Here is a 60,948-nt window from a genome sequence, read left to right as displayed (position 1 = left end):
GAGCGGAGCTCATTATAGGACACGGCGGCTTTCCTAGATCGTACAGCCGCCTCCGGAATTCGATACTTCGGGGATCGAATGGAAAGTTGAAAGCCGAAGCTCGAAAACTCTCTGTGAACTACAGAAGTTTCTTCGCCCGGCCAAGTCACGTGGCCTCCCTCAGCCAATCCCGCCCACCTTTGTCCACCCTTATTCGCTCCATAGAACGTGGCGGCGGACGGTGACGTCACGGGCACCCCCCTCCCCACAGTGGAACGGGGAACCTCCCCGAGCGCGCCCCTCCTCCTCTTCCTCCCCCTTCCTCCGCAGGGTCTTTGCTGGGTCCGTCTGCTGGGTCCGAGGGCGCCCATGCTGTTTCGTTTCGGGGTGATTCTTCCTGCCCGTCTGGCTGAAGGCGGGACGGTGCTTTGCGTGTCGGGGTCGCGGCCGGAGCTGGGTCAATGGGATCCCAAGCGGGCGCTAGTGATGAAGCCCAGCCGGCCGCTGGCTCCCTTGCCTGCTCAAGAACCAGTCTTGTGGCTTGGCGAGGTGGCGCTGGCCGGCGAGGAAGAAGCCGCGAGCACCTTTTGGTACAAATTCCTTAGGCGGCTCGAGACAGGAGACGCCGTCTGGGAAGGTAACCACCACGAAACCCCGCGCGCTCCCCAGGGACGCGCAAGCCCGAGCGCGCGCCACCCCACCCCGCTCCGCGTCCGCGTCCCCGCGTTACCTTCTCTTGGCTCTTTCCCACTAAGAAAAGTGACCACCTCACGTACTGCCTTTTTTTATTTTTATTTTTTATTTAATTAGTCAGTCAGTCAGTCAATTAGTCAGTCCAATACACAATAATACACAATGAAGGTAACAAATAATACTTTCAAGTAAAATATGCTATTGGAAGAAAAGAGGGGAGAGTATAGCAATTAAAAAAAAACATATCAATTGGGGAATAGAAGAAAAGATATAGGTATAGAACAGAAGATATATGAGATATATCTTTATATGAGATATTATTTTTTTTGCAACAGGATAGGAGCCCCAAGTAAGTGAGAAAGGGCCGTTCTCCTCCATTCCCAGCTCCTTCAGGGCAATCTGACAAGATAGGGTTTATGACAGGTGGCACAGTGGCTAAGACAGGGAGCTTGCCGGCAAATTCGAATCCCTGGTATAACTCTCCTGCATGAGCAGGGGGCTGGACTAGCTGAGCTGGTATGTCCCCTTCCAACTCTTGTTATTGTTCACCATGGCTGACTCATCACAGCTAACTCTCTACAGCCAACTGGCCATGGCCATCTCGCCACAGGACAATTGGCTGTGGGACAAGAGTTATACTACGCACCATTGTGCCTACCATCCCTGTCCTACTGTCCTATTGCCCTTTTTTATCATTACTTTTTACTTACGTTGATACAAGCTACTATCCTATACATGTTTGACAAATAAATAAATATCGAAGAAACGGAGCAACGGGGTCATGAAAGAAAGGATGCAAAAAGGAGGGACCGAATGAAATGTGAATGGCAAACATGAAAATATTTTTAATTAATTTTAAATAATTAAATGGAATTGTTAGATAGCGAGTTGTCCCGTGATGAATTGGCTGTGGTGATTTGGCCCCAGCAAGTACGATGTGGTAAATTGTCCCATTCCTGACAAGAAATAGGCAAAGGCAAACTCCTAGTAATTTGGAAGTTTGGAAGTGGGTGAAAGAGAAAGGTTTCTGTACCCAGTAAGGCTGTGCAAAAGATAAACAGTCTACTTCTGTCTCGGGCACTGTGCTAGAAAAAATTGAGATGATGGTGCTTCCTGGAGAAAAAACAACAACAGCTGCTTTTCTTTTTGAAGAAGGTGGTGGTGTGATCCAGAGAAGTTATCATAGGAAGAGTCACTGCTACCCTGTATAGGCAGGTGGCCCCAGATTTATTTATTTATTCATCACATTTATATAACATACGTGTCATATGATGCTCTCAGAAGACGCCCAGAGATATGAAGCAATAATCTGAGTAGTCCCTGCTGTCTTGTACTGGCACATGACCCCAAATGCCTCCAGAAGTGTATGTTCCACAGTGAATGTATGAGAAGCTGTTGCTGTTTCCAAACCGAGAGCAAGGTTGTTTTGTCTTCCATGATTATTTGTTCTGTACCCTGACTTTCTTCCAGGAACCCATGGTGGTGGTATAGATATCCATATATGGTATACTTCCAAAACAGCCCACTGGATAGGTTGGTTGAGAGGGAGTTATTAACCCATCTTTATCCAATTACTTTTCATGGCTGAAGGTAGACAGTCTCTGGGACAAATATCTTCACCACGTGCTTGATTACTTTTCTTTCCTTTCAGGAAAGTTGTACTTACAGTATACCCCATATCCCTCTGGGCAATACAGTGGTTCGAGGTTCGATTACTGCAACGCTCTCTACATGGGGCTACCTTTGAAAAGTGTTCGGAAACGTCAGATCGTGCAGAACGCAACTGCGAGAGCCATTGTGGGGCTTCCAAGATTTGCCCATGTTTCTACAACACTCCGTGGCTTGCATTGGCTGCCGATCAGTTTCCGGTCACAATTCAAAGTGTTGGTTATGACCTTTAAAGCCCTACATGGCATTGGACCAGAGTACCTCCGGAACTGCCTGCTACTGCACGAATCCCAGTGACTGATAAGGTCCCACAGAGTTGGCCTTCTCTGACTAAACAATGTCGTTTGGCGGGCCCCAGGGAAAGAGCCTTCTCTGTGGCGGCCCCGGCCCTCTGGAATCAACTCCCCCCGGAGATTAGAAATGCCCCCACCCTTCCTGTCTTTCATAAACTACTCAAGACTCACTTATACCGCCAGGCGTGGGTGAGTTGAGACACCTTTCCCCCAGGCTTTTTTATATTTTGGTTTATGTTTGGTATGAATGTGTTGTTTGTTTGTTTTTAAATATGATAGGGTTTTATATGCTTTTTTAAATATTAGATTTGCTCTACTATAATATTTTTATTATTCTTGTGAGTCGCCCCGAGTCTTCGGAGAGGGGCGGCATACAAATCTAATAAATTATTATTTATTATTATTAGTGAGAAGAACTAATAATTGCAGTGTGCTTGTTAGCAGTTGGTAGCATGCTACAATGAATAAGACCCAGCATGGATTTGTTGTAAACGCACCACTCCACATTATGTTATTTCCTTCTTCGTTGGAATTACTAGCATAGTAAATCTGGGGAATTCTGTAAACAGATTGTAATTGGACTCAGCAAAGCCTTGGATGGAGTGCTGATTATATTCCCTTTCACAAAATGCAAAATTATAAACTAGATGATAGACTTGTGGTTGGGTGAATAACCACACCAAAGAATGCTCATTAATGGCTCCAGTTTGAATGGAGATTCTACCTAATGGAGGGCCAGACAACTCTGCCATTCAGCACTTTTTATCAGTAGCTGGGTGGGGATGTTGAAGCAATATAGATAGTCCCTGATTTACATAATAGAGTGTCCACCGTGATAAGTCGTGAATCGTGTGGGTGTTTTACTATCTTTTTTTGTGACAGTCATTGTTAAGTAAAACCATGGTTCGCTATGGATGTAGTTTTGCAGAAAACAAAGTAAATGCTTGGTTTTAGCAAAACCATTCTAAAACAGAGTCACATGACTGCAGGATGCTGCAAACAGCCATAAATGCAATCCAGTTGCCAAGCACTGGAAATTTAATCACATGAAAATTGGGGGTGGGTTAGTTTCAGAACTTCAAATCCAGACCATAGCTAACCCAAGGTAGCTCCATTATAATCCATTTGATCACTTTCAAAGCAACTGGTAATAAGTCAAGGGCTACCTATTTTTTAAAAGTCTGTAGATATCCCAGAGCTGAGTGGGTTTGCTAATTCTATAGATAAAAGAGAAGATTTTAAAATATATAGACAAGCTTGAGAAATGAGCTGAAATGAATGGGATGGAATTTAGCAGGGGAGATTATAAAGTTCTGAACTTGGACAGGAAAAATATGAAGTCCAAGTAAATGTAGTCCTCGAGTTATGACCACAATCACGCTCAAAATATCGGTCACTAATTAAGATAGTTCCTAAGTGAGTTTTGCCTCATTTTATGACTTTTCTTGCCACAGTTGTTATGTGAATCACGGCCTGATTGTATAAGCTACCAAACAACAGAATGTGAAATATTCTTTTGCTATAGTCTCAATACTGTGGTGCCTCCAGCAGCAATCAGATGTTGAGTTTGATTTGTGATAGTGAACTTATGGCACACGTGCCAGAGGTGGCATGCAGAGCCCTCTCTGCTGACACACAGGTGTCATGCCAGGTCATATCTCGGTGGTGTTTCTTTCGTGAGCTTCAGAAGGAAACAGAAGCTCATGAAAGAAAAAGATCTTACCTCTTCCCACGTTGCTGGTGCTGGGATACCCAACCTCCAGCTGGTCTTCAGGTCTCTGTTGAGCATACATGGGCATGTCTGTGCACTCACACATTTGTGCATGCACATTCACATGCACGCCTTTCTGTTTGGGCATGTGCACGCGCACACAGTTTGAGCACTTGGTGTTTAAAAGATTTGCCATCACTCAGTTAGATCAACCCAGAGTTTTGATAGCATAATGTTCAATGAACCCTTGCCAGTTCACATTTACTTGATCAGTGTTCTAATCTTTTCTCACTGGCTGATATGATAGGTTGGACTAGTTCTCCACCCCATTGCCGCTGAGAAAGCAAATAAGTGATAAGATGAATTCACTGCCTTTTCCATTTGCAGCATCTAGAAAGTACGAGTGAATCGGCAGGGATGGCTACACGTGTAACACTAAACAGCCCGTCTACTAAATTAACTTTGCCTGATTTTAGGCTAGGGATGGGGAGATAAGAAAAAATAAACCTTCTCTAACTTAAGGCAACCTGTAGCTCTTGATCTAAATTTAAAAATCCTGTTCAATCAATCATTTGAGACATCTGGTAAGATCACTATGTTCCAGTCTGCTGTGTGGGGAGGTTGACTCAGAGAAAAAGACTTATACGATGCATCTTTTGGGGCAGATGTACTGGGTCACTGCTAACAAGCATCATATCTTTCCATGGTTCACACTTAGTTTTCAAATCTTCTCCCCATTAATATTGGAAAGAAAGATGCAGTTAAAAAACAGGATGGAGTCAACCTCCTCAGTGATCTTACCAGATGTCTCAAATGATTGATTGAACAGGATTTTTAAATTTAGATCAAGAGCTGCAGGTTGTAAAGATGCTTTATCTGCATCATTTGGCTCTTTCCTTTGCTTGGTATATTCACCTTTTGTTTTTCCTGGTGAGTAAGTTGATAAACTGCAGAAGACAATATCTTGCTTCACCTCTTAAGCCTTAAAAAAGGCCTAAAACTGGGCACTGTTTCCAAGTAAGAAATATTGCTTCCCTTATCACAACCCCTTGCAAGGTGAAAAGAGTTGAATGAAACAGCAAATCAATGGAACAGTTTCCTTGTTTCACTTTAATATTCTGCATGATCTTTGTAGCTTTTCTAATAGCATACAGGGTGGGAAATTAACAAGTGTGTTTCACCTACTCAAAATCAATTTCCTTAATGAAAAAAAATTGCTTGTTTCAGCCTTCACCATTACCCCCAAACACACACACACAAAAAAAATAGAGACAATTACCCTAGTTGGCTGAAGGGGACACATTTCCTTTGTTTTCCCTGGATTTGCTAATTGGTCTGTTTGTTTTTTTCCAACCTGTGGGAGGAAGGGAATGTTGCCTCTCATTCATGCCTGCAAAAATGGATTATAACAGTTTCTGTTAGTCTGGATGCTTCACTTGGAAGGAGATCCCACAAAAAGTGAGCTTCCTGAATACAGATATATTTAAAGCTATGTATATAGAAATACATATTTTGTGGTTTCTGTCACTGCAACTTTCTTGAATGTCCCGCTCCCTATTTTCCATTTCTCTATTTTTTTCCCTTTCCCATATAAGCAAATAGTCAGCAAATAAAACGAATGTCTTCTAAATCCACTAAGTGTCACTGTTGTACAAGAATTGAAAACCTCAGTTTTTCTACAGCATATTGGGACTAGCACTCGATCATTTTTGTAGATCATTGAAATAGGGACTGGTGAAAGATAAAGATGCTTTTTCTTTTTCATTTGCCTCTTTCAATTATGTATAAGAAATAAATGGAAAGGAGTATAAGAAATAAATGGAAAGGCTCCGAGTCTACGGAGAGGGGCGGCATACAAATCTAATAAATAAAATCTCACCACCGGCTCAAGGTTGACTCAGCCTTCCATCCTTCCGAGGTGGGTAAAATGAGGACCCGGATTGTGGGGGCAATAGCCTAGCTCTGTTAAAAAGTGCTATTGCTAACATGTTGTAAGCCGCCCTGAGTCTAAGGAGAAGGGCGGCATAAAAATCAATCAATCAAACAAACAAATAAATAAATAAAAATATACAGTGGTACCTCTACTTACGAACTTAATTCGTTCTGTAACCAGGTTCGTAAGTAGAAAAGTTTGTAAGAAGAAGCAATTTTTCCCATGGGAATCAATGTAAAAGCGAATAATGCGTGCAATCCCAAAACTCACCCCTTTTGTCTTATTACCACTGACATTCGGCTCCTTGTTCGGGGACGGGTGGAGGAGGGGAGGGTAAAATCAGCACAGGCTGCACGGAGAGAGCCTTGTGGGTGGATTGACACATGCAGGAAGCTGGCTGGTGGCTTGTCAGCCAGTGGGGCTTCCACCCTCTTTGAAAGTTTTCAGCGATGGCGGCAAAGGAGAATCCCAGCGCTTCGGCTTCAGACAAGGCTCCCTGGCTCTCACCTCATGCCTGGCACCCACTTCCTCCAGGGGAGTCCCTTCAAGTCCCTTCAGGGCTCCCTTGTGGCTGTAAAGAGGAGGAACGAAGGGGGGGGAATTGAAACCCCCCTCTAAAAACCGGATCCCACACGAAGTTGCGTGCAAAATTTCAGGCTAAGTTTCCCCTCGCCTTTGAAAGTGAATTCTTCTAACATGCCAAAAATGCACCCATGTTCCCTTTTCTACGTGTGCTCGTGCTTTTTTTTTACAGCGGCTGGAAAGTGGTGGGTATTTGAGGAGGGGGCTCGGGATGCTAAGCAGGAAGGCAGACCCTCCTCCTCCCGGTTGGGAACAATGGGTGTCAGTATCCATCCATGACAGCTCCTAAAAGTTCCCGAAACTTCCCTCTGAAATGAAATATGGTCATAAGTCATGGAAATTGTTAAGTGGGTCACCATGTGACCCTGTCTGATGTTATAACCCTTTTTTGTAGTGGTTATTAAGCGAACATGACAGTCACTAAACAAATCCTGAATGTGCTTTTTCTGCCAGAAACTGGTAGGAATTGCCAAAAATGCAGAAAATTGTGATCACATTACAGGATGTTGCGAATAGCTATACAGTGATCCCCCGCTCGTTGCGAGGGTTCCGTTCCAGGACCCCCCACAACGAGCGGGTTTTCGCGAAGTAGCGCTGCGGAAGTAAAAACACCATCTGCGCATGTGCAGATGGTGTTTTTAACTTCCGCAGCGCTAGCGAGGAGCCGAAGATTGGGGGCGGCGCGGCTGTTTTAAAACGTCGCCGCCGACATGAGGGGCTCGCTAGCACCCCCCAAACTCCCAACCCGGGTTCGGGGGGGTGCTAGCGAGCCCCCCATGTCGGCGGGGACGTTTTAAAACACCCGCGCGGCTTTCCAATGAGTCCCGAAGACAAACGTGGAAGTTTGACGTTTGTCTTCGGGACTCATTGGAAAGCTCCGATCGTTTTAAAACAGTTGCGCCGTTCTCCGCTGACTCCTGGTGAACTTCCCGGGCGAAGGGCGGGCGAGCGGGTGCTGGGCTTCGCCCTCCCGCCAGCAAGAGGGGGAAGACCCAGGGAAGCCGCCCAGCAGCTGGCGAACTTCCCCGCTTTAGGAGTCAGCGGAGAACGGCGCGCCTGCTTTAAAATGATCGGAGCTTTCCAATGAGTCCTGAAGACAAACGCGGAAGTTTGACGTTTGTCTTCGGGACTCATTGGAAAGCTCCGATCGTTTTAAAACAGTTGCGCCGTTCTCCGCTGACTCCTGGCGAACTTCCCTGCTTTAGGAGTCAGCGGAGAACGGCGCGCCTGCTTTAAAACGATCGGAGCTTTCCAATGAGTCCCGAAGACAAACGCGGAAGTTTGACGTTTGTCTTCGGGACTCATTGGAAAGCTCCGATCGTTTTAAAACAGTTGCGCCGTTCTCCGCTGACTCCTGGTGAACTTCCCGGGCAAAGGGCGGGCGAGCGGGTGCTGGGGGGGGCTTCGCCCTCCCGCCAGCAAGAGGGGGAAGACCCAGGGAAGCCGCCCAGCAGCTGATCTGCCGGGCGCCATCTACACATGCGTGCCCATAGAAAAAAGGGCACGCATGCGCAGATGGTGTTTTGACTTCCGGGTTCAAAAATCGCAAATTACCTTGTTCGCAATGGTCGGGGACGCAATAACCGGGGGATCACTGTAAATGCAAGTTGATTGTCAAGCACTCCAAAAACTAGGTCGAAAGTATCTTCAGAGTAACTGATATTAAGCAACTGATCATTAAGCAAGAACTATCTGTGTGTGAAAAGGAACTTAGTCTGATGTTTCTGTCTCCTTCCCCATATCCAGATCACTCATCAATGATTCCAAAGTAAGCTCAATGTCTAGCATGCATCTATTTTTGTGTGTCAGACTAAATATATTACTAGCGGTCAAACCAAATTGGTGATAGATAAGGGACAATGGAATTCGAGGTGGACTGGACTTAGATCTCTTGTGGGTGCAAATGCACTCAAGGCAAATAACACATTTGATCCCGCTTGGGTTAAGCCTGATCATCTACAGATAGTGATGACGGTTATGAACTCCGGGTCCCTTCCTAGAACCTGTCCCTAAGTGCGAAGACTGAAGACCCTTTACAAATTATGGATTTTCTTTTTACAGTGACAAATAAGAAAACCAGAGTAAGTAATTAAACATTACTTTTTCTTACTTCACAGGAAGGAAGGAATATTCAATTACAAATGTCAGCAGTAGTTCAGACAAACCACTCCAGCCATATAAATAGCTTTAAGCATTATTCATTAGCTTTATTATACTATTCTAAAAGTAAAGATATTTCTGTGTCATTAGATCATGGACCTGTGTAGATTGTATAATATACATTTGAAAAGTCCTTGAACATGCATACTAATTTAGGATAAATCTTATTCAGAATCTGTTAATAGTGCTTCATAGAAGTGACAGATATTAGGAATTCATCTCTAAGCAGGTTATCTAAATAGATTACAGAATATGGCTTCTCTCTGGCTCAATTTCTAAAGAGCAATCATGTGAGAAGGAAACGTAATACTGTTGTCCATGTTCTAACTTTAGTCTCTACAAAGTAACGGGGAATTCCAGTACCAGCCAAGAAATCAGATCCAGGAACTCAGGAAAAACTGCTGTGAGGCCGCATGGGGGTTACATTGCAAATAGACTCCCAACTCTGGAGAATGAGGCAATTCAACTGATGTAATCTGGGATCTTTTGAAGTTTGTGCATCTGGAACAAGTGGATTCCTCTATAGTCTGAACATTACCATTTGTTTGTTTAATTCATGTCTGTCCTGGTTCCTACCAGGGGTGAAATTCTCCTGGTTTGGGCATGCCTGCTGGTGGTTGGAGAGCTGGTAGTGATGGCAGAATGAGGCTTTGCCCACACTCCCAGACACCGCCATTTGGGTTCTTTTACCCTCTGCGCATGCGCAGAATACTTTGTGCATGCACAAAGGGTAAAATAACTTAAATGGCAAACCTCGTGCTGCTGTCGCTACCAGCTCTCCAACCACTGGCAGGCACACCCTAACATTTAACACTGGTTCCTATCTAAGTTGCTAGGTAGGGCATGAACAGTTGGGTAAGGGGAAGGTATAGTGATACCCACTTTAAAGGTATTTGATAACTTCAACCTAGTCTCCAACCTCTTCTTTAGGAGCAATGCTGTTGAGTAAGTGGTACTCCCTCATCTACTGTGATGGAATGTACAGTGTTCCCTCGATTTTCGCGGGGGATGCGTTCTAAGACTGCCCGCGAAAGTCAAATTTCCGCAAAGTAGAGATGCGGAAGTAAATACACTATTTTTGGCTATGAACAGTATCACAAGCCTTCCCTTAACACTTTAAACCCCTAAATTGCAATTTCCCATTCCCTTAGCAACCATTTAGATTATTACTCACCATGTTTATTTATTAACGTTTATTAAAAAAAATATTTATTAAAGGCAGATGAAAGTTTGGCAATGACATATGACGTCATCGGGCGGGAAAAACCGTGGTATAGGGAAAAAACCCGCGAAGTATTTTTTAATTAATATTTTTGAAAACCCGTGGTATAGGCTATTCGCGAAGTTCGAACCCGCGAAAATCGAGGGAACACTGTAGTCTGGATCCCCAAGAGGCAGAAAATGCATTCCAGAGAAACAAGAGATAACTTGATTTGTGTGCGAGAGAGGGTCAAGATGTCTCTTCCTTAATAATTCTCAAAATATACAGCTGGCAATTTGCTTTTGGCTTTTGTATATAGGTGAGGAGCAATAAAGAAATCTGTTTTGAAGAATCACAATGCGTCTTTCTTGGTTTGGGAGGCAGATATCTATAGAGGGTTCTAGACAATATGGATTATATATTTGAGGTGTGTTGGCCGAGGTGACTGGGTGGGGGTCAGTTGGTCATATCGAGATGGCTGTGGAATATTGTACTTAGACCTTTGTTATTCTGGCTGCCTGCTGTCTATTTATTATTTATTTATTTATTTTATTAATTAGATTTGTATGCCGCCCCTCTCCGTAGACTCAGTGCGGGTAACAACAGTAAAAAGACAATATGAACAAATCTAATATTAAAAGTAATGTAAAAAACCCCAAAAAACCCCAATAAAAAACCAATAATACATACAGACATACCGTGCATAAATTTTATAAGCCTAGGGGGAAGGGAATATCTCAGTTCCCCATGCCTGACGACAGGTGGGTTTTAAGGAGCTTACAAAAGGCAAGGAGGTCCTATTTGGAATAAGATCCTTCACAACTCTTCTCTATACATTCCTCCTTTTTCTCTTCAGAGCTGGCTTCCCTGTCCATTTTCCACTAGTATCATTGAACCATGGACAATGAATATTTTCAGCTAGATATAAAATCTAAACAACATGCACAAACTTATGTTTAGTCATTATACTAAATGGTGTCACTAAAGATACCTTGTTGACACTGATTATGCCCACTTGCTATAGATGCTATCTTTGCCAGCTGAAAAACTTCTGAGATTTAGGGGGGAAAAAACCAGAAGAGTTTTAATATAACCCAAAAGGATCTACTAGGTGGGGAGAGGCACATGTGCATCTTATGTGAGCCTAAGCACTTGCTTTTGCAAAGGCACCATTGGATTATAAAACTGATTAGTAGTAGAGGAAGGCTGCTTCTCATCATCCATGCTTAATTTTTGTAATTCTTCATCACCACAAGACATGGTAATAGAGTTAAGTTAAATTAAATGCTATTAACTTAAATGAAAAAGAGAATTAGACAAGTTATATGGTGAATAGTTTTTCTCAATGGAATTACCTATGATAGATACAGATTTTAAAATTTGCTATGGGATGATGATTTCCTGGGAGAACAATAGTAGAAGGCTGTGCCATATTATTTTCTGAGTTTCTGGGAGACATATCCATAAAGGATTGGCATAATTCATCAAGATAATCCCTGTATCTTTAAACAACATTTTGGAACAAAATTTCATGAAGGAAGATAACTCTGCAAACAAGACAGATCTTATCATCACTACTATCGCTTTTAACAGTATTTAACAGGGTTTCTCTCTCTCCCCCCCCCTCTCTCTCTCTTTCCCTGACCCTTTTTAGAATTTTCCTGGATTTTCAGAAACCTTCATTTCTGTAACTTAGAATTGCACATATAAAACATGTGTAATGTGATAAAGAATACATTTTTCAAGATAGCAAATAGGAACTACGTTTGAGCTGGTTAACCAGTATAAATCAATGAAGCTTAATGTGCTATGCTTTAATCATTATAAAAACACTCTATCTCCATTGAAACAATTGAAAAGAAGGGATCAATCATACCAACAAAGAAAATGCTACATATGAGTTGTATAAGTCAAGTAGATTCACTGTCAAGTGGTCTAAACTATCTGTATTTATATTCATAGTTCTTTACTAGCAATCACTATTCTACCATGCTTCACTTGAAATAAACACCTAAGTAATTTGAAAGTGAATTATCAGTCAAAGTTAGACAAGTATCTTTCTATAAAAGACTCAAATATAAGTATAGAAACCAAATATTTTGAATAGCTTAAAAATAATACAAGAAACGAAAATGGGTCCTTACTTAGCATTATATGTCCTTTCATTATTATAATATTAGATAGGAAAAGGGGGGACACTACAAAAACTCTTGGCCTGCATCAAGTGTTGGCTATGCTTTAGTGGAAAATGTTTCTCTGCAATTAAATTGGGCCTCTGATCATCGTAGGTTTCCCTTACTAACCATAATACTTCATATCATCTCTTATTTTCTTCTGGAGAGTTCCCTGTTCCATAGGAGCTTTTCAGAAGAGGAGGAAGTTTAAGTAGGTAAGATAAACATAGAACATAAAATCACAAGGGTCAAAGAGACCTCAAAGTTCTAGTCTAACCCTCTGCTCCTGGCAACAGACTGTATACTACCCTGGTCAAATGGTTGTCAAGGCTATTTTTAATTAAAACCTTCAAGATTGAAGCACCCACAACTCCAGGAAGCAAGCCATTCCACTAATTAGCGATACAATAGCACTTAGACATATATACCACAGCAGTTTACAAGTTTATAGAGTCAGCATATTGTCTCCAACAATCTGAATCCTCATTTTACATTTTACTGCAGAAGGATGGAATCAACCTTGACCCCTATCAGGATCGAATTCCAGACTGAAGCCAGAGATTGCCTGTAATACTGTGTTCTAACCAATGCCTCATCAGGGCTCCTTAATTGTTTTCACTTTCAGAAAATTTCTTCTTACTTCTAGATTGGATTTCTGTTTAACAAGCTTCCATAAAAGCAAAGTTTCTTTCAAATTGAACTTAAATCCCGGTGTCTTTAAGGCCATATAGCAAAATAAAATTATTTTCAGATTTACCAATCTAGCATACAGTCCTGGAATTTCCAAGTGGTCTACCACCTAAGTATTAAATAGGTATGACCCTGCTTGGCTTCTCAAGATAATGAAATGTTTGGCTAGGGTGATTTGTGTTAGCAACAATTGTGAAAAAGAGAAATTGTGAAAAGAGAAACCAGTATTGGATTAGATGGGTTGGCAAAGTTATAGCTTCCTCAGTAAAGCTTATCATAGGTTTAGCATGGAAATAAGCTAAATACAATCAGTTCTCATCATTCACAGATTCCATATTTGCAAATTTACCTGCTTACTAAAATTTTATTTCTGATCGCAAAATCAATACCCTACATGTCTGTGAATGATCATGAAGCTTTCATGATAATTCACAGACATGTAGAGTGGCAAAAAATTGTGTTGCCCATTGCACACGTCCCCAACTAAGGGTTCAGTATTTGTTCAGTATTTGTGAATTCAATGTATACAACTTCATAGAATGTAACTACCATAAACAATGCTAACTTACTGTATTTTACTAAGTTTTTTTGACTTATTTTACACCTGACTTTATGGAGGCAAATATTATCGCTGAAGAACTCTGCTGTAAAGGAATTGAAATGTGGGTTATTCTGGGACCCCTGTGATATCCCATTTGGGAGAACATGATCTTCTCTAAAATGTCTCCTTGGAAGTTTACATTAATTCTTTTACCTTTGGAAATTCATAGAAATTCTGGTTGAGTTGTCTGGACTTTGACCCAACCAGTGTTAATAAGATTTCCTAAGGGATACATACAGAAATATGTTAATAGGGGTAAAATTTACATTAATGGGACAGAATTAAAAAGAGAAAGCCCTGAAGTAAAGTGGCAGAAAGAATGTCAACTGACAGAAATTGAAAGCAAAATCCATTAAGGTAGAAGAAAAATGAAGGAGATGTGGAATAAGAAAAGCTTAAGGAAGAAAACCAGCACAATTGGACACATGTAGACTGTATAATGTGATAGAACAAATGGAAGCAAGGAAAAAGTGACAATAAATTACATTTAAGGAAAAGGTTTATCATAATACAGTGGAACCTCGACATACGAGCAGCTCTACTTACGAGCTACTCGAGATAAGAGCTGGGAGGGGAGCGACATTTTTGTTCGCCTCCCGAGCTCACATTCGGGATACGAGCGCCAAGGAGCTGTCTCCTGAAGCCGAACACTAACTTCCGCTTTCGGCTTCAGGAGACAGCTCCTTGGCGCTCGTATCCCGCGTGTTTTAAAAGGTTGCAGCCGGCCTGGGGGGCTCGGGGGGGTGCTGGCAAGCCCCCCAGGCCGGCTGCAACCTTTTAAAACACGCGCGCTGCTTCGCAGCTCTCTGCTGAATCCGGAACGCTAACTTCCGCGTTCGGATTCAGCAGACAGCTGCAAAGCGGTGCGCGTGTTTTAAAACGTGGCAGCCAGCCTGGGGGGCTCGGGGGCTTCCCCCCGAGCCCCCCAGGCCGGCTCTGAGGTTTTAAAACACGCGCGCTGCTTCGCAGCTCTCTGCTGAATCCGAACGCAGAAGTTAGCGTTCCGGATTCAGCAGACAGCTGCGAAGCGGCGCGCGTGTTTTAAAATGTGGCAGCCAGCCTGGGGGGCTCGGGGGCTTCCCCCCGAGCCCCCCAGGCCGGCTCTGAGGTTTTAAAACACGCACGCTGCTTCGCAGCTCTCTGCTGAATCCGAACGCGGAAGTTAGCGATCCGGATTCAGCAGACAGCTGCAAAGCGGCGCGCGTGTTTTAAAATGTGGCAGCCAGCCTGGGGGGCTCGGGGGCTTCCCCCCGAGCCCCCCAGGCCGGCTCTGAGGTTTTAAAACACGCGCGCTGCTTCGCAGCTCTCTGCTGAATCCGAACGCGGAAGTTAGCGATCCGGATTCAGCAGACAGCTGCAAAGCGGCGCGCGTGTTTTAAAACGTGGCAGCCAGCCTGGGGGGCTCGGGGGCTTCCCCCCGAGCCCCCCAGGCCGGCTCTGAGGTTTTAAAACACACGCGCTGCTTCGCAGCTCTCTGCTGAATCCGAACGCGGAAGTTAGCGTTCCGGATTCAGCAGACAGCTGCAAAGCGGCGCACGTGTTTTAAAACGTGGCAGCCAGCCTGGGGGGCTCGGGGGCTCCCCCCCGAGCCGCCCAGGCCGGCTCTGAGGTTTTAAAACACGCGCGCTGCTTCGCAGCTGTCTCTGAACGCTAACTTCCGCGTTCGGCGGCAGCGGGTTTTTTTGTTGTTGCACGGATTAATTGACTTTACATTGTTTCCTATGGGAAACAATGTTTCGTCATACGAGCGTTCCGACTTACGAGCCTCCTTCCGGAACCAATTAGTCTCGTAAGTCGGGGTTCTACTGTATAAGGAATTTTGTAAGGAATGTATGGAACGTATTGAAAATATAAAGAAGTATATAAAGAAGATCTAAGTATTGCCCACAAGATCATATGCTGCAATGTCCTGCCTGTCGGCGACTACTTCAGCTTCAACCACAACAACACAAGAGCACACAACAGATTTAAACTTAATATTAACCGCTCCAAACTTGACTGTAAAAAATATGACTTCAGTAACCGAGTTGTCGAAGCGTGGAACTCATTACCGGACTCCATAGTGTCATCCCCAAACCCCCAACACTTTACCCTTAGATTATCTATGGTTGACCTATCCAGATTCCTAGGAGGTCAGTAAGGGGCGAGTACAAGTGCACTAGAGTGCCTTCCGTCCCCTGTCCTATTGCTCTCCTATATCTCCTATTCCTTTCTTCTATTCCTATATCTCTTCTTCTATTCTTTCATTGATATGTTCTATTCCTATATCTTCTTTTCTATTATTTCTTAGATATATTTTACTATGAGTATCTCCTCTATAACCTTCATCATGTATTTTACTATGTGTATATTGATATATACCCACTAAAACCCTCATTGTGTATTGGGCTTTTATAGCCTTTCTTTATATATAATAACTCATGTCTATCCTCTTCAATATGTATTGTGCATTGGACAAAATAAATAAATAAATAATAAATAAATAAATAATTAGAAAAAAGAGGGAACAATAACTTAGCAGTTAATCTAAGCTTGTCAGCTGACAAACTGACAGCTTAGATTCGAGTCCGAGTTCTGCATGAAAAAGCAAGTTCCTGTTTTTGCCCCAGGTCCTGCCCATCTAGTAGTTCAAAAGTATGCAAATGCGAGTAGATAAATAGGTACCACTTCAGCAGGAAGAAGACAATGTTCCACGTTTCACCACACGCTCTGCACTGAAGTGTGGTCTCACGATGGCCACATGACCACGGAAATGTCTTCAGGCAATGCTGCCTCCCTCAGCTAAGAAACGGAGATAAGCATTACTGTCTAGAGTCGGACATGACATGACTGGATACCTTTACCTAAAAAGGAAACCTTCACCTTTTATATACAGTTCTGTCATATCCTTGACTTACATTCTTTTGATGCCCAGCCCACGCACCCACCACCAGCATGTGAGAACTTAAATTCTTTTTCTATGACAGATTTTTGGCTAAGTTGGTTGAGCTTTTTGATCATATCTTTTTCTCTTGATATATTCATGTCTGCTTTTCTCTCCTATACAAGCTACACATTGTTCAGAGAATCTTGTTTTAATCTGCTTTATAATAAAGCCAGTGGCTCTTTTTTGATAGAGCGGCTTGATCATCTTTCTTACACTTCAGCTATGACTATATGAGCAGTCCTTAGGCACTAAAAAGAGTGCTGTTTGCAAAGATTGATCTGCAAGGCAGACTTTTGTGACTTCTTTGTTCTTTAACATGTTGCTGTACAAACAAAATGGCATAGAAGAATTTCTGAACATTAGTGGAATAACAATGAAGACTTTAAAAACGAATCTCAAATGTAATGTAACTTTTGAGGGAAACCATTATTTTGCTTTCTAATATTCACCATTTACTTTTATGTTGATCTTTTTAGACATACAGTAGAAATAACTCTGTGTATAAGACATCCAGGCTGATATTGGATGCTTTGTTTCCGAAATGTAATACAGATTTTTATTTAAAGACATGGTGCGCACTAAGTAGATTTTAGTTTGTAGATTAATTTAATAGAAAGCTAGTTCAATAGTTGAAATAGCTGCAACTTAAGATACTTATTTTTTACCATAAATATTTACAGAAAGTAAATATTTTATGGTAAGCCACTTGTTAAGGAAATGTGTGACACAAGCTGCATATTTATCTACACAACAGACAAAAGGAAAAAAACCAATGAGAGTTTATAGTTTTGTTGAGGGATGGGCATACAATGGCAAGAAAGGACAACATGTCTATTCAATTTATATTCATTTAATAAACATTTCAGAAAGATGCAACAATAATTTTTAAGCTCGAAATTTGAATTACTTGGCTATAATTTTATGCTACCTGGACATTTTTTCAAGATGGATGGATGGATGGATGGATAAATATTATAAATTTAGAGTATAGCTTAGACAATGATGCCAGAATTGCCATAAGAATCCCTGGATTAGAATAGAATAGAATAGAATTTTTTATTGGCCAAGTGTGATTGGACACACAAGGAATTTGTCTTGGTGCATATGCTCTCAACGTACATAAAATAAAATATACATTTGTCAAGAATCATGTGGTACAACACTTAATGATTGTCATAGGGGTCAAATAAGCAATGAAGAAGCAATATTAATAAAAATCTTAGGATATAAGCAACAAGTTACAGTCATACAGTCAACATGGGAGGAAATGGGTGATAGGAATGATGAGAAAAACTAGAATAGAAGTGCAGATTTAGTAGAAAGTCTGACAGTGTTGAGGGAATTATTTGTTTAGTAGAGTGATGGCGTTCGGGAAAAAACTGTTCTTGTGTCTAGTTGTCTTGGTGTACAGTGCTCTGTAGCGACGTTTTGAGGGTAGGAGTTGAAACAATTTGTGTCCAGGATGTGAGGGGTCAGTAAATATTTTACCCGGCTTAATGGAAACAATTGGTTTTCCATGTTCTTAATAATGGTACTTACATCTTTCGCTGCTTTTCTCTGCTTTTCTGAACAACTTCGTACAATACAGAATACCTCAATTACAAGAAGATGTTCAAAATCACTCTACTTCTATGTTTTCAAGTTGCAGTAAGGGGATCATACATTTTACATCAAGCAGGCTTTGGTCAAAATAGTTTCCCAAATCTCTAGGAAACTGAAATGGCTTTAATGGCTTCCGCGACAGAATTTAGAAGTAAGTTTCTTCTTGATCTGTAAATGTAAAGCAAAATCTCTATTTGAGCGCAGGGGAAATTAGACAACTTCTGATCCCAATACAATCTTTCACAGCCAAGCCCAGGCATGATACTTGAAAAGAAGAAGAGCTTTATACTACCAAGCTACAAGAGTCTGTAGAAAATGGAGCGCTCACCAAATTCAGTTGCATGATTACTGACTTTTTGAGGCTGCTTAAAGATCTTAAGAGAGGACATGGAAATGACTTACTGCCCCGGATATACAGTATATCATTTTCCCTTTAAAATAGACCCTAACAGCAAAAATGAACCAAAAAAAATTACCATCACTACATCACTGGAAGACCTCTTGTACGCTTCCAGCTGGCAAGAGAATAAACTCAATCCAGGGAAGAAATAATAATAATAATAATAATAATAATAATAATAATAATTATTATTATTATTATTATTATTATTATTATTATTGTTAATTAGATTTGTATGCTGCCCCTCTCCAGAGACTCGGAGCGGCTCACAACATCTTGCTCATCTCTGACATGAAACAAAGGGATCAATCACTAAATTTTGGAATTTGAAAGAATCTCAAGCAGGGGTAGGTTACACTTACCTTGGGCACCGGTTTGCATTATGATATTTTGCGCACATCCTCTTGGGTTAATTCACTTCCACACATGCTCAGAAGGTCGATTCAGCCCGAAACACAACTAAGGAGCTGCTCAGCTGTGCTTTGGATGAAGAAATCAAGGTCAATATTAACCCAGGGGCAGGCGGGAGAGCTTTTTTCCAAGCAGATGAGGAGGAGAAGCCATCCAAACAGAGAGAAAAATAATGCTGAAAATAATAATAATAAAAAGATGGCACGTACGGACCGGCACAAACAGAATCAGATCTGTGACACCATCTTCATGTCACCAATGGGTTGTTAACGGTTTGGGTCCAAATCGGGAAGAACCCACCCCTGACCTCAAGGTAGGTCTTAGCTATATGATTGATTTAAATCCCTAAGCATTCTAATACAGGTGGTCTTCTTTAGTGACCAGTCTTCGGAGAGGGGCGGCATACAAATCTAATTAATAATAATAATAATAATAATAATAATAATAATAATAATAATTTAAAGTGATTACGGTACTGAACGAGTAGTACTTATGACCAGTCCTTAATGTTTCTGCCATTCTAATATCCCTGCAGTTATGCAATTGTGACCTTGTACTTGGCAATCAGACTTGCACTTAGCAACGGTTGCAGTGTCCCATGGTCACACAATAGCCATTTGCTAGCTTCCCACAATCAAAGTCAATGTGGAATCTGGCATGGAAGGTTGCAAATTGTTCCTGTCACTCACATCCTACCCACTTGGCAACAGCCATCCCTGGCCCTGCCCTGCTCAGGCCACATCTTACATTGTACTTTAACTGCCTGCTAGCTGCTTGCAAGACCTGGGGTTTGTTTAACAACCACAATTTTCATTTATTGAGGGCAACAAGGATTGCCAGGATTGCCATTACTAAGCAGTAGAGTCACATGATGTACTTTACTATTGCATTGCATAGTGACAGAAATTCCAGCCCCAATTACCATTGATAAACAAGGACCAGCTATAAATATAATTCCAAAGTCGAGCAACTGAGAGTTCTTAGAATGGGGTAACACACATCTCTCTTTTGACTGGAAAGTCTTTTTATAGATCATTGGTTGGGATGGAGTTTCAAAGGCTAGGAACAACCAGGAAGAGACCATTAGTTTCTCCTTTTCTGCTTTTGCTTCATCTAGTTGGAAACTATAAGAACTGAATCACGAATTTTTCCTCCCTCACCAGGGTTGGAGATTTCTCTTGAAATATGGAATGTGACAGAAGGTGCTATTGGGAAGAAGGCAGAGTATCATACACTTTATCCACATCGATAATTGTGGATAAAGTTAGAGTAAATATAAACTTGATGGTTTATTTTAATAAATAAAATAGCAATAGCACTTAGACTTATATACCACTTCACAATGATTGACAGCCCTCTCTAAGCGGTTTTACAGAGTCAGCATATTTTCCCCAACAATCTGAGTCCTCATTTTATTGACCTCAGAAGGATGGAAGGCTGAGTCAACTTTGAGCCAGTAAGGATTGAACTGCCGAACTCCTGGCAGCCAGTGATCAGCAGAAATAGCCTGCAGTACTGCATTCTGACCCCTGTGTCACCAGGGCCCTTAATGCTTGCATTTGTTGAAAACTGAAATGCTAAGGCTGTTACTAGAAATATGATCAACTGCTTTGAGCTTGCTTTAACTATTGCTTTATTGTATTATGATTTCATTTATTACTTTAGCTGTGGAAGAAGGACTGGCAGAACCTGGGGGTGGATTTAAAAGAGGAATCAGCTTAGAATCCCTATGTAGCCACACCCTAAGTGCAACTACCCTGAAATTCCCTTATATAGAGCGCTGGTGAGACCACATTTGGAATACTGTGTTCAGTTCTGGAGACCTCACCTACAAAAAGATATTGACAAAATTGAACGGGTCCAAAGACGGGCTACAAGAATGGTGGAAGGTCTTAAGCATAAAACATATCAGGAAAGACTTAATGAACTCAATCTATATAGTCTGGAGGACAGAAGGAAAAGGGGGGACATGATCGAAACATTTAAATATGTTAAAGGGTTAAATAAGGTTCAGGAGGGAAGTGTTTTTATTGGGAAAGTGAACACAACAACAAGGGGACACAATCTGAAGTTAGTTGGGGGAAAGATCAAAAGCAACGTGAGAAAATATTATTTCACTGAAAGAATAGTAGATCCTTGGAACAAACTTCCAGCAGACGTGGTTGGTAAATCCACAGTAACTGAATTTAAACATGCCTGGGATAAACATATATCCATCCTAAGATAAAATACAGGAAATAGTGTAAGGGCAGACTAGATGGACCATGAGGTCTTTTTCTGCCGTCAGACTTCTATGTTTCTATGTTTCTATGTAATTCCATTGATTCTTATCTAACTGCAAGCAGAAGCTAACCATTAGTTGAGAATATTCTTCTGCATAGGGATGAGAAGCAATAAACTGGATGTGGACCTGATCCTTTGCGTATGACATGTTTAAGAGAGAGCAGATGGTTGACTTGATTGATTTGAGGCTGTTGTTTTTGTTTTTGTTTTTTAAAAACCTTGTGAATGGAAGTACGGAAAATGTGGAAATTAAAGAATAGCCAGAGGTTCTGAAACTTCTATTATACACATTTTTAAGAGTAAATGTTCAATATGTTTAAAGGGGCAGAATGAATAATCAATTATTAGTCCCATTAAATTTTATTTTCATGTCTTCTGAAACAAGATGTAGGAATGGGTGTGTTGAATAATTGCGTCTATAGCTTGTGTCTAAGCTTGTGTTAATAAACTTGCTGTTGTTAGACACAAGCTATAGACCAATTATTCAACACACCCATTGTTTAGTTATTGAGTAGTATACTTTTTGTTTCTTAGAATTGCTATGGTGTAGGTAAATGAATGAATAATTAAATCAGAGAAACAACTCTAATTTACTTTAATTTTGGTAGCAATTGTAATTCTCTTGCTTGAGAATAGGTAACTTCATTCCTTCATTAATGTTTAGATTTTACATTTATCATTCCCTTAGTTGTAGTTCCTCTTATTACAGTGTACTCTAACTGAAGCTAATTCCTATAAAAAGCCAGATGCTTAAATTTTGTGCAAAAGGTAGGGATGGGTATATACAGATCACATAATGGCAATACAGTGATCCCTCGATTTTCGCGATCTCGATCTTCGCGAAACGCTATATCACGATTTTTCCCACCCGATGAAGTCACTCTCTTCCTTTCTCATCTTTCTTTCTCTCTCTCTTTCTCTATCTTGCTTCTTCCTCTCTCACACTCTCTTCCTCCCTCCCTCTCTCATCTCTTTCTTTCCTTCTCTCTCTTTCTCTATCTCTCCCTCTCTTGCTCTCGAGCGTCAGGCGGCGGGCGGGCGGGGTGGCGGGCGGACAACAGCGAGGAGCCGAAGATCAGGGTTTCCCCTTTGCGTGGGCGGCGGGGAAGACCCAGGGAAGGTTTCTTCGGCCGCCCAGCAGCTGATCTGCTCAGCAGCGCCGCAGCAGCGAGGAGCCGAAGATCGGGGTTTCCCCTTTGCGTGGGCGGCGGGGAAACCCCGATCTTCGGCTCCTCGCTGCTGCGGCGCTGCCGAGCAGATCAGCTGCTGGGCGGCCGAAGAAACCTTCCCTGGGTCTTCCCCGCCGCCCACGCAAACTCCACCATCTGCGCATGCGCGGCCATGGAAAAAGGGCGCACATTCGCAGATGGTGTTTTTACTTCCGCACCACTATATCGCGAAAAATCGAGTATCGCGAGGGGTCTTGGAACGTAACCCTCGCGATACTCGAGGGATCACTGTACTGAAAGATCTGTACAGACCATCAGTGGTTTAACAGGTGCAATTCTAGATGTTGCCATTAACCTTTAAAATCTTAAAATAGCTTAAGCAAGGCCTCACAGTCTGAGGGACTGCATCTTCTGTTGATAACCTATCTGACCATTGTGATCTCCAAGACAAGCTCTTCTGAAGATGCTTGCAATATCAAAAACTTAAGCTAAAACTGAATGGCCTAGAGATTTATACTTGGCCCCATTGCTCATTATTAATTGTAAAAATGTATCTTTTTGTCTAGCTTTTTATTATTAAGTTTAATGTTAACTTAGCTAATGTTTTCACTTAATATTACTTTACTTGAGATTACTTAAGTAGAAAGGCAAGGCATATATTGAATAAATATTTTTTAATATTGAAATGTATGTATTTATGTTTATTTATTTATTTTTATATGGTTTATGCCCCATCATTCCTCCAACTGCTCAAGGCAAAGTACATATTACTTTGGGGCCAGATTAGTTGCAGAACTGCCTTCTGCCGTACGAATCTCAGCAACCGGTTAGGTCCCACACAGTTGGCCTTCTCCAGGTCCCATCAACCAGACAATGTCTCTTTTCAGGGCCAAGGGGAAGAGTCTTTTCTGTAGGGGCACCGGGCCTCTGAAATCAGATTCACACTGCCTCCACCCTCCTTGACTTCCGTAAGAGTCTTAAGACTCACTTATGTCGCCAGGGTTGGAGCAATTAGATCTTGACCCCCTGGCCAATGAATGTTATGTATCGCTGAGATCTGAATGTGTACGATTGATTTTTAAAATATTGGGGACTTTAGGTTAGTTATCTAGTTAAAATTAATTGGATTTGCCATTGTATTTTATTGGTTTTTTAATTATATTTTGTAAGCCGCCCCCAGTCTTCGGAGAGGGGAGGCATAAACAAACATTTATTTATTTATTCATTCATTCATTCATTCGATTTTTATGCCGCCCTTCTCAGACTCAGGGCGGCTTACAACATGTTAGCAATAGCACTTTTTAACAGAGCTAGGCTATTGCCCCAACAATCCAGGCCCTCATTTTACCCACCTCGGAAGGATGGAAGGCTGTGTCAACCTTGAGCCGGTGATGAGATTTGAACCGCTGACCTTCAGATGTACAGTCAGCTTCAGTGGCCTGCAGTACAGCACTCTACCTGCTGCATCACCCCGGCTCAACATTACCCTCTCTTCAAAATGTTCTCCACAACAAGACAGCATGTAGTATTATAATATGAATAACAGATTAACCCTACGTCTCCTAATCAGGATCTGTGGTAGAGATAGGAGTTGAACCTACGTCCAGTCCCCATCGGCGGTGGGTTCCTACTGATGCGGTCCAGTGCCAATGATGCAATTTTGATGTGACTGCTCCAGTGCTGTTTGTGTCGGTCTGTGCACGCCACCATATTTGTTTTGTAATTTTGGGCAAATCTTTGGCTCTCTGAGCATGTGTAGAAGTAAAATCGTCCCCCTGAGCATGCACAGAAGTGAAATCGCGTAAGGGGACATGCGAGTGTAGCAACTGCGTGCACGCAAAATGTCACAATATGCACTGGTATAAAAAGATAAAGAACCCATCATCTATGTTCAATTGAATATCTAAATCATTATATCTGAGAAAGGAAAAATTGAAATACTGTATGTATAAGAAATGGTAGCCTGTCCACCAGCCTCTGAAGGACCCTAAAATAACAGATCAACCACAGTGTTTATTACTATGATGATGCTCTCTAGAAATTTTGTTCAACAATAACAGAACCCTCCAAAGTATAGATTAGATTACAGTTCCAAAAGATTTATGGAAAAGCATGTTGAAATATTTTTATTAAAAGGAGAGCCTAATGAGCTCAGGCTAAATTCCTAAGTGAACATTGGGCGAGAGATGTATTCTGCAGCGAAAGAGATTATTACTGTATCATAAATGTTTCATCTGAATTTATATTCTGTTAATGGTCCTAGATATCCTTTGGGAATCATAAAAAATGTAAAGGTTACATTGGATTTCATTATAATTCCAGTCTCTTTAATCTTTATCTGTCTTTGGGTTTGTAGGACTAACTGTTCTGTACAGAATTGCGATACGCCTGTTTTAAGATCTACAAATCTACCTTTCTGGTACAATTAGTCATTTCTGCTAGATTGCACCTTATTTTTGCTGAACCTCAGCTAGTCTGCCTGGAAGTTATACAAGTTATGATTTGTTAAACTTCTGAATTTGACAACAATAGCTTCAAAAATAAACTGCTCCAAATCATAGCACGCACCATTTTTCATACAGCAGATGGCACTGTGAATGCTCATAAGAAAGAAAGCAAGGAGAAAATTATGCCTGTTTACTGTGTTAAAAATTCTGGGACTGAGTTAGTACCTCATAGTTGCCAGAATTCAAGTTACTTTAATTCAGAGCACAATTTACCAGTTACATACTCTAAATAGTTCTTCTGACAATGGATTTAGAAATTTAAAAATAACAATATTTAAAAATGAGATAAAACATTTTAAGATTCTAAAATGTGTATAATGAATAAGTTATTCAGAATGCAATTTTTAGCTTATAAACAAAAAAAATTATAGTTAAAAGAGATTTTGTTGTATTTTCTAAAAAAAATCCTAGATATTTATATACAAAACCTGGTTATCATTAAGTCTTAAACAATCTTAACCTGGTCTGTTGTGTGCAAACTTTAAAAAAAATGGCCTGCCATATACTTTTAAAAAACCCACACAGGATGCAAGGAGGGGGTTTCTGCAATATCGTTTGTTCAACTTTAATCTAACTAATGATTTCTGCTGAACTGTGGTGAGTGTGTTTTCTTCTTGTTTTAGGTAATGGACCCCACCATGATCGAACCAACGTTTTTAATCCACGCAATTTAGTTGATGGAGTTTACTGCCTCCCAATAGGACACTGGATTGAAGTTTCTGGGCATACAGATGAAATGAAACATACAACTGATTTCTATTTTAATATTGCTGGACATCAAGCTATTCACTGCTCCAGGTAACAAAGAAACAAAAATGTGCCACAGGGTGCATTAAATTTTAACAGGTGTGCCTTAGGAGGGGATTTACCGTACATAAAAATGTGCTGAACACGTGTAATTTCTAGCATTTTCTGCAAGAGAGCTGTTCATATTATCGATATAAAACAGTCTGCAGTTTATATTCCAACTTTTCTTCCATATTGAAGGATTTTAAAAAGAAAACTTCAGATCTCTTTCTGATTGTTGTTTGGTTCACTGGTGTCATCCCTCTCTGGAGGGATATAAGACTCATTTAGCCAGCCCAGCCCTGGTGATCCACAAAACTAAGGAGTTTCCAGAGTAAGCATGAGGTCTTCCTCAAGTATTGGTGGAAAGTTCAACCAAGACCTTAGTCGCTGCCTGAAATGGGCAGATCACTGGGGTCTTGGATTGCTACTTGATGCGTGCTAAGCCTAGGAGGCGTCTTGGTTTACTGATGAGTTCTAAGAGGTAGAGTGCCAGAAGAAATGCTTGGAGTATTTGGGTAAAAGCTCAGAGTGAGTTTGACTGAGCATAGGTAATTTGAATTCTGACTGGGCAGGTCCAGGTGAGATGCCTGGGATTAGATTTTGTGGTGCAATCCAGGATGAGGTTGAACCAGTGACTCCTGAGGAAATGGACACAATTATCAGATCAATCACCTATTTATTGGATCAACCACCCTTCTGGACTGTGAAAGTAGCCAAGGATTGGCTTGGGTTGATACTATGGTTTCAGTTGCTTTGGGCAGTATTGGTGCTTTAAAGAAGGTTATGCTGTACCCCCCCCCCTCAAAAAGTCATCCCTGGTTGCAACACCTGCCGTTGGCCTGCCGTTAATGGTCTTCTGTGACAGGGGTTGAGGATAGAGGACACCTTTGGGGAAGCATTGGTAATTTTGTTCCTTCCTCTGGGACTGGTTTCAGTCATTATTTGTTTTGGAGGAAGAGGTTGTATTCTAGGCCCTTCCATTTTGGGGTGCTGCAGGGCTGATCTGTGTCCCTCCTTTTATTCAATATCTACATGAAACTGCTGCATGAGGGCATCCACTGGTTTGGCATTTGGTATCTACAGTATGTTGATGATACACAGTTATATTTTTCAACCCCAGACCAGCCAGGAGAAGCTGCTGAGATACTATCCCAGGGCTTGAAAACTACAGTATACATCCTGTGCAGTGGTGAAATCCATATTTCTTACTACTGGTTCTGTGGACATGGCTTGGTGGGTGTGGCTTGGTGGGGATGGCAGGGGAAGGATATTGCAAAATCCCCATTCCCTTCCCACTCCTAGAGGAAGAATATTGCAAAATCTCCATTCCCACCCTACTCTGGGGTCAGCCACACATGACATTTGCTGGTTCTCCAAACTACTCAAAATTTCTGCTATTAGTTCTCCAGAACCTGCTGGATTTCACCCCTGCTCCTGTGGCATCCGCTAGACAGTTTTATCCAGCAAAAGTGTCTCCAAGATTACCCATAGATCTTTGGTTAGCTCTGGCCCAGCTCCTGCCCCAAGGAATGTGCAGGTGGATGTGAGGGAAACATCCACATGCCGTAGGCCTGTTTTGCTCCCGATGGAATCTGCCGACGAAGCCTCCTCTGACCAAGGAAGCGTGAGTGACAGGGAAGAGGGGAGTTTGGCAGACAGCCCAGGAGGAGATCAATCATCTATATCATCCCTGGATTCTGAACAAGAATTAGTGACACATCCACGCATGCATAGAGTGATGCATAGGAGACAACAACTGAAGGATTATTACAAGAGAAAATGAGGCCATCTGTGGTTGGGTGGGGTTGCTGTAATTAGTGCTACAGATAAAAGTGCAGCCTGGTGTTTTAGCCTCATGGCAGTTTATCTGATTCATTGTTTTGTCAAGATCATGGTTTTTGTGCTGTGCAAGGTTGTGTGTGGACTCTCTGGACTTTAGAATTGGACTCAATTTCCCAGTTATTGGGTGAGCAATTGGATTGCATTTAACCTGTGCCTTGTGTGTACCAGAAAATCCCTTTGACATTTAAAAAGGAAGTTGTTTCTGTTTTTCTGATTATAAAAACATTTGGGTTTTCCTTTTATCGTGTGGTGTGTGTCTTCCTGGACTAATTACCCTGTAATTACAGGCGGTTGAAACACGCCGGCAGAACATATATATATGAAAAACTCCCTTAAGTTGAATCTTAATGATACAGATGGTTTTGGGCAACAAAATGAATGTTGTCACAACTGCTTCATTCAAAGGTGTGTTTTTTCAGCTTCCCACTCTTATAGCTCCTGATGGTCTCCATCCAAGAACTAACCAAGACTACTTAGTTCTTTTGGAACCAGCCTAGGCCATCTGCTTTGACATAGTTTTAACAGTACCTGTCATTTTGTTGAATGGTTGTCTGATTAAAAACCTCAGCAATTACCTTTAATATTGAGCACTGTCTTCTTTATTAGCACTATCAAGCAATTCTTCTTTCCGTATTTCAAAACTAAAATGTTTATTGCTTTAGGGAACAATGTCCTCAGCAACATTCTACAAATATCTGTAAGTAGATGCTGATCTCCACATTCAGCTTCTTGACTAACAGCAGTAATAGCATTGAATTCTAAAGTGAATTAAGAGAGAGACAAAGATATGAGATAAGAAATTCACTGTCAAGCAGAAAGAGCCAAACAAAAACGGAAAACAGGAAAAAAAGAAAAGAAAAAAAGCAGTGGGTCAGGAAGCCAGGCAGTAATAGATATCAGATTAAAAGAAGCTACAGTGACCCTTGAAAATAACAAAGTTTCATTCTCAGAAAGTGATCTGTCATGCAGCAGAGTCCGCTTGCTGCCTCGTAACCCTGATGTGACTGAAGCTGGGTAACATGGAACAAATTACCATATTTTTCAGAGTATAAGACATACCATTTTACCCGAAAAAGAGAGTCAAAAACTGGGTGTGTGTTATACTCCAAATGTTGCATGGGGGGGGGGGGGGAGAGTTGGTGCAATGGCGGCAACAGCGACAATGGGTGGCAACAGACAGCTCAGTGGTGCTATTCCATGAGATTGTTCCAACTTTTAATGTGCTGGGTGACCACTAGAGGGCCGCTTATGCACGGGAAGAGCAAAGTTTGTGATTGGTTGTTCATTTTGACAGCCGGGTATAAAAACTGGCTGTCAGGCAACTTACCTCAGTTCGCAGCCTAGTTATGAGTTATTGTACTTTGTGTTGAGTTACTATTAAAATGTTATTCTCACCGGCAAAACGCAGGCAAGACATAGGGCTGGACAAAACATTATTTGAAGAGAATAACAATGAAAGAGCCTGCAAGTTAAGAGCTCGGAAGATCGTTAGCACTTAGATAGGGCTGGAAAAAAAGCTTCGAAAAAAGCTACATACAGAGTATAAGACACACCCAAATTTTCAGCCTCTTTTAGGGAGGGAAAAGGTGTGTCTTATACACCAAAAAATACGCTAGTTTCTTCACTGTTGTTTTGAAATGTGTTATTTTATGCTTAAAACCCAGAGAGTCATAAATTATATCCTTTGGAGGCTGGTTGTTTCACTTTCCAACGGCTTAGGAACTGTCATTTGCTCCTTCAACAAAAGTTGGGGAATAAGAAGTAATTCCAATCAGAGAGCTGCACCAGCATGCTCAGAATATATCTTCCCTCTGTGTCTTTATGGCATTAACAATATGCTTCAAACTTTTTTCCAACCCTGACAACAAACTGAGAAATTATGAACTCATTCCGAGTGTTATTAAAAATTCTATTACCTAGTGATATGCAAGTAAATAAAAACAAGAAGTAACATACAAGTTAATAGAAAAGCCCTATAAAAAACAGGATTCATATCAGTAAAATGCTTGGCTGTGCACCAAGGGCAGTGTATTTCTGTATACATTGTTTTGACTTTTGTTCTCTTTGAGAAGGTGCAGACTTGAGAAGGTTCAGACTTTTGCCTCAAGGTTGAACCATTTTTAATTCAGAGATGTCAAGATGAAGAAGGCAAACCAAATGCATCATGACAACCCAAGATCCACCTTGTCCAAATAAATTTTAACAACCCAAGACCTGGCTTAAGAGATATAATGCTCAAAGACATATATACCTTTCATTTGAAAGTATCAAAGTAAAAGAGGAAAGTATTTTGGATAGTCCATTAAGGCTAAAAAAAACCTATATCCACCAAAGATACTGTACATGCTTTATTTAATATCCAAGTCCTAGCCAAAAGCTTCAGCTGGTGCATATTCATCGACATTCTATGAGAGTCATTAAAATTTCTGCTTGCCATTAATATCTACACTGAATTATTCAAAAGACAGAGGAGGGGACTAACATGCTTCGTTATCGTTGCTTTTTGTTCAGTTTGAATTAAGTTCAAATGTAACATCCAGTTAAATGTTTAAAGAAAAATGTGAAGGCTAAGGGTCTGGAGTGTGTTTTTTATTTCAAAATTATAACATGGCACTAGGAAAGGGTAAAGGAACAACTTTTAATTGGCGGTTCGTAAACTGTGTGATAGGAGCAAACGCCCATGCGATGCTCTATAGTAAAAAATAATCATAGTTATTACAATTGTTGCATTGGGAACAAAGTTTTGAGGCCCAGTTCTTAATCTTATACAATGAAATTAATTATCATCTGCAATAATCATTGGGATAAAATGTGGTGAGTTAGAGAACAAAAATAATTGTGGTCTAACTTATCACATTGTGTAAATATACTTTTTTTTTAAAAAAAAGTCAGACTACTGGCCCTAATTAAAATAGGTTCAATAACTTTCTAATAATCTATTATTGTTTCTAACACAGGCAAGTGGGATGTCCCTTTTGAAGTTGGTTTTCAATTAGCTACTGGTTTCACTCGTTCAAAACTCAAATGGTTCATAAATATTAGGTCTGAAGACTAGAGAGAGGTTTGCGTGTGCTTCACTTTGATAAAGGCTTTGATGCTGATCAAGGCAGCCAGCCTCCATGCTTTTGAGACGTGGAGCATCTTACTTTTTCCATGCTGAGGAACTACTTCCAGCAATTAGTGTCAAAAGTCAACTCACAAAGCAAAGCAGTGGCGTTTCACCCCGATATATCATACAATTAAATACCACATGCAAATAGATGAGCTGAAATATGCAGCTGTCTTAAGATGCTTATAGATAATTTGCAGATTGACCCAGATATAAGAATACAAATTTCTGCAGCTTCAATATTTATGTGTGTATATGCATGTGTCTATAAACATGCATAAAAAGTCTAAATACAGTGGTACCTCTACTTAAGAACGCCTCTACTTAAGAATTTTTCTATATAAGAAATGGGTGTTCAAGATTTTTTTTGCCTCTTCTTAAGAACCATTTTCTACTTAAGAACCCGAGCCTGGAAAAATTTTCCAGGAAATTTGAGAGTGGCATGAAGCCCCGGCCAGTTTCCTGCCATTTCCCCTTTAATCCTGGCTATCTTGGGCTTTTCTGGGCTTCCAGAGGAGCTTTCGGTGGCACTTAAGGAGGCTTTGGCAGTCCAGAGCGAACGGAGCATTTTCCCTTCTCTGGGCGCTTAGAGAGGGAATAAACCACTTTGTGGTGGTGACTCCCTCGCACTGCCTCCCATGCACCCAGTTCGAGGTTGCCTCCTGGAGCGACTGGGCGCGGAAAGGAAAAAGGGGACGCTTTGCCTCAGCCGGATCAACTTGGCTTCAGCCAAACCGAGGAGTCACCACAGTGAAGGAAAGGCACTGGCTACAAAGTAAGTCAGCGAGAGGAGAGGGGAGTCCTTCAGCATGGGAAGGAAGAACAGCAGCGGCCACCTTTCGGTCAAAGGAGCAGGAGGTTCCCCCTTCTTGCTTGCCTGGGTTTCTCTCTCTGGTGCAGCGTATGGGAGATAGCCTCATGCCAGATGTATGGGAGGCGCGTGCTCCTCCTCGCCGCCTCAGAGTCTCTCTTTTTTTTAAGCCTTAAATGTTTGGATTTTTTTGATTCCCCTCACCTCACCTTCCTTCGGCAGCGAATGTCCTCCTCCTCTTCTTCCTCCGCCTCCTCCCACCCAAATTCCGAGCTTTTATTTCTTTCCTAATGGGTTTGCATGCATTATTTGCTTTTACATTGATTCCTATGGGGAAAAATTGCTTCTACTTACAAACATGTCTACTTAAGAACCTGGTCACGGAATGAATTAAGTTCTTAAGTAGAGGTACCACTGTATATAGTTTCTCTCTCTCTCTCTCTCTCAGAGGTGCAGAAAATAACATTGACAAGAAACATGAGTGAGTGAAAATTAAGTCAAAATCATTTTGCCTACTAACTTACATACATTTACTTCCCAAGGAGATTGAAAAATTTTAAATAATTGTTTTAGTGTTTTAATATTCAGAGATATAAGTTATATAGGTGGAAGATGTCAGAGCTGGGCTGCTGCCGGAACGGCTAATTACACACAGCTCCACGGCTCTGGAGTGCGAGTGCAGGACTGAGCACAATTTTGCTTGCTGCACCTGTGCAGATAGCAGAATCTCACACAAGGATGAGCGCGCAGGCGCGTTTCAATGAGGTTTTTTGCTTCTGATGGAGAAGCAAAGAACCTTTCCTTAACAAAGGAAAGAATAGAGTAGAGTAGAACAGAACAGAATAGAATAGAATAGAATTCTTTAGTGGGCAAGTGTGATTGCATACACAAGGGATTTGTCTTTGGTGCATATGCTCTCAGTGCACATAAAAGAAAAAGATACATTTGTCAAGAATCACGAGGAACAACACTTAATGATTGTCATAGGGGTCAAATAAAAGAAAAAGAAGAGTTTGAATATTATTTAATATGGAATAAATTATATGGATGGTTAGAGAAGAGAAAGAAGAAGTAAAAGAGTGTATAGATCAAGGTAAGAAATGAGTCTGTTGATATCAATGATTATAATGAATGTTTAATGTAAAATAACATAGAAAATTTAAGACTTAAAACTTAAGAGATTAGTGTGTGGAAGGTGTGCGTGTGAGTGAAGTGAATGTGCGCGCTCACATTTGCAAACTGGTAGTAAAAGTACGTGAATGCCACCTCTGGAAGGGTTCCTTCTCTGACATGGGGCCTACCCTATGCAACAGCCTCTTCCTAGAGATTGCCCTGACTCTAGTGACCTTTCAGAAGGCAATGAAGATCTGGCTTTTCCTTCAGGCATTGCAGCTTAGATATTAGTTAAAGAAGCTCTTTGTTTATCATCCAGGGTTTGGATAACTTCTGTAGATGGATGAATAACAGAAACTATCTTCCTTTCCCTCTTATCACTTGTATGGGCATTATATGTCACTAGCTCATCAAATACTACCACAGGACAGATCTATGCAGTAAATCTAAGCTTATTGGGATCCACGTTGTACAAGATCAGACTTTAGGCACGCAATCCAACTAGTTTTCTACCACTGTTTTACCCGTGGTTGTGTTAGGATTACAATTATCTGATTTCTCAGCCACCTGGAAATTGTGGTAGATGTAGCCCTAATATTTCTAGACAATCGGGAAAGGTAGTAATAATGAGCCTGACAATCATGAAGTGTTTTGTGAAATTGAATCAGAACACTTAATGGGCAAGTACAGTGAACTATAAATCTTGTAAGTATAGTGCAGTTTAAGTAGATAATAAAAATAGAAGCCAGTGCTGGATTTAAGAAGAGAATGCACAGGTACCAATAGAAGTAAAACCAGCTACTATAAGTTAATGGCTGGTAAAATAACTTCATTTTGGCAAATATTTGCTTTAATCGTAAGGAACAACCATAGAAACCTGCATTATAAACAAAGAAATTAAAGTCATTTCTTCATTATAGATAAACAAATGTACTGAAATCTGCTTACAGAGGCTTGCTTTTACACCGCTTCTTGACATGGTTGAATTGCTTGTGAAACTAGAAGATTGGTAATTTTCTAATGCTTCACAAGGTTGGTAATTTTCTAATGCTTCACCATGCAAAATGGTGTCAGAACAGCAGTGACATTTTACAACCGCAGTCTTTGTAATGTCTCCTTAGGTAAAAACGGGATTCATACGATTAATTGAAAAAAGTTTGTTCTAGTTTCATCTGCATTCGAAGTGATTTGTCAAATTTAATTAAGAATGTGCAGAGTTGGGAGGGAAATAATCCATCCTATGCATTGATATTGTTAAAATAATTTAATGTCTTCTGACAGAATAGTAATTGTAAAAGTGCTTTTATAAAACCCTATGTTTTCTTAATATCTATTTACTGCATTGTAAACTGAATGTTTTCAGAACCAACCTCAATCCCTTTGGTGTTGTTACAGTGTGTAAAAAGTAAAGAAGATGATATTGATGGAGATATGTACAATTCACTGCTAGGGTGTTGAGAAATATATATTTTTTCATTTCCACAACCAATGGGTAATGTTTGTAAGGAACTCAGATAGACACCTCTCTCATAGGATAAAGGAAGTAATAGCAGTTATATACTGCTTCACAGTGCTTTATAGACCTCTCTAAGCGGTTTATGGAGTCATTGTATGGCCTCCAACAATTGGGGTCCTAATTTTACCGAATTCGGAAGGATAGAAGGCTAAGTCAACTGGTCAGGGTTGAACTTCTAGTTATGGGCAGAGCTAGCCTACAATACTGCATTCTAACCATTGTGCCACCATGACTCTAATGAATGATGTCTTCATTGGAAAGTGTGTATTGTAATTTGTCCCTCATCTGAGGATATTTAATTGAAGATTTTTACATGCTACACTTCTTAGCACCCAAGACTGAATGGCTATAGATTATTGTTTTGTCCTTTTTTTCCTCTTCAGGGCTGGCTTCCCTGTCCATTTTCCATTAGTATCATTGAACCATGGATAATGAATATTTTCAGCTAGATATAAAGTCTAAACAACATCATTCACAATCTTATGTTTAGCCAATTTGGTCTTGGATATGCTTGTTTTTCATGAGTCTGTAATGCCATCCAACTTACTCATTTAATGCTTTTCTTATTTTCTTCAAATATATAAAGTAAGACTTTAGGTGAGAGTTTTAAGTTCTAGTAATTTTATGGAATCCTTGAACTTGATCACAGGAGAACCTCTTAAATACCATGTTCAAAGAGCAGTATAAGGTTTTTTAAAAAGAAGTGTGATTCATTTATACCGTCGTTTCCCTTCCATTTCTGCAATATATACTAACTTTTAATGTGAGTTTTAGAAGTAAGGATTGCATAACTTGTCATGTAAAATAGGATACAGAACTATCCTTCTGAAGATAATTGTTAGGATCATTCCACAGGCACAGTATCAAAGAAAAAATTTGGTCTTAGGAATTGTTGTCAAAGTTAGACATGCCTTATGATCAAAATCAAACTCACAGCATCATTGTCAAGCTTTGAAGCATATGCATGCTGGTTTCATGGTGTACTCAATAATTTTATTCTTCACATGTCACATCTTGAATAACATTGTGTAATGAAATGACTTTGTTATGTAAGAGTCTTGGAGCACAGGGATGAAAAGCCAAAAACTTCAAGGAAAATAAAAAATATAGTTATCCTCACTTTCCCCCCCACAGTCTTTGACTACTGCTGCATGCAACATTATCTACCAGGATAAAAGAAGAAACCCAGACAATACAAATTTGATATTGTTTTTTGCAACCCAACAGAAGAGTTGAAAATAAATTAAATCTACAATAATGAATGTGAATAATACAACAAAATATATCCATGGCAAACCCAAAGAGTAATAGTTTTAGAGAGATACATCTTTGGGGGAAGGAAGAGAAGAGAAATGCAAATGTGTTAAGCATAAATGGTAAACATTCCTGTCCAAGCAGATTGAAGCAATTGTTTACTAAACAAATAATTGGGTAATAAATATTGATTAAACTCTAATCTTTGCAATGTTCTTCATTAAAATTGAATTATTCATTTTTCAACCATCATGATTATCTGTACTTTTAAAGAATAAGTTTTAATACATGAAGTAGTTTATTTTTCCCCCCAGTATTCTGCAATAACAAAGTTAGTGGTTAAACTATAAAATCTGAATTAATTTTCTTTACTAGTTTAGTTTATATGCTTTAGCAAGTGTGTAGTGAATCATCCTGAAAATTCCTTTAAGAATTTCTTGATGAGTGACAAAAAGCATTGCCAGCCAAAGATAAGATGTATTTATTTATAGCCCTGCAAAATTATCAAAAAGAGTTGCAATTCATATGCCCTGTTTCCAAAAAAGTAAGCCCTACCCCCAAAATAAGCCCTACTTAAGAACCTGCACAGCTGCCCAGCCGCCAATTCCATCTAGTTGCTTACAGTGCTGCAGCCACGAGGCGTGGTGCGATGGTGGTGGAGCCGCCTCATGTGTCCCGCACTGGTTTACCTCAGGGTGCCCGAAGGCAGGCCATCCACACCGCAACACCTGCTGCGCAACAGCAGCACTGACAGCCATGTGCATCGGGAGCCCATGTGTCTGTAGGCCCACTTCTGCTTGCTTGCAGCCGCAATGGAGCAGGAAGCCAAGTGCTGACATAAATTTAAAAATGCTTCTGTTTTGTCAGAAAGATTTCCAGTGAGATTTAAGTTCAGTGCCCAAATCATCATCCCAATGTTTTTTTTCAAGTTTAGCAAAAGTACTGATTATGCTTAATTAAATACATAATATAACAATTAAAATAAGTTTTTACTTGTGTTCTAAAAATATATTAATGGTCTTCTTGATGGATTATGGTGGAATGATTGTACTTCATTAATTTCATATCAGTTTAATACTTGGGTCTATTCCTTTATTTTTTCCCAAAAAAATATTCAGAAGTCACAGGATAGTGATGTACAGCACAAGCCAATCTCTAATTCTATAAATTTGTCCATCTTTTTACAAATTAAATAAACTCTCACATTGATCGTCTTTCTAACCCGTCTCAAAGTCTTTGAAAGTTGACAGTCCTTGTTATGTTTCAGGCCAAATAAAACCATTTAAATACATTCTTGGTAATTTACTTATTGATGTTAATCAATTTCTCTGTCTAATCAAACAGTCACTATCTTAGACACAGATGAAAGAGAGACTCACTTTATTCAGGAAGCTAAATTTCTGGAAAGAAATATAAGAAACACGCAAGGCTCATATATCATATAAATGGCCCTCTAGTTAAAATTGCATCATCCAGTGTATAGTATACAGTATTAGTTGCCATTATGGGAAAACAAAACCATTACAGAGAGGCACATTTCTGGAAAACCTAAACCAACATCATTAAAACACAATTAAATGTGACAAGCCTTGTATCTATGAAAGAATTATAGAATTTGCTATCATAATATATACTGCAGTCCTCACAAGAATGAGGTAATTTGACAAATATGTTACTCTCTGAGGATTTCTTAAGTCGATATTAAGAATATTGTCTTTTGAGTAAATAGCTAGAATATGAATTATAATGCAATACAAATGATTAATAACATGTTTCAAAATACCAAAACTAATTCACTGGCAGTCTAATTTAGAAGTCCAAATAACTGAACTAAGTATCAATAACAAGATTATTCAGCTAAATGTTTTTTGTAGCCATTACATGAGTTCTCTGTGCAAGATTTGACAGCAGATTTTTAATGTAGAATATTATATTTTGTGTCCAATAAATAATAGTTGTTTTAATGTATGAAAAATTATCTGGCCAGGTATGAAGTGGATTCCTTAGGGTGCTAAAAAGTGTTATCAGGAAATACATTTTTCTTTGTCCTTCCTGAAAGCTGGCTTGAAGTTGGCTTGAAGGGGTTCGTTCTTGGCCAGGGATGGCGAACCTTTTTTCCCTCAGGTGCCAAAAGTGTGTGCGTGCATGCTATTGTGTGTGTGTGTGTGTGTGTGTGTGTGTGTGCCCACACCCATAATTCAGTGCCCCCACACACCCTGCTCTGGGTGCATGTGCATGTGACCCCTTCATGCTGCCCATCCCTGCACATCACATGACCACCACCCCGCTCCCCTGTTTCTCAACTTCTGGTGGGCCCAGTAGGCTTGTTTTTCACCCTCCTCAGATTCTAGAGGGTTTCTTGGAGCCTGGGGAGGATGAAAACGGCCTCCCCCATCCCCATGAAGGCCCTCCAGAAGCTGAAAATGCCTTCCCAAAGCCTCTGGTGGGAGTCAAAAATCAGCTTACCAGTACGCACATGCATGCTGGAACTAAACTAGGGCAACAGCTTGCATGCCGGCAGATGTAGCTCCACAAATGCCATAGGTTCGCCATCACAGTTGTACAAATAATTCTTTCCTTCATTTCTTTCTTGAATTTCAAGTTCCTGGGGATATTTGATAACTTTTTATTTGAACTTGAATTATAGAAAATGACTACCCCTCAATTAATCGTGTTACTGACTTTCAACATTCATTAGTTCAATATTTTTCTCTTTGAACAGGATCTTGCCAAATCTGTGGTTAGGAAGTTGCCCTCGTCAAGTGGAACATGTGACTGTTAAACTTAAACATGAGTTGGGCATTACAGCTATAATGAACTTCCAGACTGAGTGGGATGTGGTTCAGAATTCCTGGGGATGCAACCGCTATCCAGAACCAATGAGCCCAGAAGTTCTCATGAAATTGTACAAAGAAGAAGGCCTTGCTTATGTCTGGATGCCAACACCAGACATGAGTACTGAAGGTAATATTCACATTCCATCTCTAGGAAAGCGTCCATTCAATGATATAGTTGAATAATATAGCTCTAAAAATTTACTGTTAGCTTACAGTTTTTTTATTTATATGTGTATAAATGTGATAGACCATGTGGTGGTCGCCATGGTAGACCATGGCAACCTAGTGGAAAAGATGCTCCCCTCTTACTTGGAAGGTTGAGAGTTCAATCCTAGGTAGCAACAGAGTTTCTCTTTTAGAGTGCAGAGAGAAAATATCTGCTGCAAACTCCACATAGGTGTCAGGAAGGGCATCTGGTCAGTAAATGCTCAGCTCCATCCGGGCATCCTGACTCTACCCTGAAATAAGGGATTACAAGATCATAAAATATAAATATAAATAAATGTGGCAGCAGGATGGATCTCAAAAGTAAAATGATTTGTTTGAACTCACTAGGAAGTTGGGCAGCATAAAAATCAATCAATCAATCAATCAATCAAACAAATAAATAAATAAATATTCTTTACTCCAGGATATTGTCCATAAAATTATCATATAAATCACAATCAATTAAGAACGTTTAATTAAGGTCACTTTTGTGCATCTGAATTATGTATTCAAAATTGCATTCTGCAATAAATCTATTGTGCTCTAAAGCACTATAAAATTCTGGGTATTTGTAAGGCAACTAATTAATAGGGTCATAACTACTCTTTATTAAGTTTGTAAAAGGCTACATGATTAATCAATTTTATTCTATTTTCCTAAAATAGCTTTTAAACTAGATCAATATTATTCCAATAACACTTCTCATGTTTGTAATAATCCAAATGGAAGAATTGAGAAAAATGTTTATTTATTTACTTATCTATTACTTATAAGAATAGTTGTGCCTCACCTTGTTGAATTAAAACTAAGAATTGTCTGCGGAGAAGGGTGGCATAGAAATCCAACCAAATAAAAAGAACAAAACAAAATGTAACTGACAGAATAGTTAGCCAATAATTTTCCAATAATCGATAGTAATAAACATATTAAAAAACAGCAAAATAAATCCACAAAAAGAGCCCCAAAAGACAATTAGGTGCCAATTTGCTGTCTGAAAAAGTATGACCTTTATCAAGTAGGAAACTTTCCCTGAGGAATTTTAACATGTAATGCTTCTGTTACAGAGGTGGAATTCAGCAGGTTCTGACCAGTTCTGAAGAACTGGTAGCAGGAATTTTGAGTAGAACCGGTAAATACCATTTCTGACTGGCCCCACCCACATCTATTCTTGACCTCCCAAGTCCCAGCTGATTGAGAGGAAATGGGGATTTTGGAGTAACCTTAATAATAATTTAACAACAACAACAACAACAACAACAACAACAATAATAATTTATTAGATTTGTATGCCGCCCCTCTCTGGAGATTCAGAGCGGCTCAAAACAATCACAACACCTTCCCCTGGAGTGTGGAGGGAATGGAGATTTTACAGTATCCTTCCCCTTGACTGGGGAGGGAATGGAGATTTTACATTATCCTTCCCTTACCATGGCCACCAAACCATGTCCAAAGAACCGGTAGCAAAAAATTTTGAATCCCATCACTGTAAATCTGTTGGTCATGTCAATCCTATTAAATCTATTGCTCAAATCTCAATTGGGAAAGAAGAATTAGAGCACTCCTGAAATGAAAATATTAAGACATAGAAAGGCCAGGTTTTGAGTGGAGAGCAAGGGGGAAAATATTCCCTTTATGTTTGTTGAATGCTCATAATTTTAAATTAATTAGGCGAGTATGACTAGGCTAGAAATGACCTTTAGACTGAGTATTTTTTTCACCAAAACTTTATCTTCTGAAAGACATTCCTTCTGCTTGTGTTCAATTGGCTTTATTAAAGCCATGTTTTTACAGCCATGTCTGATCGTGTCTTAAATGAACTATGAAGAACGCAGTTTCTGCTGAAATAGTTTCATTGGAAATAATGACACTCATTTGAAACTCTATATAAACAGAATTTGAGTTTTTATATTTTCCATCAATAGTTTAATAGGAGCAAATAGCATTTTTATACTATTCAAATTTCTCTTTGGGCCAGGCTAGAGGTTGGACAAAGTTAGAATTAATATTGTTCCGCGTGCATTTAAAAATATTTGAAAAGCAGACTTTAGAAGGTGCACTAAGCAGAACAACATGGGTGAGAGGCTAAACCTTTTCCTTGGTCAGCTTTTTATTTGGCTTGGAATTGTTCCTATTGCTTGGGAGTGAGGTTTTAAGTTGAAAAGGCATTAGCTATACGTTTTCTGCTTTTTCTTCATGTGTGCAGCTTTTTCATTTTTTTAAAAATGGATAATTTATTTCAAATAGCTGGTTTTCTTTGGAAGAGATGGTGGTCTAGAAATATGAAAAATAAATGGATGGATGGATGGATGGATGGATGGATGGATGGATGGATGGACAGACAGACAGATAATAGATAGATAGATAGATAGATAGATAGATAGATAGATAGATAGATAGATAGATAGATAGATAGCCTGTTGGAGTTTACAGCACATCTGACCAGCACACAAGAAAATAAATTTCAGCACTTTATTGTATATAAAGAAACTTCTTTATATACAATACCATATAGCAGAATCCAGAAGTACGGAATCCAGAAGCAATATTCACAGAAGCAAAATAATACAGAAGCTAATATAATACGGAGACTACCGTAATATAATATAGAGACTATACCCATAATGATGAACCTATGGCATGCGTGTCTGCTGGCACGCAAGCCATTGCCCTAGCTCAGCTCCAGCCCGCATGTATGCACCAACTAACTGATTTTTGGCTTGCATGGAGTCTCTGGGAGGGCATTTTCGGCCTATGGAGGGCCTCTGGGAAGATATGGGAGGGCATTTTTGCACTCCCTGGGCTTCAAGAAAGCCTCTGGAGGATGAAAAATGGGCCTATCAGGCCCATTAGAACTTGGGAAACAAGCTGGTTCCAGCCTCTGGAGGGCCTCCAGGGTTGCGGGGAGGCTCTTTTCGTGGTCTCCAGGCTCCAAGAAAGGGGGGCATAAATTATGGGTATGGGCACGCACATGCATGTGTTTTTGGCACTCAAGGGGAAAAAGGTTCACCATCGCTGGATTATAGAAGGTTCAGTGTATATAGTATATGTATAGTTCAGTGAACCTAAGCCATGCCCAGATTCCTAGCTGTCTGAATCAGCGAACAGTCCCCATTGGTTGATCCATTCCAGTCTATGAATATTCATACTCTGATATAGCCCATGGGAAAAGATGAAACAAAAATTATGCAATGTAAACTGTCTATTCACATAATACATTATTTTCTAGTTCCTTCAACTTCCTTCAACTTTGCCAGGAGTAATCATTTTTTTCTAATCCATCATCTGCTTGTATCACATGGCACAAACATATATGGCTTGCTTGCTCATTATCAGATTCAAGGAAGCAGTCATTTTATTTCTTTATTGATTGGTAATTCTTCTTGCAATCTTGGCATTCTAAGTAACTATTTTCAGATCCATAATTCTGGCATCATCAGCATAGTCAAAAACTTGCTTTATTGAGTAAAGATAAAAACTCATTCATTTAGCTCTGATAAAGTCTCCATCTTATATTAGCAATCTCTTGCTGTTTTTTCTGAAATTTGCCTATTTATATATCATCTCTGTTTCCATATATAACTCTCTGTTAAGATTTTAAAGTAAAACTTCCATTCTTGAAGAATTAATTCAAGAATTAATACATACTTCCTTCTATATCTTACTTGTTCTATATAGATGTGCACACTAGTCTCCAGGATACATCATGTTCTCTATAGGTATTGACCTATAGTAAACAATTTACCTAATCTTTAAAGTATGTTTCATATTTCTTTCCTTGTTAATTTTTCTGTATATAATGTTTTTTCCAGTTGCTTCTTGTTTGATATTGAAAATCTGCATTCAATCAGTTTTAAATTCTTTTTCTTGATCAAAGGCTTTGTCTTCTGTCTTTCCTTGGTTATAGTGAAAGGTAATTCTGAAAGTCACTTGAATTTCTTTTTTAAATTTTTGGGGAATAGTCTTATCTGCTTCGTGTTTCATGTGATGTCTCTTCTTTCCATAGCCATATCCATTGCCTTCAAATCCAGTATAAAAGGCAGAAATAAATCCAGTACATCAAAATAAATATTGCATTCAAACTGTATATCCCCCAGATGCCAGCATATCAACCGGTATATCCTTTATTTCTTTGTAAAGCTTATTCTGTATTTTGGACACCAAAATTCATTCTGCACTTAGAAGTGTTGTAGCTATATTTGGATTGTTTTTATTTATCTTCAGTTTCCATTAAGTAATTTGATTGTGACAATGTCCAACTGGTGATGTCCCTTCATAAAGTTTGTATTGCAGGTTTTGGCAAAAATGAATAAAGAATTCCTTCTGTAAAATTCTATTAACCTTTCCCCCCCCCCCCCCCCCCATATTCTGATGGATTTTCCAATTCAAATTTGACTCTTAATTCCAGGTATCTCTTTTTCTCCTGCTTTGTCAACCAATCACCCCATTAGTGGATTACATTCTGTCCGTCATCTTATTTATCACTTCCTATATTTTTCCATATAATTTGTGTCCTCTGCCATTATATCCATATTAGGAACATGGAACTTATTTAAAACTGATGTTCATTGAATAGTCATTAATTCTAATAGATACGGTTCTCCTAATTGGTTTATAGGCAAGCATATAATTAGCATTGTACTTTTGGATAATTATTGCCACTCCAACTGTTTTGCATATTTTCTTGCTCTGAATATCACAAAAACATCTGATTTAAAATTACCTACTCTGGTCCTCTTAAACTTCACTTATTCCTAAAATACTGAATGTAGTATGCTAATATCCCTGCTTTAATGTTTCTAGGATTCCTCGATTTGTGCATTTAAAATTCTATATTTAATTTTTTTTCGCTTTGGAAAATCACTTTTTTTTCAACACTGATCAATGACCAGATTTCCATGTAGCTTTTTTCTGCGCATTTTATCACCTCCAAATCTAGTTCATCATTTTTCCTCCATAGCTACAAGGAAGTTTTCTAATCTAGAGAGGAATCTCAGCATCTGACATCCAATTTGTCTAAATGTTTATACAAACACAATGCAACAAGATAAAAGTATCTTGCTATCACCTTCTTTTTATTATTTTGGAGTTCTTATCCTAAACTGATTGGTTTCCATTATACCTGTACAGCCCCACTTTCCATCTCCTTCAGTATGGATTTCTCTTTGTTCAACTACTTCCCTGTTGATGTTACTCTATTAAGTGTTAAGTTCGAGTTAGACTCTTGAGGATGTAGGCATTGATTCATACCTACACTGCAAAGGGGTTGAGGGGTAAATGTAAGTTGAAGAATCCTGGGCCTAGAAAGCTTAGAACTAAGATGCCTTAAACAAGATCTAAGTATTGCCCACAAGATCATATACTGCAACGTCCTGCCTGTCGGCGACCACTTCAGCTTCAACCACAACAACACAAGAGCACGCAACAGATTTAAACTTAATATTAACCGCTCCAAACTTGACTGTAAAAAATATGACATCAGTAACCGAGTTGTTGAAGCGTGGAACTCATTACCGGACTCCATAGTGTCATTCCCAAACCCCAAACACTTTACCCTTAGATTATCCACTGTTGACCTATCCAGATTCCTAAGAGGTCAGTAAGCCACCCCGAGTTTTCGGAGAGGGGCAGCATATAAATCCAATAAATGAAATGAAATGAAATGAAGGGGCGAGTACAAGTGCACTAGAGTGCCTTCCGTCCCCTGTCCTATTGCTCTCCTATATCTCCTATACCTTTCTTCTATTCCTATATCTCTTCTTCTATTCTTTCATTGATATGTTTTATTCCTATATCTTCTCTTCTATTCTTTCTTAGATATATTTTACTATGAGTATATCTTCTATAACCTTCATTACGTATTTTATTATGTGTATACCCACTAAAACCCTCATTGTGTATTGGACAAAATCAATCAATAAAAATAAAAATGGTTGTAGATGGGCTGACATACACACCTCCCAAATTTGGACTATGCATTGTGTAGAGATGCATGTCCTGCATGTTGATTGGTTGGTCTGACTTTTGCTGTATTATTTTAGTGTCCCCTAGCTAGAACATTAACATTCACAGAAGTATAAATGCAATAGCTGGGTAATCAGGGGTGGGCTACTGCCCGGACACGGGGGGTGGGGAATGCAGTGGGGTAGCAAAAATGGAGCTCCACCCCAGAGCACCTAATTTGCACTGAAAGATATTGAAAGAAAAGCCCTTCATGGCACCGGACCAGGGTATCTACGAGACCGCCTTCTGCCGCACGAATCCCAGCGACCGGTTAGGTCCCACAGAGTGGGCCTTCTCCGGGTCCCGTCAACAAAACAATGTCGTTTGGCGGGGCCCAGGGGAAGAGCCTTCTCTGTGGCGGCCCCGGCCCTCTGGAACCAACTCCCCCTGGAGATTAGAATTCCCCCCACCCTCCTCGCCTTTCGTAAGCTCCTTAAAACCCACCTCTGCCATCAGGCATGGGGGAACTGAGATATTCTTTCCCCCTAGGCCTTTACAATTTATGCATGGTTTGTTTGTATATATGTTTGGTTTTACAATAAGGGTTTTTTAGTTGTTTTAGTATTGGATTTACATGCTGTTTTTTATTATTGTTGTTTGCCGCCCCGAGTCTACGGAGAGGGGCGGCATACAAATCCAATAAATGAATGAATGAATGAATGAATGAATGAATGAATGAATGAATGAATGAATGAATGAATGAATGAATGCAGGGTGTCCTTCATAAGCCACACCCACAGTGTGGTAGTAAAAATTTTGGTAGCCCTTCACTGTAGGCAACCATCTTGGAATGACAGACCCGTACATTCCCTGACATGCTGTGACACAAAAGTCTAATTCCTACCTTATCCTATCAGGAGGATGGACTTCTACCAGCATTATACTCCCAAGGTCATTGTTGAACTTTCCTTAGAGACATAATACTCTGGGACAAAAGTAGAATACATCTTTATTTATAGCATTGAACACTGAATAGTCCTATTCCATGTTCCTTGAGGAGTAGGGAATCAGTGAGGTCGGGACCCTTCACCTCACTCTGCTTGTTTCATTCTTCCTTATGGGTTAATGTATTCATGTTATTCACTGAGGAAAGAAGAAAGGTCAACTTTATTCCTTCTTGCATCTCACCATAATCAATAATTACAGAGTATTTACCTTTTGTAAGAGTCTTAAGTAGTTAAAATTTGAGCAGAGTTCCATTTTTGATGGGGGAGGGGAAGCTGCTTGTATTGTAGTTAAATTTAAACATGCCCTTTAGTTGCAGCAGTAGTTTTTCAGTAAGATATAATGTGATTATGAGACCTCACCTTTTGCAAAATCAGAGGAAATATAAGCATTGAATATGCTCCAGTCTCCTTCACATTCTTGTTATCAGACATTTGCCAACACTCTCTAGTTAGGCTTACTATTTAATTTATGTCCTCTTGCTTATTCCATATTTCCTTTCTCTTGCTGGCAGAGGTCTTGAATTGTTACTAGTGAATGTGATTCTTGTATTTAAAAATGGGCTATGCAAAAGAAAACAAGTGATAAAAGAGTTGTAGTTGAGGAAACATATTGCACTTTATTTAGGATTATGCCTGGAACAGAATTGCTTTGTTTTGAAACTATGTATGTGAATTAGAAAAATATGTACTTCATTTTTGCTATTGCTTCACGCACATTGGTTCATTTTTACATTTTTTCTACTGAATACCATCTGCTTAATCCATAGTTGCTAAAATGGAACATTTTGCTTATAAACAAGATAAAAGGCGTCTGATTTTGTAGCAACATACAAGTCTAAATAATAAATAAATAAAATAAAAACCTCATTCTTCCCTCCTTTCCAGGCTTGCCATAAAAAAGGGCCTGTATATGTTAGGTTAGATTCAATAATACAGTGATATCTCGTCTAATGCTGCAATTTTGCTGAGGCTTCCCTCGCTGGGAAACCCCACCTCCGGACTTCCGTTGCCAGGCAAAGTGCCTGTTTTCGTGCTGGTGGGATTCCCCTGCTGGGATTCCCCTGCAGCATCGCAAAATCCAGAGGTGGGGTTTCCCATGGAGGGGAGCCTCAGGGGAATCCCACCAGTGCAAAAGCGGGCGCTTCAACTGGCAAAAGGGGTGAATTTTGGGCTTGCACACATTAATGGCACCGGACCAGAATATCTCCGGGACCGCCTTCTGCCACACGAATCCCAGCGGCCGGTTAGGTCCCACAGAGTTGGTCTTCTCCGGGTCCCGGCGACTAAACAATGTCAGCTGGCAGGACCCAGGGGAAGAGCCTTCTCTGTGGCAGCTCCGACCCTCTGGAACCAACTGCCCCCAGAGATTAGGACTGCCCCCACCCTCCTTGCCTTTCGTAAACTCCTTAAAACCCACCTCTGTCGTCAGGCTTGGGGGAACTGAGACATCCCCCCTTTGCCTATGTAGTTTTGTGCATGATATGACTGTGTGTATGTATTTTATATACTGTATTGGGGTTTTTTTTCTTTTTAGACTTTTTAATGTTAAATTGTTATTTTTGATTTTTAATTATTAGATTTGTTACCATATATTGTTTTTATCACTGTTGTGTGCCCCACCGAGTCTGCGGAGAGGGGTGGCATACAAATCTAAATAATAATAATAATAATAATAATAATAATAATAATAATAATAATAATAATAATAGCTTTTCCATTGATTCCTATGGGAAACATTGTTTTGTCTTACGAACTTTTCACCTTACGAACCTCGTCCTGGAACCAATTAAGTTCGTAAGACAAGGTATCACTGTACTTGAAAGGTAAAATAAATTCATACCCTCCAAGGCTCTTATTCCTGAATTCTTGACTATATATATATTCTGTGACAATTTGGTTTCTGCAAAGGGCCTTTATCTATTTTCGTAGGGAAGCCCACTTCAGGTTTTGAAATCCAAAATTATCTCTCCTACCTGCAATTCCGGACTATGATTTATAAGCAACCTCAGGCAATATAGTGAATGAAATACTACATTTGTTGATGAAAAGCTTAAGATAAGAAAGACTTAAAAATAGAAGAATGCTATAGTGCATTCTTAACTTACTCTTAATACATTAATTTACAAAATAGGCAAAGAACAGCAAATCATATTGAATCATTGGCTATTCTGCAGATTGGTAATAAAAAAATACCCCTAAGCACTATATCTATATTTATCAGTTGATATGCTTCTTAGATTATTAAAATATAGATTGTTTTACAACGTACCGAAAAAGTAGGACATTGCCTTGGTAATATCACAGATACCATCCAATTAGCATTATGGATAGTAGTTACAATAGATTAATTACCGAAACTACTCCTAAATTCAGCCTTTCTGAAATATTTCAGTTGTCATCAGTCTGAAATCCAAATTCCTTTCATTAGCTCACTACACCATAGTTACTACAATGGAACAGCCTGTTGCGGTATAAATCCATCATTTGGTACACTGTTTTCTGTTTTTCTTAGTCCTTGTGTCCCAAAGCAGTTCTCTTTCCCTGCCTCTCACATAGACAAAAGGGACAGGTAAAAGAATCCTGTCATCAACCTTATAAATTGAAAAGGACAAGATACATAAGAGAAGTGGGGGGGGGGGACCCCTTGCTTCTGCAAGGTCAAAACAAACTGCTAATGCTGTTAGCAAGTATTTCTATCTAATTCTGGCAAGTCTTCCCCTGGCGATTTTCTTGCTCCACTAGTTCATGATTCTTATTTATTTGGCTGATAGAAAGGACCCGAATGTCCTTTCCTCTTGTTTCAGCAGTGTCAGAATAACTAGCAATTGGGTTGGGGCTTTGAGGCAGGAAGAGCAAAACAAGCTCCTGCTAGCTATTTTTTTCAGGACATGTTCGTCCCTCTCTTACAATCGTATGTCAGCCTTCCAGGCAAATATAATGGTATGTGGGAATGATCTTGGGAGTTGGAGAAGATTTGTAGCTAGGGCAAATGGTTAGATAAATGGCAGCTTAGCCTGCAGAAGTAATGTGGGCACAGGACTCAGAAGGGACTCTTTTTGGTTCCATGCAAAGGCAATGGGAGAGAAATGTACTTTCAGACTTCCAAGATTCTATTAATGTATCCTTACAATTGTTGTGGTTGGCTCTGGCCCAGCTCCTGCTCCAAGGAATGTGGAGGTGGATGCAGGGGAAACATCAACATGTCATAGGCCTGTTTTATTGCCGACAGAGGCAGGTAGTGCAGTTTCCTTGGACGTAGAAGAAGGTGGGGGTGACTTGGAAGAGGGGGGCTTGGCACACAGCCCAGGAAGCCAATCTCCATTATCTTCGGTTGATTCGAATGCGGAAGTCTTGGACCCACGCAGGTGCAGAGTTATGCGCAGAAGAGACCAATTGAGGACATATTACAGGAGATAAGAGAGGCCACCTGGGTTGGGGTGGGGCTCTAGTAATTAGAGCTGCTGATATAAATAGCAGCGTGTTGGTTTGGCCGTTGTGGAAGATTATCTGATCGCAGTTCTTCAGGACCGTGCTTTGCTGTTTTCCGTACTTTGTTTGTTGATTTTTCACGCCTTTGAAACCAAAGCAGAGCAAGGTGTGTGTGTTTCACTTCGTTGGAAGAAGGAGGGCTTTGACGTTTCTTCACAGCTGCTAGCTAAGTACTTAAGGACAGATTAATGGAATTGTACAGCCTATAAGGTTGTTTTGGGACGAGTGTTCTTTGCAATACAAAAAGGGTGCTTTGTTTCTTTTGAATTTTGTGATAAAGAACATTGTTTTGAATTTTCAAATGTGTGTGTGTCTGAAATTTGTACCCTTGAATTTTCAGGAGGCTCATACCAGAGAGCCCGGCAGAACAACAATAAAGCCAGGGTGTCAAACTCAAGGCCTGGGGGGTGGCGTATCTGGACCATGGGGTGCTTAGATCTGGCCCATGGGGCTACTTTCAGTGAAAACAGAGCTCAGAAGGGCCGCAGACGACACTCACAAGCTCCATTTTCACTGGCAGAGGGTTGCAGAAGGCTGTTGCAGCAGAAAATGGAGTTTGCGAGGGCCACGGGCAGCCCTCCTGAGCTCCATTTTCACTAGCAGAAGGTTGCAAGAAGCTGTTGCAGCTGAAAACAGATCTTGGGAGTCTGCTTTTGCTGGTAGAGCACTAGGGCTACTACAGGCACCCCCAACACAAATGATGTCAAGCTAGCCGCGCCTACCCTGGCTACACCCATCCTGACCTCCCAAGGTCAAACACAACCTTGATATGGCCCTCAATGGAATTGAGTTTGATACCCCTGTAATAAAGTAAAGCTACTTCTTCTGGGTGTGTTTCTCGTCTGGACTATCTTGCAAGTCTAAAAGTACATCTTTCCTCCATCACCTTTAAAACCCCAAAATCTAGAGAGCATCCCTTCTGAGGTATATGCTATGCATATATTCTTGCTGGTGGCTAAGGTGCCTCTTATCCAAGTATTGCCCTGTTTGCAGCTCTTCTCCCTGTCTCCAGTAGCGGGTTCCTACCGGTATTTTTTTTAAAAAAATTATTTATTTATTTATTTATTTATTCTATTTTTATGCTGCCCTTCTGTTTAGATTCAGGGCGGCTTACAACATGTTTGCAATTGCACTTTTTTTTACAGAGCCCAGGTTCGCCTAGTGCACCAGTTGCAGCCCTATTTGGACTGGAAGTCACTGCTCACAGTCACTCACACCCTCATCACCTTGAGGTTCGACTACTATAACGCTCTCTACATGGGGCTACCTTTGAAGAGTGTTCGGAAACTTCAGATCGTGCAAAATGCAGCTGCGAGAGCAATCATGGGCTTCCCTAGGTATGCCCATGTCACACCAACACTCTGCAGTCTGCATTGGTTGCCGATCAGTTTCCGGTCACAATTCAAAGTGTTGGTCAGGACCTATAAAGCCCTTCATGGCATCGGGCCAGAATATCTCCGAGACCGCCTTCTGCCGCACGAATCCCAGCTACTGGTTAGGTCCCACAGAGTTGGCCTTCTCCGGGTCGGTCCCATCGACTAAACAATGTCATCTGGCGGGACCCAGGGGAAGAGCCTTCTTTGTGCCGGCCCCGACTCTCTGGAACAGCTCCCCCCGGAGATTAGAATTGCCTTCCGTAAACTTCTTAAAACCCACCTCTGCCACCAGGCATGGGGGAACTGAGACATCTCCCCCGGGCCTATACAGTTTATGCATGGTATGTTTGTGTGTATGTTTTCTTTTTAAAAGGGGTTTTAGTGACTTTTAATTATTAGATTTGTAATATATTGTGTTATTATTGTTATGAGTTGCCCCGAGTCTACGGAGAGGGGCGGCATACAAATCTAATAAATAATAATAATAATAATAATAATAATAATAATAATAATAATTGCCCCCACAATCCGGGTCCTCATTTTATCCACCTCGGAAGGACGGGAGGCTGAGTCAACCTTGAGCCGGTGATGAGATTTGAACCACTGACCTACAGATCTACAGTCAGCTTCAGTGGCCTGCAGTACAGCACTCTACCTGCTGTGCCACCTCGGCTCATGGATGAGGACGCTGCACTGGTAGTAAAACTGGAGCTGTGTGTGCAGCTTTGGGTCTGTCGCATGTGCGCGCACACATCCCAGCAAGATTTTCCTTCTGCTCATGTGCAGGAAGCAAAATCTTGTGAGAGGGCAGGTGCGTGTGTGAAATTTTGGTGATTTTTTGCTTCTCACACACACACACGTCCCCTCGTGAGATTTTTCCTAGTTGCACGTGCGCAGGAGCAAAACCCTCCCTGCATGTACAGCGTACTGATAGCGGTGATAGTGGCAACTATCAAGGTCATTCCCACCTCTCAATATATACCCTGTTTCCCCGAAAATAAGACGTACCCCAAAAGTAAGGCATGTCAGAGGTTTCGCAGAATTTGCGAATATAAGGCACCCCCCGAAAATAAGGCGTAGTCAAGTTTACATACGGTATGGTGGAAAAACATACGGTACCATTCAAAGCTGTTCATAGTGGTACCGTAATAATGTGGCTTCCCCTGCTGGCCCCTTCCATCGCTTTGTACCGTCCAGTACAGCAGACACAGTCTGCTGCTGTCTCACCGCCATTACAGTCTCCACTACAGTGCGTAGACTGTAGTTCCTCTGGTGGCCGGAAGCTACAATAGCGGGAGTATACTGTTGTACCATATAAGTGCCGTCGTTTGTGTGTGTGGGTGCCATACTGACAGGTACCGTACCGTAATCAGTGTACCGTACGGTACACTTTCTTTGGGGATGTCAGCTTTTCTGCCTGTGAATTTGTCTTATTTGAGAAATACAGTGGTCCCTCGAGTTTCGCGATCTCGATCTTCGCTAAACTCTATATCGCGAGTTTTCAACCCGGAAGTAAACTCCACCATCTGCGCATGCGTGCCCTTCCACGCATGCGTAGATGGTGGAGTTTCCCCGCCGGGCAGAGGCTTCCCTGGGTCTTCCCCCTCTTGCCCCGGTAAGGCGCGAGCAACAGCGTGGGCGGGTGGGCGGCACATGCGCAGGGAAACCCCAGGGCCGCTTCTCAGCTGAGAAGCGGCCCCAGCAACAGCGCGGGGGGGGCGGGCGGCGCGCGCACGCGCGCGGGGGAAACCCCAGGGCTGCTTCTCAGCTGAGAAGCGGCCCCAGCAACAGCGCGGGGGGGGCGGGGCGGCGCGCGCGCGCGCGGGGAAACCCCAGGGCTGCTTCTCAGCTGAGAAGCGGCCCCAGCAACAGCGCGGGGGGCGGGCGGCGCGCGCGCGCGGGCGGGGAAACCCCAGGGCTGCTTCTCAGCTGAGAAGCGGCCCCAGCAACAGCGCGGGGGGGCGGGCGGCACGCGCGCCGCGCGGGGAAACCCCAGGGCTGCTTCTCAGCTGAGAAGCGGCCCCAGCAACAGCGTGGGGGGGAGGGCGGCGCGCGCGCGCGCGGGGAAACCCCAGGGCCGCTTCTCAGCTGAGAAGCGGCCCCAGCAACAGCGGGGGGGGGGCGGGCGGCGCGCACGCGCGCGGGGAAACCCCAGGGCCGCTTCTCAGCTGAGAAGCGGCCCCAGCAACAGCGCGGGGGGGGGGGGGCGGGCGGCACGCGCGTGGACAAGCAGCAGCAGCGAGGCGGCGGGGAAACCCAATCTTCGGCTCCTCGCTGCTGCGGTGGAAATAAAAATACCATCTGCGCATGCGCAGATGGTGTTTTTACTTCCGCACCGCTACTTCGCGACAAATCGATCATCGCGAGGGGTCCTGGAACGGAACCCTCGCGATGATCGAGGGACCACTGTATAAGGCACCCCCCGAAAATAAGACGTAGCACAACTTTTGGAGCAAAAATTAATATAAGACAGTGTCTTATTTTCGGGGAAACATGGTAGTATGACAATAGTATTACACAAGACTTTAAAGCCTATGAATATTTAATACCTTTTGTGGATTCAGCCATTATAATCGTGATGTGAACCTTAATTATGCCACAGAACTTGTTATGAAGTTAGAAAGTGCACGTTGTATCATTTGAAATGGGGAAAACAGAAATCACAATTGTTGAAAAGCGTTTATGTACAGTACATCAGATAAATTAAAAACAACCCCCCCCCCCCAAAATAAGAACTTCATCCACAAGTCGTAAGTCATATATACATTGTTTAAAACAAACTCCACAATTTTCTCACCTCCCTCTATTAGTTGGAAGATAATGTAGGAGTTGATCGTGGTTAATTAACATTTCGGGATTTGCATTAAACACACAGAGTATCTAATTTATAACTGAACAGGAAGAAAGCTTTCTCTGTGCAGTCTTGATAATGAATAAATGTGTTAACACATTAGCACAGAAATTTTAATGCATATATCTAAAATATATCTAATAAGCATATATTTGCAAGCAGAATTATCTTTTGAAAATGGTGGGCTGGGCATGTCACGTGTTACAGTAAACAAGTACTAGAGATTTGTTGGAATTATTTAGCATGTTTATTTGATGCTTTTGCAACAAAGGTAGCAATCCACAGGCGATATGCTGCTTCCAGATTTTTTACAATGGGTCCTCCATCACTAGAGATTTTGCAAGAAACAACAGGAATATGTGCATGCAAAAATATATATCTGTATAGGTGTGTTTTGTTCATTTATTTAATTACGTTTACTGTATATCTTGCCTGTCCTGTAAAGGTAAAATTTACTGTATGTGGGAATATCTTAACCCAGCCATTGCTCATCGTTCTAACCTCTGCCACCCAGAAGTCATTTACTTTTGCTTTGTTTGCTTTGTTCACAACACATTTTTCAGCTACAAAACAGGATTATCTAACAGTGAAAAAGGATCTACTGTAGTTCTGTTTTACAATGTTAAGATGGCTAAAAGAAATTTAAATGCATTCACATTTGAATCCATAGATCAAATTGTTTCCCAAAGAAACTGAAAAACTGTTTATTACAAATTCTGTGTAAATATCTTTTGGTGTAGTGCTAAGGCAACATCCTATTTAATCATCAAAATAATTTTACTGCATTTTTTATGCAAAAAGCCCATAAAGGGTTTCCAGGCTCCTGTGCTCCGTTGTGCTTCAAAATATGGTTTCTGGAATGGAGTCAGACCTGTTGCATAGCCTTGTTGCTCACAATCCTTTTCAGTTCGACCTAGGAGGGATTCATAGAAAATAAAGATGATCTGAATTTGGAGGCCACTGTGTTGCTTGAAATACCCTGATGCAGAAAGGAAGGAAGGAAGAAAAGAAAGAAAGGGGGGAAACTATTGCCTATATATACTGGATAAGACCTGTTGCATAGCCTTGTTGCTTACAATCCTTTTCAGTTCGACTTAGGAGGGATTCATAGAAAATAAAGATGGTCTGAATTGGGAGGCCACTGTGTGGCTTGAAATACCCTGATGCAGAAAGAAGGAAAGGAAGGAAGGAAGGAAGGAAGGAAGGAAGGAAGGAAGGAAGGAAGGAAGAGGGGAAAATATTGCCTATATATACTGGATAATCCAAGAGAGAGTTGGGGAAGAGCATGCATTTGACAGTGTTCTTGTTTCTAATCCTAGGAAGAGTCCAGATGTTGCCTCAGGCTGTCTATCTCCTGCACGGGCTACTGGAGAATGGGCACACTGTCTATGTTCACTGCAATGCAGGTGTTGGTAGGTCCACCGCTGCAGTTTGTGGCTGGTTGAAATATGTGCTGGGATGGAATTTGAGAAAAGTGCAGTACTTTGTAGCCTCCAGAAGAGCAGCCATCTACATTGATGAAGAAGCACTGGTCCGTGCCGAGGAGGATTTCTTTCAGAAATTTGGGCCGCTCCGTTCCTCATTCAAGCCATAACAGGAGCAGCAGCAGAAGAAGAAGAAGAAACTGCTAGCAGCATAGTCAAGGGTCAAAGGTCTCAGAAATCATGGCCTTAACTCCAAAAATGCTACCATGGCCTGAGGAAATAGTAAGATGAAAATGTGAGTGAATGTGCGTGTAGCAGTCAGGATACATAAAGCTCATGTAGCAGTTTTAGAGACAGAAAATTCCCATTGATTACTAACACATTGATTACTATTTGAGAGGGGGATTAATCCTAATTTGCCCACCCATTCATGCTTCACCACTTGGCATGGCCTGAGTTAGGTAGCTAAGTAGGGTCAGGCCCTCTTAGTACTTTGATGAAAGATCTCTGGGGAATATGGTAAGAAGGTAGTAGGCCACCATTTCTATACCACTGCCAGGGAAACAACAAGGACTACCTGAAGTCAAGTTCATGTTACTGCCTTTCCCAAGCATTATTGGGTTTTTTTTAAACAGAATTGCACATATACATATGCAAACATGACTCTGGGAGCTAAACTAGAAAAGAAACTGCAGGTTTATTCCCTGTTTGTGGATTATCTGGTTATGGCTAAGCGTATGAAACTTGGCAAACTTCTTAGCCCAGGCAGCAGATTTGATAGAGACATGCAATGCCTCCAATGTAGATATTATCATCTAGATCCATTATTAGCCTCAGCTTGGCTAACTTTGGAAGCTGGGCATTATAGCACTTGTTCATTTACAAAATAGTTGTGTAAATGAAAAGGAACAACCCTATCATACTTCACAGCACAGGAGGAGAGCTATGATAATCCAAAAATTGGAACAGTTTTGGTACTGCATTTTCCATTTAACAAATTTTATGTAAAGGTATAGGCTTGGCAAGTTGAATTATGTTTTACATTTGTTAATAGGGAACTTGTAATCTGTCTTACGTGTATATTCTATCTGCATACTTAACCTGCCTTCCCCTCTCTTCCCTCCTCTGACCTCACCCCAATTTAAATCCTGGATCAGTTTAGCCTCTCTGTGCATTTAATGAAGTGAGCTGCAATTCATGAGAACTTATGCCCTTTAATAAAATTTATTTGTCAGAAAACTACTTCTGATTGTATGCTTCACAGTAGAAGCTGTCACTAAATAATAAATCATGAATGTTTTTTTTCTCATATATCCAAATGCACAGGTTTGAGATCCCTTGAAGGCTTAACCAAAGACCTTGGTTTATCACTTAGGTCAAATGTTGTTCTGATTGCTTGAAGTTAGATTAATCCAGGCAGCCCTTCACAAATGTCTATCTACTGTAGTTAGTCAGTATATGTTTTTTCTTAATTTTGGAATTTTCCAAGCTGCCAGAATTTAGTCATGTACTGTATAAATTTATTTGATGGAGAATGTTTAACACTATAATGTTAAAGGTGTTGGTGTCAGTGCAATAAAAAATTGTAATCCAGGTCACAAATTAAGTATGTGCAGGCTATCAAAGAGTATGCATGGTTTAAAACAGATGATTATTAATGAATGTGAATTAAATGGAAAATCGTCCAAGTCAGCCAAGAATACCTATGGCATTGTGCAACAATCTTGATACATTTGTGAATCTTCAACTGGAATAATTGCAACTTATTACCATTACATCTGGAAGAATGCTTAGTTACCCATAATCACCTTACAGAGAAGATGGCATAAAATTTAATAAATAAATAAATAGTGCAGCTGGGAGGAAAATCCAGAAGCATTACAGGGTTAAATAACCATGTATGATAGCTTGTAGAAGGGTAATTATTCTATATAAATATTTTTGTTTATTAATCATCCTTACATTAGTTTGTTTAGAATATGTATTTTATTCTTTATTTTTTGTTAAAGTTATCTTGTATGCAAAAATAGCACGGAATATTTTCTTAGCTGCATACTTGACTTTATTTCTGAATTTGGATGTTGGATGTACCATTAAATATTTGAAACACACAATATTGACAATGAACAAGTTCTTCTGTTGGACGTCAAGATATGTACAAGAATGACTGGCATATCTTATGCCACATTTGAATTATAGTAATTTAAACAAGAGTTAACATAAATAAGGGCTTAAAAGTCTTTGCTGATAAAATATTTTTGATAATGCACGGAGAATAATTTTGACAAGATGAAGGCTCCATGTGGTATATTCATTTTAATTATGTTTCTGTGTCATAGGACAAATTATAACGCCAAATGAAAGCCGAGTCATGTAACCTATAGCAAATTCACAACATAGAAACTTCATCTAAAAGTTTCTATAGATCCATCTTAAGTATTTTGATATTTCTTCGTGATTGCTGGCATATATTTAGCCACTGTATGAAAATGAAAACAATCCTCAAGAGGACACATGATTGAATTTGATATGAGCAGATCTGAATGTGACACAATGTACCTGAATTCTCATACATATATTAATATGACCATCAGTGTTCCAGACACATATTAAAAGTGGCTTGGGAGTTTTTTTAGGTCTGAATAACAGGATTGGAGAAGATTAACCATTAAATGAATTTAGCAAGAGACATGCAAATAATAACAGTATATATTCCCTCAAGCCAATTAACAACAAAAAGTGATTGTTTCAAAATACTTATAAAATATTTAACTTTTCCCCAGTGCATAATTACACAATAGCCTGGAATTTAGTAGTTGTTTATTAAAAATCCAATTGAAAAGAAGTTAATCTCTCAGATCACTAATGATCACCTTGCAAAATCTGATTATATTATTTAACTAGAAGGATGAATACTTTTATATATCATCTCTTATAAAATCAATCCAAAGTTGCTAATACATGTTGGAAAGGAAAATTCTCATAAACTGAGGAGCCATTAAACAAACTGCAAAGATATTGAGGAGGCAGCCATGTCCATTCAAAGAAGTTTGTTAAAAGTAGTAATTACAGCCCAAATTTTAAACCAAGAACTACTGTATGTAAAGGTTGACATAGCCTTCCATAAGCCTTCCATCCTTCCAAGGTGGGTAAAATGAGGACCCGGATTGTGGGGGCAATATGCTGGCTCTGTTAAAAAGTGCTATTGCTAACATGTTGTAAGCCACCCTGAGTCTAAGAAGAAGGGCGGCATTTTTTTTTTAAGTCAAACAATTCAAAAAGCCAGAATTATCATTGTCATCATAGCAGCAACAGCAGCAGTAGCGTGATCTATACTTGAAATATGATGGAATTCAGAATAGCTCTCCAGTTGAAAAACAATCAATTGGGATAGAGATGGGTAGCTAGAGAAATCTAATAAATATATAAATATTTAGAACCAATTGTATAGAAGTTGTCCAGATCACATATGTGGCCTCATTGCAGCTTAATATTATTCTTAACTATTATTCTTTTCAGCTTAATATTATTCTAACTGGCTAATGTTATTTCTGTTCCTCTTTCTGGGAGAAGGTTTCAAAGTACAGTGGTACCTCTACTTAAGAACTTAATTCGTTCCGTGACCAGGTTCTTAAGTAGAAATGCTCTTAAGTAGAAGCAATTTTTCCCATAGGAATCAATGTAAAAGCAAATAATGCATGCAAAACCATTAGGAAAGAAATAAATGCTCAAAATTTGGGTGGGAGGGGGAGGAAGAAGAGGAGGAGGAGGAGGAGGAGGAGGAGGAAAGTCGCGGCCGAAGGAAGAAGGTGAGGTGAGGGGAATTTAAAAAATCCAAAACTTTAAGGCTTAAAAAATAAAAAAGAGGGACACTGAGGCGGTGAGGAGAAGCATGTGCCTCCCATACATCCGGCAAGAGGCTACCTCCCATACACTGCACCCAGTGTTCCCTCTAATTTTTTGGAGGGGTGGGCGGAAAAGTATAGTGTCTGAGTGGCAGTCCCTTCGGGACTGGGCGGCACAGAAATAATAAATAAATAAATAAATAAACAAACAAACAAATAAATAAATAAATAAATAAATACTGTGTGTCTATAACAGTGAGTTCATAATAGGGCAACTCTATCAATATCAAAATGCCACTTAAATAGTTGAGCTAGTTTCAAACTAGATTTTGATTTTCTTTCTCTCTTCCTTACTCCCATTCTTTTTCTTTCTCTTTTCCTTCCTCTCTTTTTTCTATCTGTTTCTCTCTCTTCCTCTCTTCCTCTCTCTCCTTCCCTCTCACTCTTTCCCTCTCGGCTTCTGGGCAGGTTTGGAAAACTCTGAGTTGATGATGATTTTTAAGTGAGCGATTGCTCACTGCTCAGCTTAGAGGGAACTATGACTGCACCAGAGACAGAAACCCAGGGGGAGTGGCAGGAAACTGGACGGGTCTTCGTGCCGCTCTCAAATTTCCTGGGAAATTTTTCTGGGCTTGGGTTCTTAAGTAGAAAAGGGTTCTTAAGTAGAGGCAAAAAAATCTTGAACACCTGGTTCTTATCCAGAAAAGTTCTTAAGTAGAGGTACCACTGTATTTCTAGCAGGACTACCTGATTCTGAAAGAAGCTTCGTTCCCTATGCCATCCCATCTGATAAATTCGTATGATTCATTTTTCCCACCATGTACATGTGTACATTCAAACTAGAATGTATCTCTGTGTCGTATATGTGGGTATATGCATAAGTTTGTATTTATTTATTGTCATGTTTATGCAGTAGTGTATATTGTAGGTGGTGAGCCTTTGAGACCGATATGCAATGGAATTTCATTTTAATGTATGCCGATTAATGTACATTTAAAGTGAAAATAAAGTTATTATTCTAGCCTAAGTCTAAGACTAACAAGGGAGGCAATTTGTTTTTGCAAATAATTAATTCCTGCTCCACTAAACGGAATGTGATAGATGAAAATCCCATTCTCTGTCACTCCATGCCAGAACAAGCTAGGTGTTAGCACTCCAAATAGCATCTGAGAAATAAATCAGATTCCAGTCCAAATCTCTCATCCATGGTGCGATGTTGGCACACTGTTGCCATCCCAATACTAACTTCCTTCCAGTACCCCACCCAGGTTAAGGTTCATCCCTCATTCGTTCATCCACAAGATCCCGATGCTTGGCAACTGGTTCACATTTATGACAATTGCAGGGCCCCAGGATCATGTGATCACCTTTTGCAACCTGATCAGCAAAGTCAATGGGGAAGCCAGATACTCTTAACAACCATGTGACTGACTGAATAAGTGCAGGGATTCACTTAACTCTGGCAAGAACATTTTCATGAAATGGGGCAAAACGTACTTAACGACTGACTCAGTATCAGAAATTTTGGGGTCAGTTGTGGTCATAGGTCGAGGACTATTTGTACGTGTAAACATTACCACATTAATTTAGCATATAATTTAGCAGGACATGTTTCGTAACTTGGTTGAAAGCCAGGGCCCACCACCACCAAACCCGTTTATGTGGAAATAATCACTACTCTGTGAGGAAAAATCAAGACCTACCATATTTTTCAGAGTATAAGACTCACCAAAGTGGCTGAACATTTGGGTGTGTATTATTATTATTATTATTATTATTATTATTATTATTATTATTATTATTATTATTTAGATTTGTATGCTGCCTCTCTCTGAAAACTCGGGGAGGCTCACAGAGTAGATACAGACATAAATATAGAGCACAAATCTAATAATTTTAAAAACAACTAAAAGCCCTAATGTAATACACAATCATACAGTCCAATCACAACATACATTACATTTATTGGTCATCATACATTACATTTATTGGTTATTATACTCCAGATATAGCTCTTACTAAGCTTTTTTTTTAGCCCTAACACAATCTTCTGTGCTTTGCTAGCTAAACAATCTTCCTTTTGCCTGCTTCTTTCATTGCTACTCCCTCCGACAAACAGCTGAGCCTTTTTTCAGCCCTAACCAGGTGCTGACAACGAAGCAATCTTTTGTGCTTTGCTAGCAAGCAATCTTCCGCCTTTTTTTCAGCCCTAACTAGGTGCTAACGAATGAAGTGATCTTCTGTGCTTTGCTAGCAAAGCAACCTTTCCTTTGCCTGATTTTCTCATTGTTTGTCTCTGAATAGAGAGAGAAATTAACTCTTTTTTATCCCCAACCAGGGGATAAAAAGCAAGCACACAGGCTCAAAACCAGCAAACTAATGTGCTGAAGCTGATCAGACTAATTAAAAACTAGCCAGATGAATACCTGGTAGGCAGATTATTTTTTTCCCTATTTTCCTCCTCCAAAACTATGGTGCTTGTTTATTTATTTATTTATTAGATTTGTATGCCGCCCCTCTCCGGAAACTCGGAGCGGCATACTCCAGTGAGTTTT

The 60,948-nt window shown here is 40.4% G+C and overlaps 1 protein-coding gene across 1 annotated transcript; it reads left to right on the top strand.

The window, feature by feature from the left end:
• The first annotated feature begins 269 nt into the window (after positions 1–269).
• EPM2A (EPM2A glucan phosphatase, laforin) lies at positions 270–56,662 on the top strand. The gene is made up of 4 exons (XM_070740009.1): positions 270–616; positions 25,607–25,781; positions 38,140–38,381; positions 54,444–56,662. The coding sequence occupies exons 1-4, from the start codon at positions 349–351 to the stop codon at positions 54,716–54,718; spliced, it is 960 nt and encodes a 319-aa protein (XP_070596110.1). The 5' UTR covers positions 270–348; the 3' UTR covers positions 54,719–56,662.
• Positions 56,663–60,948: the final 4,286 nt, after the last annotated feature.

The sequence above is a fragment of the Erythrolamprus reginae genome, chromosome 1 (assembly GCF_031021105.1).
Source record: "Erythrolamprus reginae isolate rEryReg1 chromosome 1, rEryReg1.hap1, whole genome shotgun sequence".
In the NCBI taxonomy this organism is placed as follows: Eukaryota; Metazoa; Chordata; class Lepidosauria; order Squamata; family Dipsadidae; genus Erythrolamprus; species Erythrolamprus reginae.
The sequence above is the reverse complement of the archived record's forward strand: the minus strand, read 5'-3'. Positions and strand labels throughout refer to the sequence as shown.

Coding starts and splice junctions, on each gene's coding strand:
- EPM2A (XM_070740009.1), top strand. CDS start 349: ATGCTGTTTCGTTTCGGGGTGATTCTTCCTGCCCGTCTGGCTGAAGGC. Junction 617..25,606: donor AGGAGACGCCGTCTGGGAAG/GTAACCACCACG, acceptor TTCTTGTTTTAG/GTAATGGACCCCACCATGAT. Junction 38,382..54,443: donor ACCAGACATGAGTACTGAAG/GTAATATTCACA, acceptor TTCTAATCCTAG/GAAGAGTCCAGATGTTGCCT.